Below are 69,274 nucleotides of genomic sequence, written 5' to 3'. Positions count from 1 at the left end.
TGCCAAAAAGTGCCCTAGCCCCAACCCCCCTTCCCCCCGCTGTGTCACTCATCACTAACCGTGTATTAGAAGTTAGTAGGGGAGGAGGATGCACTTGACGGGCCCTTCATCATGATCGGCATCCTTCCTTGTGTGCTCCGTAGGGTCCTCCTGACTGGCTGGCTGGAGGCTCCTGGGCTGGGCTCTGGGAAAGGGAAGGAGAGAGGTGGGGCTCCGGGTGGGTGGCTTCTGCGGGACAGGGAGGTAGTCTGGAGCCTGAGGCCTGATGCTGCTGTATGATGGGAGATTTGGGCAAAGATTTGGGAGGGGTCCCTCCCCAAGTCAGTGCTTCAGCTGTTGCATGTCTAGTGGTTTCAAAGCGCTCAGCCACGGAATCTCGAACGGAGTCTTACTTAGAAGCCCTGACAGACGGAAGAGGCATTGCTGGCATTCGAAGGGGAGTCTTGCCCCACAGTGGTCCCTGGGGCTCCTTGGAGGGACTTCCAGGTCTAGGAGTCCCCTGACCAGCAGGGGCGGTCAGGGCTGAGATCTGCCAGCGGGGTAGGAAGGATTGGAGCCAGCCCATGTGGACAGCACTGTGGGAGAGTTTTGCTGCAAGGGAACGGAGATGGGTGCTGGCTGGCAAGCCAAGGGGGTGCAAGAGAAGCTTTTGCAGCCGCCTCCAGGGGAGCCTTGCAAAGGTGGAGACAGCCCAGGGAGCTCCACTGGGCTCAGGCACTAGGTAGGCCAAAAATGCCCCTCAACCAGGACCTGGTGCGTCTTTGCTCAGTGAATTAAAGATTTGGAGCCACCTTTTCCAAGCCCCTGCAGGTGGGTCCTGCACAGAGGGCGCTGTGTGGCACGGGATCAGGATCCCGGACTGGAACTTCTACTCCCTGGGAGGAGAGCCCCGTTGGTGATTTGTCAGCTTGCTGTATAACTCGGGGACATTCGGCTTTAGAACAGCAACAGAAGTTTTTTAAGTTTTTTTTTTTTTTAATTTGACAGAGAGAGAAAAAGCGAGAGAGCGAGCACAAGCAGGGGGTGGGGGGGTGGGAGAGGGAGAAGCAGGCTTCCCGCCAAGCAGGGAGCCAGATGCGGGGCCTCATCCCAGGACCCTGGGACCATGACCCAAGCTGAAGGCAGACACTTAATGACTGAGCCACCCAGTTGCCCCTAAGAACAAATTTTTAAAAGCCTCATGCTTTCACTCCTTTAACCAAATTTTTGTTTGATGGAGAGGTTAAATCTTTGTTGCTGAGCCCCTGGTTATCAGTGGGGGGGGCGGGGCGGTGAGTAGTGTCCAGGACAAGCGTCTGGAGGGTCAGGAGAAGGGCTGAGCCCAGGGAGACCGCAGAAGCAGGCTGACTTCCCAGTCTGGCAGAGCGCGGCTCCTCAGGGTGTGGAGGGAAGCTGGAGCAAATGGCTATTTAGATCCATTAATTGCCAGTCGTCCTTGTAATTGCCGAAGGTGCTGTGACGCCTCCGGGAGTCCTAAGAGATCTGGCTGCATCCCCTGAAACAAACTAGAGGGATGAACCTTGGATTTCCCTTGGGGAGGAGCCAGGAGAGGTCTCCAGTGTCCCCTGAGAGCACATGGGGTGCCCGGGATTGGGCCGGACGCTGTGGGAGTCGAGATGAAGAAGCCAGGTCCCCTGCTCCTGAGACAGTTCCAGACAGTTCCCTGATCTTTGCTTTGTGCATATGCGTGTAGAGGGGGTGAAAGTGGGGGTGGGGGTGGAGGAGAGGGGGTGAGATCCCTCTTCCTCTTCCTCTTCTTACAAGGCCACCCATCCTACTGGATTAGTGCCCCACGCTTAGGACCTCATCTTACCTTAATTACCTCCAAAGCTGTATCTCCTAATAGTCACATTGGCTTAGGGCTTCAACATAGGAATTTTGGGGAGACCCAACTCAGTCCGTAGCACCAGGAAAGAGAAAACTATGCATCTGGCAGGGAATCATAGCCAAATGGAGGAACGTAGAACAGAGATGAGGGATAGATAGGAATGGTGGGGGGCACCTCTGAGGAGGTGACATTTGAGCAGACGAAGGAGGTGTGAGTTCCGAGGGAAAAGCAGTTTCCCATAGAGGGAGTGTGCTTGCGGGGCACAAGGGGGCCAGAATGGCTGAAGCAGAGGGAGCAAAGGGAGAGACTGGGAGATGAGGTCAGAGCCCGGCCAGGGAGGGGTGAGGGTGGCGGTGGCCTGTGTTTATTGGTTACTTACTGGTTATTTTTATACTCAGAGCTTGGGGGGGGTTGTTGAACAGAGTAACACACTGGATATTGTTTCCAGCCGCTTCCTCTAGCACGGTTTGAAAACTAGACCTACGGGACCCAGGGCAGAAGCAGGGCAACAGGCCAGGAGAGATGCTGGAGCCTTGGACCAGGGTGGGGACAGTGGAAGGGGGAGAAAGGGTCAGAGGCAGGAGTTGAGAGAGCTGGCTGGCCATGCCTGTGGAGTGAGCGCTGGGAGGAAGGTCTACGCCCAGAGTTTTGGCCTAAGCACCCAACAGGACAGAGTTGCCATCCCCGGAGCTGGGGAAAGCTGTGGGTGGAACAGGTTTTGGGGGGAAGATCAGGAGCTCAGTTTGGAAATGCTCCATTTGAGAACCACCTAGACATCCAGGTGCAGATGGCAAGCAGGCAGGTGAGTCTGGAGCCGTGGGAGAAGGTAGCCCACATTCCCCAACTGAGTCTTGACTTTTAAAGTAGCTTTCAGACTTTGCAGATTTCATGCGTGTCACATTTTGCCTTGTTGTTCTCAGGTGCATTTTTCATACTAATGATTTTGAACACCTCTTTGTGTACCCATCAGCTTTTTCAGTTTGCTCACCTCTCACTTGCCCATGTATATCCTTTGGCCATTTCTTTTGGGATTGCTGTCCTTTTCCTTTCTTCCAAGTGTCCTACTTTGTCCAGACCAGACGTGTGTTCTCGCTCTCCTTTTCTCTTGCTCTGGGTACTCTAATTACCTTTTTTAAAAAATATTTTATTTTTTTATTTAAAAAACTTTATATATTTTGAGAGAGAGAGAGAGAGAGAGGGAGCGAGCTCGAGCAGAGGTAGGGGCAGAGGGAGAGAACCTCGGCAGACTCCATGCTAAGCTCAGAGCCCCACATCTTAGGATCCCGAGATCGCAACCTGAGCCTAAATCAAGAGGCTGATGCTCAACCAACTGAGCCACCCAGGCACCCCTCTAATTACTTTTAAACATTTTGATTAACCTCTAGCAAATTCAAATATATATTTGATATGTGCATTAAAAAGAATAATAAACACCAATGAACCTATCCGCCCCACCCCCAGAACTAGAACATCCCCAGCCTGCCTGTCTCTGAGTTTCTCCTCTCCCACCCCACAGAGGTTACCACCAGCCAGATTTGCACTTGTCATTCCTGGATTTTTGTTCTTATTTATAATTTTATTTCTTACATATCCCTACAAATTGTTTGGTTATTCTTGGTTTTGAATTTTGTAACAAATATGTAGTATGGTTCATTCACTGCTGTAGGACATTTCATGCAGTGGATGGCCCACAAGCTGTTTATTTGCTCTATTGTCAGTGGGCAGGCATGTGGTTGCTTCAAGCTATCGTAATTGTAGAGAGTTGGGGTGTCTGCTCTCCTGCATGTCTCCTGGGCATTTTTCTCTAGCACCCAGTTCCTAGGGTAGGGTTACCAGGCCCTAGGGTATGCAAATGTGTGCAGCATTAGCATGAAAATGCAAATACTTCCCCACAGTGCATGTTTGTACCAGCATACACACTCACTGGCATGCTTAAAAATTACTGTTGACCTCCTTTCCCTCCCTAGCCAGCGCTTAACGTTGGTCAACCTTATTTCTTTTTTTTCAAGATTTTATTTATTTAGGGTGGCTCAGTCATTAAGCGTCTGCCTTCGGCTCAGGTCATGATCCCGGGGTCCTGGGATGGAGCCCCGCATCGGGTTCCCTGCTCCGCGGGGGCCTACTTCTCCCTCTCCCGCTCCCCCTGCTTGTGTTCCCTCTCTTGCTGTGTCTCTCTCTGTCGAATAAATAAATAAAACCTTTTTTTAAAGATTTTATTTATTTATTCGACAGAGAGAGAGCACAGGTAGGCAGAGAGGCAGGCAGAGGGAGAGGGAGAAGCAGGCTCCCCACTGATCAGGGAGCCCGATGTAGGGCTCGATCGCAGGGCCCCGGGATCATGACCTGAGCCGAAGGCAGAAGCTTAACCGACTGAGCCACCCAGGCGCCCCAACCTCATTTCATTTTATTATTTCCTGCCAATCTAGCTGCTGTGTTCTCAATGTAATTTGCATCTTCCTGTTTATTAATGAGGTTGAGCCATCTTTCCCATATTTATTCATCTTTCCAGTTTTTTTTTTTATGATTATTCTAGATATTCTTCTTTCCACCGTTTTATACACTGTCTTCTCCCATTCTGCTGAGTGTCTCGAACTGGCCATGGTGCCCTTTTTTTGAACAGAAATCTTTAATTGTGATGTAATCAAATTCATCCATTTTTTTTTTCTTTATGGTTTGAACTTTTGAAGTTTTAAGAAATCTTTCCTCACCCTTAGGTTAGCAAGGGATTCTTTTACCTTTTAACTCTATAGCTTACCTTTCACATTTGGGTCTTTGCTTCATCTGGAGCCAACTTTTACATGGTGTAAGAAAGGGATCCAGATTTCTGTGCTGAGCCAGTTTTCCTAAAACCACCTACTAAACAATCTGACCCTCGCACAAATCTTCTGTGATGTTCCTGCTATACCTCGGTCCCTTTTTGAGCTCTCTGGTCGGTTTTTTGGTGTGTTTTTCTGTTCTTGTACCAACCACACAATTTTTATTACAGTGACTGTGAAAATGTATTCGTATTTTGGGAAAAATCCCCTCTATACTCTTCCTTTCTAGATTTTTATGGATTTTTGTTCCTCCATATGCGTTTCGGAGTGATTTTATCAAGGTCCTCCAAAAGTCCAACTGGATTTTTAATTGGAATTGTATTGAATTTACAGATTACTTTGGGGAGAGATGACATCTTTATATTATGTGGTCCTAAGATGGAATGTCTCATTTATTCAGATTACCTTTCTTTAGAGAAGTCCTTTGAATTTTGGTTAATACTTAGATAGTTTTGAGTTTTTATTGCTATCATGAATGTTATATTTTTAATTATATTTCTAGGTGGTTATTACTGTATAGAAAATTGCTATTGATTTTTGTAAATTAATCTTATATCAGGCAACCTTACTAAACTGTCATGTATATTGATTCTTTTGGTCCCTGTAGGGACCAAACATCTACAAGTAATGTTAGTTTTATCCTTTACTTCCCAATTCCTATATTATTTCTTTCTTTCTTGAAATTTCCTTAGAGCATTGGCAGGATGTCTATTAGGGATGATCGTGGCCAACCTTGGCTTGTCCCAAATCTCAACGGGAATGTGTCTGAGCCTTTGCCATTCAGTCTAATATTTTCTGTAAATAAATATGTAACTTGCAAATATAAGCTACATCAAGTTAAGAAAGTTCCCTTCAATCCTAGTTTGCTTAAGGTTTTTGTTTGTTTAATTATAAATAGATGTGGATGTTTATCAAATGCCTTTTCTTTATTAAGGTTTTCATATGATTTTTCCCTCCATATTACAGATAAAACCTTGATCATGGTGTATGTTTTTTTAGTACAGTTGGATTCAGTTAGCTAACATTTTGTTTAAGGTTATATCTACATTCAAAAGTGAAATGGGCATGTAATTTTCTTTTTGTTTGCTCTTCCAGCTTTACTGAGATATAATTGACATATAACATTGTAGAGGGGCACCTGGGTAGCTCAGTTCGTTGAGCGTACAACTCTTCATTTCAGCTCAGGTTGTGATCTCGGGTTGTGGGATTAAGCCCCACATGGGGCTCTGCGCTCGTCGCGCAATCTGCTTGGGATTCTCTCCCTCTGTTTCCACCCCCCCCCCCCCCCCCGGCTTGCTTACTCGCTCTCTCAATTAATTAATTAATTAAATAAATCTTTTTTAAAAAACCCCAAAATCAAAAAAAATTATATAAATGTATGAAATGACTACTATAATAAGGTTAAGTAATGCATCTGTCATCTCACATAATTACCCTTTTGTGTGTGTGGGGAGGAGTGAGAACATTTAAGATCTATTCTCTTTGCAACTTTCGAGTATACAACACAGTATTCTTAACTGAAGTGAACATGCTGTACATAGACTCCCATAACTTACTCATTTTATAACTGGAAGTTTGTACCCTGTGACCAACATCTCCTCATTTCCCCCACCCCCTGCCCTGGCAACCACCAGTCCACTCTCTGTGTCTGTAAGTTTGGCTTTTTTTAGAGTCCACATGTAAGTGAGGTCATATAGTATTTGTCTTTCTATGCCTGACTTATTTCACTTAGCATAATGCCCTCAAGGTCCATCCATGGTGTCACTGTAATTTTCATTCTTGTATGGCCCTTCTATGACTTAGGAGTCAGGATTACTGTATTGATCACTGGACGAGCAATATGGTGATCACTGGTGATTCTTTGAAAAGCAGTTTGTGTGCACTGGTGGGGTCAATGCCCCATAGGAGTTAAGTTCAAGGGAGAATAGGAGAGGACGTAAAGACAGTGAGTTAAAGAAGAAAAGAAAGAAATAGCTGGAGGGGACAGTAGGGTTGAGGAAGAAATAGCAACAGGTTTGGGATTTTTGTTTTATTTTTCGACCCTTAGGGGCAGAGGATTAAGTTATTCGTCTTCTTTAGTTCAGGAGACATTATCAGTCTTGACCCTTTTAAGCCCCTCTCTTATTTTGTTTATATTTTCCCTTTTATCCCCCCATTTCCTTCTACTCCTATAGGCAATTACTCTAGTTTCTATTTCCTTTGTTTCTAATCTACATACAGTAGAGTTCCCCTTTTTTGGTATCCAGTTCTATGAATTTTGACAGACGCATAGTAATGTAAGCACTGCCACAGTCAAGGTATAGAACAATTCCATCACACAGAAAATTCTCTCCTGCTACCTTTTCTGTCATCAACATGTCCCATGTGCCACAGCCCCGTGCAGCCACTGATCGATTGTCTTTCCCTATGATTTCTGCAATTTTATCTTTTCCAGAATGTCATTTAAGTGAGTCATACACTGCATAGTCTGGATTCGTTCACTTAGCTCGTGCATTTGAGGTCCATCCACATTGCTGCGTGCATCAATAGTTCGGTCACTTTTATTGCCGAGTGGTATTCCACCGTGGAATGCACCACACGCTGTTTATCCATTCACTGGTTGAGGACTTTCGGGTTATTTCCAGCTTTGGGTGATCATAAATGAAGTTGCTCTAAACATTTGCATAAATGTTATTGTGTAATATAATACATAGTATAATGTATATATTTGAATGTATATAATACATTCATACAAATGAAACTGTAGTTTCATTTCATATGGGTAAATACCCAGGAGTAGGAATTCTGGGTCATATGGTAAGTGTATGTTTATAAGAAACTGCCAAACTGATTTCCAGATGGGCAGTACCATTTTCATTCCCACCAGCAAAGCGTAATGGTTCCAGTTACTCCATATCCTTACTAGCCCTTGGTATTGTCAATATTTGTTAGTTAAGTGATTCTAAGAGGTGTGTAGTAGCATTTCCTTGTGGTTTTAGGTTGTGTTTCCACAACTGCAAGTGGTGTTAAACACCTTTTATGTGCTTTATTTGCCACATGTATGTCCTCTAGGGAAGTATCTGACCAAGTTTTTGCCCACTTATTCGTTTGAGTTGTTTTCTTACTGTTGAGTGTTGGGAGTTCTCCATATGCTCTGGATATCCTCTGTCAGATATATGACTTGCAAATATTTTCTTCCAGTCTGTCGTTTACCTTTTTATCTCTTTTATCTCTCGCAGAGTGGAAGTTTTAATTGTTATTAAAAAGTACAATTTACCCAAAAAATAAAATAAAATAAAAAGTACAACTTAACAATTTTTCTTTTATGGATCATGATATTGGTGTTGTGTCTAAGAACTCTTTGCTTAAACCCAGGCCATAAAAATTTCCTCCTGTGTCTTTTTTTCCTAGAAGTTTTATAGTTTTATGCCTTATGTTTAAATCTATGCTCCATTTTGGGTTAATTTTTGTATAAGATATAAGGCTCATGTACCATGGATATATGTACCGCACATACGTGTTCCTTGCCTATGGCTCGCTTATTGGGTTTCTTAATAACTTTATTGGTTTTTCCTCTATGTTGGTCTGTTTTCTTTCTCACTGATTTTCACTCTTATTTTTATTATCTCCTTTCTCCTAATAACTTGGAACTTAATTTGCTCTTTTTCTGGATTCTGAAAAGCTTAGATCTAGAAGTTTATATCATTGACTTTATACCCATCTTCCTTTCTAGTAAAGTAACTTAAAGCTATAAATTTCCCTCTAAATGCAGCTTTACCTGCATCCAGAAAATTTTGGTGTGCTGTATTTTTATTATCATTCAATGCAAAATATGTCAAGACTCTCCTCGTGATTTTCCTTTCTGACTTATGGGTATATTAGAAGTATGTTGTTTAATTTCCAGGCATTTGGGATTTTTTACCTATCTTGTTTTTGGGGATTTTGATCTAATACCATTGTGGTCAGAGTTTTGCTTTATATTCCAGCATCTGGTATATGCTGGGAACCATAGGATGTGCTCCTGAAAAGAATATGTATTCTATAGTTGTTAGGCATAGGGCTCTATAAATATTAATTTGATCAAATTGGTTGATAGTGTTTTTCAAGTCTTTTGTAGCTTTACTTGTACCATTTACTGGAAAAGCGTGTTAAGATCTTCAGCTGTAACTGTGGTTTATCTGTTTCTCCCTTTAGTTTTGAATTTTTTTGCTTCAGGTATTTTAAAGTTGTTATTAGATGTATGTATATATTTCATATTGCTCTGTCTTCTTGATGAATTAATCCTTGTATCATTCTAAAATGTTCCTCTTTGTCTCTAGTTGTACCCTTTGTCTTGAGGTCTACTTTTTCTACTATTAATGTAGCCACACCAGGCTTTTTATTCATTCCACTGTTTTAATTTACATCTGTTGCTGTGATTTAAGAGTATCCTTTTTGTAAGTGGCATATAGTTGGGTCTTGCTTTTTCATCCACTCTGAAACATCTGCCTCTTAGTTGAAGTAAGCAACCAATTTTTAACATCCATTTATGCTGCTGTGTGTCCTTTTAATCCACTGCACGGTTCTCCCTGGTGTGCACCTCCATGTTGTGCCCGCCCGTCCTGCTTGTGATTCAGCCCTGGATGCCTCCAACTCCCCCATCAAAAATACTATTGCCATGAACATCCTTGTAGAGTCCCCTTAGCTGGCTAAGATTCCATTTGGGATGTTTACGCAGAGTAGAGTGGCTGGCGTGCAAGGTTTGCCTATACTTAATTTGACTAAGGATTGCCAGATTTAACAGTACGTCCACATGGTGATGGGAATGATCCAGAATGGAGAGCAAAAAGATGATGAGGAAAGAGTGGGGAGGCTTGCTGCTGTCCCATGCCTGAGACAGTGGGGCTGGAACCCACTGTACAGGTGGAGGGGGTTGCCTTGGCCAAGAACCGGGACAGTTTGTTCCCAGAGAAGAAGGGAAAGCAAATGTTTGGGCCAATACAGGTAGATGGGTAGATGTGGGGGTGGGAGCTTGGAGAAATTTTCTTCTGTGACTTCTGTTTTCTCAATGATGTAGGAAGCAACCTGACGAAGGATGGGGGAGGAGGCACTGGGAATTTAAAGAGAAGGAAGGTATGAAAGAGCTGTCTTGGAGTTCAGGAGCATGCGGGACCAAGGCAACAGAGCCTGATTGCTGGGCACTTTGCAGGGCACGGTGGGCCTGAGCGAGAGCCAGCAGGACTCGTGGGCGAGGCCCGGGTGTGGGGCAGCCCAGCACAGGGCTCAATGTGCTCCGGTTCACAGTGCTGTACGTCTGGCACTGCGCTCAGCTCTGTGGGCACAGGGTGGGCAGCGCAGGGCGGCTCACAGCACTCACCCTGCAGTGGGAGCGAGCGAGCAGCTGTGAGATAATCATGCGCTTACTGTTTTGCGGGACACCAGGGGAGGCCGGGGGCTGTGACAGTGCAGGGGGGTCGTGCTCCCCATTTCAGTGGGGAGTTCTGTAATTCTTTGAGCCTGCTGTTGAGCAAGGCACTCAGTGCTGTTTTGTCTATAGCTTGATGTGTTGTAGAAGTGATGCACGCCGTTCCAAAAGAAATTAGAAAAATGTTGGGGCGCCTGGGTGGCTCAGTCGTTAAGCGTCTGCCTTTGGCTCAGGTCATGATCCCAGGGTCCTGGGATCAAGCCCTACATCGGGCTCCCTCGGCAGGAAGCCTGCTTCTCCCTCTCCCACTCCCCCTGCTTGTGTTCCCTCTCTCGCTATATCTCTCTCTGTCAAATAAATAAATAAAATCTAAAAAAAAAAAAGAAATCAGAAAAATGTAAAAAAAAAATCATAAAAAAAAAAGTAAAGAGCACCTGAAATTGACTTCCCCCCAGCAAAGATAACCATGGTTAATTAACGTGGTTAATTAACCATGGATGTGTTATTATTAAAGGATGTGTTTATTATTAAAGTATTATTAAAATATTATTATTATTGAATGTGTTATTATTAAAAGAAAGGTCTGGTCCCTGCCCTATGGGCCCTTGTGGTCTGACCTCCTACCCAAATGTGACTGACACCCTCACACCAAATGCAGCCAAGCAGCAACATGTTAGGCTGGATGGGCCAAGAGTGGCAACCCCCACATTCCTGGGGGAAATCAGGGAGGGCAGCATGGAGGAGGTGATCCGGGAATTGGCTCTCAAAGGCTGAGGTCCTGTGAGTTTGTCTTGCTGTCTTTTTTCCTCCCACCTCCCTTTGTTCAGTGCCTCTTTAGGATAAGACCAGCTCCCAGCCCCCATCCCACATGTGGCTGAGAAGGTGACACACTCTAGATGAGGCAAGTGGAGGGGGCCTACTCTGTGTGAGGAGCAAAGCAGCAGAGCATCCATGAGGCACAACTCCTGAGTGTGTGTCATTCCACCATAGCCATTCCATTTGTGCAGTGCACAGCCTGTGGGGCCATACATGGTAGTCATGTAAGGAGAGTCCCTCCACCCCTACTTTAGTCCATGGCCTGGTTCCCACATTGGAGCAAGAGAAGAAACAGGGGCACTTGTTCCACCCTCCCTGGGTCTGTGTCCCCTTCCAGATAGCAGCGACAGTGAGCTGGAGCTGTCCACAGTGCGCCACCAGCCGGAGGGACTGGACCAGCTGCAGGCACAGACCAAGTTCACCAAGAAGGAGCTACAGTCCCTCTACAGGGGCTTCAAGAACGTGAGTGCTACCCATCCCTCCGGGAGAGGCCCTGACCAACCTAGCCCTCCTGTCCCAGGCTCTAGGAAGGCGGGACTCTGGCCCAGAGAGACCTTCTAGAAACTTCTCCATGGCATAGCAAATATCCCAGGGGCCTTTATGGGTCTTATGTTTTGTGGGAGAGCTGTCTGGGGTTGGTCAGGTTGCAGAATCAGTATTCTGAAGGCACCATCCTTTCTATGTGTTCCCAATGCTGGCACAAGGGAGGAGCGAATGGAGGGACTTACCACTTACCCCTCCTGCATCACCCTGCCCCACCGCCAGGCTTTCCCCAGCTCGGGGGCTCAGTAGAGCCCAGCAGTATCTCAGGCAGCAGTATCCCCAGAGGGAGGAGAGAGGCCAGGCCCTGTGGAGTTGGGGTGTGGGGCTGGGGATGACTGAGGTCACTGAAGGGTGAATTCCTGCTGCAGGAGTGTCCCACGGGCCTGGTGGATGAAGACACCTTCAAACTCATTTACTCCCAGTTCTTCCCTCAGGGAGGTGAGTCTGAGGCCAGGCCCCCTGGCTCTTCCCCAAATGCCCACGTACCCACTGTGGCAGCTTTACAAACAGTGGGTGTCATTTTGACGGGGAGGGGATCCTTGCCTCCACCCTTTGCCTGCCAGAGGCCTGGTGCTGCCTCTGTCCTGTTGGAAGGGCGGGGAACTCCAGCTCTGGGTGCAGCTGGACCCCGCAGCGGCGCTGCCTGGGCTGGGAGCCCCAACACCCCCCAGCGCTCACCCTTGCTCTCCCCAGATGCCACCACTTATGCACACTTCCTCTTCAACGCCTTTGACGCCGATGGGAATGGGGCCATCCGCTTTGAGGTAGGTCCCCGATGACCCCTCCCACATCCCCTGCCCCTGTAGCCACCCCCCCGGGAGGGTCTCCCTGCCCTGGTGTCTCTCTCGGGCCTTCCGGAGGCCCAGACACAATCCTGGGTGTAGATGGTCCAGTGTGTCCTCCAGGGAAGGAGCGGACTGTGCTCGGCTGGCCCTGCGCCTGTGAAGTTAGGGAAATGTGATGTGGCCATGTGGCCACCCTCTTCTCACTCAGCCTTTTCTTCCATTCCAGCCACACCAAGCCAAGAGAGCTGCTAAGGTACACTGAGGCCGTAGGAACCCCATGTGAAATTGCATTTGAAAAGGGGGCAAGGCTTCACCCAGGGGTCTGTGCTCCTGGCAGGATTTCAGGCACCCAGCCCCAGAATTTATCCCTAGCCTGAGCGGGCGCGGCGAGTGAAGCGTGGGGTGCCCGCCTCCGACACCTGCCCCCTAGGTGGGCCGTGCCTGGGCTCCGTGGGCTGGCCCAGCTGTGAGCTCCACGCCAGCTGGCCACACGGGACCATTTGAGAGAGGCCCCGTCTGTGGAGCCCAGGCCCCTAAAAATAGCTGCAGGCGAAAAGCTGAAACCTCTTTGGAGAGGAGAACCTTGCTGAGAGCCTGGCCTGATCGATAACCACCCTGCTCGGCTTCCAGCGCCAAGGGCAGCTGACAGGAAAGTGGACGAACAAGCCGGTCGGGCTCAGAAAGCCCCGGACGCGCCGGGGTGTAATAATAACCCGTGGGTAATGCCGCTCGGTTGATTTGTGTGCCGCAGCCAGCCTGCATGGTGACACAGGGCAGAGCGGGGGGCGGGGAGGCCATCGAGGCCACAGCCTTGCCCGGTGACCACAGGGGCCCCGCCCGCCCCGGGCTGCAGGCTTGGGCTGGTGCTGTGGAAGCACAGTGTCGTCGTCTGTCCTGTCTTCAGTGATACCTGCACGCGGTAAAACCCCAAGCACCACAGAGGCTGACAGGAAAAATTGATCGTCCTCCCCTGTGACCAGGCTCTTGTGTATCCTTGAGGGGGCACCTAAGATTTCCAGGACTAAAGGGTGAGGAGGAATCATGTGAGGGACCCAACCAGGGCTCTGTGAGAGACTTTCTCTTGTTCAGAAATCAGCTGATGGGACAGCTCACCAGGGTCCCGGTGCACGGTGGGTGTCAGGAGGGTCTCTGTCACCCTCCTGTGGTCTTTGCTGTCACTCCCCTGAGGGAGGGGTCTGGTGGTCCCTTTAAGGTGGTAGGTGGCGGGTCTTTGTGGGGTGTTCTGTCAGTGGCTGAGTTGGGGGCGCTGGTGCCGAAGCCCCTCTGCTAGGCGCCTGCTCAGAAGGTCGGGCATCGTCCCGGGCCTTCTGCGGGCTTCTTTGCCATGAAATCAGCTCCTCTGGTTCCATATGCATGTTTGTTTATCTTGAGGACCTACTTGATTTCAGTGTTCTGCTGTAGGAGAGCTTTTTCAGAAAGAGAGGAGGGCACGTATGTCCCCAGGGACCTTCCAGGCAGCAGGGCCCAATCCTGGGTGCACCATGGGTTGGGATCCCCATGGCAGGAAGGACTCCAAGGGGTGAGGGTGACTCTTGGCCCACCTGAGACGGACTCTTCCCATGTGCCCTTAAAACAGAAAGTCAGGTCAGCTTATTGATATTGATAATGATCCCAATCCTTGTTGTATATTCTTGAGAGACAAGACACATATTAATTAAAGTTTTTTGATGTGGTAAAATATTGTAACTTCCCTAACCCTCACCAAAAAGAGTACCAGAAAACAAAACAGCACCCAAGCCAACCTCATCTTTGCCAAGCGGGAGCAGCCGTCCCACCTCAGGGTCTGCCTGCTGCGCTGTTCGTCTTGGGTCCTCTGGGATGTGCCCACAGGAGGGAGCCTGGTCTCGGCACCCCGAGACCAGCCCAGCCCAGCCCAGCCCAGCCCAGGCACAGGCCATGTGCCTGCAGATAGATGCACCAGAACCCTGCATGCCATCCGGGGCCTTTCTCATTCAACCTACTCGCTGTGCCAGCACGCTGCTGCTCTTTTGGAGTGTTAGGGCTGGTTGTGTGTCTGGAGGAAGGGGCAGCTGCCTCTCCCTGAGCTCCCTCTGCAGTAGCCCCCTCCCTGTGTCATTCATTGGCCAAACCCCAAGTGAGGGCAGTAACTGGAGAGAACGCGTGCAGGCCCACCATCATGCTCCCCCGCTCTGGCTGAGCGCCTGCCCCCGGTGTGCACTCAGCGGTGTCTCAGCCCGGGAGCGCAGGCCTGCGTCACCATGCCACGGCAGGGCCTCTCATGTTCCCCGGGCTCTGCCTCAGGGACACAGCCGCAGAGCAGGGGCTGTGGAGGCGATGGACTTCATTTGCCTCGGAGTTAAGATCAGGGGTTACAGCTAGGGACAGTCGCACATGAAACTGCTGTGTGGGGCTGGAAATTTAGAACTGCCAAGTACTCGGACGTGTTGGCAGGACATGGGGTCCTCTGTGGGTTATGGAGGATGGGCCAGTGGCCTCGCAGGGGACATTCCCACACATCTCTGGCCAAGTACCATCACCACTGTTCTTTGTACACACTTAGGGACACGGAATGGAGACATTCCTCGGTTGGTTCTGGCTGACTTCGAGGGCTGCGAGGCGGCAGGCCTGGGTCTCTGAAGACAAGATAGTGGGGGGGGCGGAGTGTGGTGCTGGCGCCCCCCACCATGGCCCACATGAGAAGGGAGGCCCTGTGTGGGCCTCACCATTCCCTGCGGCCTCGAGTGGGACTGCACGCCTTTGCCTCCCACTGGGAAAGCCTGTCAGATCCCAGGGACGTGATTTCGGGGAGGCTCTACCTGTTCGCTAAATCATGCACAAGCTTCAGTGATGATTCCCCAAACTTGGGCGTGTAGGAACTATCACCTGTTTCTCCTTTAACATTTTCGTTTTCTTCACTGACACATGCACGGTGCACTTTGTGAGCCCCGTAGTGACAGGGTGTGCTTTGGAAAAGCAGCCGTGAAGCACCCACACCCCCAAGGAGGCCGCCACCTTCTGCTGTAGCCCGTTGCCACTGTTTCTTCCGTGTCCCCAGTAGCACACGTGGTGCTCCTTCCCGGCTGCCCGGTTCTAGACTACTGGCTGTCTGCTGGGGTGGGGGGGCAAGGAGCTGGGTCTCCCACGGGCGCACACACCTTTCCCATATCCCCTGGCTTTCTGGAACAATAGGATTCAGGTGAGACAAGGACTGTGGTTTACTCTGATGGCGTGACTTTGATGCCCAGCTGAGCCTTCTGGTGAACTGATTATGTTTTCCTTTCCCAGCACACATTCTTATTTTGCCGCCAGTTAACGGTGGTCCTGATTGTTGAGTTGCCTGGGGGCTGTGATCTCATCATGAATTCAACTCCAGGCCTTTCTCCAGTGCCCGGACAGGCATCTCCCTGGGGACGCTCCCCAGCTTCTTTCCCCCCAGGGTTGGGTCTCCTGGTTCCAGAATTCCTCATCTTCCTCTTCTTTGCTTTATTCTCCCTTTTCAGGGGTACAGCTATGAGCAGGGAGGTAACTTTTGAGGCTTTAGATGTCTGGAAGCATCTTCATTGCGGTCCTGCTCTCGCCTGATCCACTGGATGGGATCAGAGCTGCACTTCCCAGTGGTGGTGGCTGCACTTCGGTGGCTTTTGGCCTCGCGTCGCCGCCAGAGGCAAAGCATGCGGAATCCTGACCCTGTGTGCGGGACCTGATTTCGTTTGTTCTGTTTGGTTGTGTTTTTCTCTCTCTGGAAGCTTGTAGGATCCTCTTTTTGCACCTGGTGCTTGCAGGCAACACAGTGGGCCATTCCGTGCACTTTGCTTGGCCTCAGCGGGACCTGGACGCTCCCAGCCTTCCATCCTGGGAAGTCCTTCCTTGCTTCTCCAGCCTGCTTTCCTCCATCTCCTCCGGTTCCCCCTGGAATTCCTGGTACGCGAGCCGTGGTTCCTCTGGAGTGGACCTCTCGTTGCCCTCTTTTCTCTTTTCCAGCTTTTTGCCTTTTCACACGACTTTATGGAAGATTCCACGTGCTCTTCCAAACCTTCTTTTGAATCTGTCATTTTGCTTTCTTATTTTTAATTCCCAAGAGCTCTTTCTTATTCTCAATGACTCCCCTTTTGTAACATCCTATTCTTATTTTGGGGGTGACAGATGTCTAATCTCTAGTTCTAGTCATTTTTGTTAAGTTTTTTCCTCCTGGAATAAGTTTTCTTTCTTCCAGACTGCTTCCCTATTTCCCTTAGCCTCTCTCAGGTACAGGCCTCCTCAGATCCAGAAAATCTGATGTTCGAGGGGCAGCCAAACCCCTTGGTGCACAGCCTGGCCCCCTGTAGTTTGTCGTCCTCCACTCCCTGTCCCAGGACAGCCCTGCTCTGCTCCCTTCTTTCAGAAGAACCTGGGAGGACCCCATGGGGCAGGGAAGGCTCACCCTGCAAGCCTTCCAGGAAATGGAAGAAAGGGCTGGCTTTCCACCAACTGTTAGAGCAGTTGGAGTTTTCACAGGGAAGCCGCTGGAACATTCATGTCTTGTAACATTATAATAAATTATCTGCACACCTCAGAAATGGTTGTAGCACACAGGCGTGTCGTGACCCCAGAGCTGAGCACTGTTAGTTTAGCTTTTAAGCTATAAGTTTTCGAGCACCTGACATGCAGATCCTTGGTGAACTAAAAGGAGAGCACCCCCCCTTTATTAAAAGAGCACCCTGGGTCTTCTCTATCAGTAGTCATATATTAAATGGGTCTAAGACAGCATGTATTTGAATATCTTTATTTGAGAAGATCAGTACCAGCCACCATGCCATACACACACACATGCTCGCACGCGCACGCACGCACATGCACACATGCTCACGCACACTCATGCACATGCTCATACACACGCACACATGCTCACACTCGTGCACACATGCACATGCTCACACACGCACGCACATGCTCACATGCACACACACACGATCACACACTCATGCACATGCTCACGCACTCATGCACATGCTCGCAAACGCACGCACACACATGCTGACATACCGTGCACATGCTCACACACACACACATGCTCACACACTCGTGCACATGCTCACGTGCACACACACGTGCACATGCTCACACACGCACATGCACACATGCTCACACTCGTGCACATGCTCACGCACACACATGCTCACACACTCGTGCACATGCACACATACTCGTGCACATGCTCACACATGCACGCACACATGCTCACACACTCGTGCACATGCTCACACACGCACGCACACACATGCTCACACACTCATGCACATGCTCATGCTCACACGCACGTGCACGCACGCACGCACATGCATACCCTCACACTGTGTTGACCTAACGGACAGCATCTGCTGGCACAGCAATGAAGCCTCCTCACCTGTAGAGGTGTGAAGCCACACAGCAAACTGGAAATGAAATCTGGGCGTTGGGCTGTCACTCCTCACCCTCCCCTCCCTCTGTAGGACTTTGTGGTCGGCCTCTCCATCCTCCTGCGAGGAACAGTCCACGAGAAGCTCAAGTGGGCCTTTAACCTCTACGACATCAACAAGGACGGCTACATCACCAAAGAGGTATGGGGTGGGGGGAGGGCTGCCGGCCCCCTCCCCCGCTGCTGCACCATACTCCCAGCCTCTCTCTTCCGCTCCCCTGCTGCCCTGGCTGCCCTGTCTCCCTTTCCTGCTCAGAGACATGGCTCTCAGCTCCGCCCTGGAGGGGACAGCAGCCTGGGGGCTCTCCCCCTGTCCAGGCTCTTGGTCCTGGACACCTGGGTGCAGGGAGCATGGTGCTTGTTGTGTGCCCTTCACCACGCAGCTTGATCTAGTTCGACAAATGTTCTTAGGCCATTCATTCTCACAGGGAGGTCCTGAGGGAGACCCAGGTGGAGAAGCTGGGGACAGAGGGTAGGAGGAGTTGGCCTTGGCTCCCACCAGTCAAGGGGGCAGGGTGCTCCCTGGGGGCAGGCGGGGGCCCTCGCCATACTGGCCTACAGTTAGGTTTTGTTTAGCCCAAATGTTTTGTATATGAAATAGTCGCTACAGTTTCACATTTTGGAGAGGGCACATCAGAAGCGATCTCCAGCTTCTGACGAGTCAGAGGCTGGCGCTGAGTGCACTAGATGGGGGTGAGCTCGTCCCCGTCCAGCTGGGGCGCCACCCCTGCTCACTCACTGCTGCCTTGGAGGTGCCCTCCCCGCTTTGACGCAGCCCCTCCCCTTGGGCCCTGGTACGTCCCACGTCCTTGCGGCAAAGCTCACGCCAGCCACTCCGGCCCCCCTCCAGGAGATGCTGGCCATTATGAAGTCCATCTATGACATGATGGGCCGCCACACCTACCCTATCCTGCGGGAGGACGCGCCTCTGGAGCATGTGGAGAGGTTCTTCCAGGTGAGAGCTCTAGCCCCGGACCCTGAGGGGAAGGAGGGATGGGCTCCCCCTCTTAGGACAACCCTGGGCAAGTGACTCCCCTCTCTGAGCCCTCCTCCCCCCATGAGGAGGTTAACCTTGCATCCCCCACTGGGCTGGTTGTCAGGATCCTGGGGAGCAAATTAAACCATCACCCCCACTCCCCGATCCACTGAGCCTTATCTCAGGGCAGGCCAGGGCTTGTGGATTCCAGGGCAGTTGACACCCCAGACCAGCGTTCTGGTGCCTTCCAAGAGCTCTCTCAGCCCCTCCAGAAAAACCGTGCAAGAGGAGTGGGGTTGGGGTGACCTTGCTCTGTGTCCACGAGGCCGAAAGGGGCTGAAATTTCCACCTTCCATTTGCTGGCAGCCCATCCTGTGCCTTGGTTGTTCCATCTGCCCTGGCTGCCTGTCGGGGAGGTGAGGGGGTCAGATGAGCATGGGGATGCATTCTGGGAAGTGTAAGCCCAAGAAAGCTGCTGGGCAGTGGCTGGGTGTGGGGAGCAGACCGGGGAGGTGCCAGAGAGGTCAGCTGTGCCACAGAGGTAGCCGGGGAGGGCCCTTTACATGGCCTGGATCCAGGGTAGGGGACAGAGGGGACAGGTTGGGATGGAGGGGACCCACAGACTCACTGAGGACATGGCTTGGGTTACAGAAAATGGACCGGAATCAGGACGGGGTGGTGACCATTGATGAGTTCCTGGAGACCTGTCAGAAGGTAGGTGGGCATCAGGAGTTGAGAACACCCAGGGTCCTGCCCCTGCCAGTCCCCGAGCCCCTCCCGACCTCCAAACTCCATGTTCACACCTTCGTCTGAACCCATCCCTTTGCCACCTGCTCCTGCCAGCCCACAGCCCACGGGCACACCATCCTTCAGATGCCCTCTAATGCTTCACATCAGAGGGGCAGACGTGGGCCAACAGGAGGATGGTTGGGCCCTGGGGCCCTCAGCACGGGGCCACACTGTGAGAAAGGCGCCTGGAGCCTCCCGCAGCCTTGCTGTTGACCTTCCTCTTCAGAGCACCCTTGGGGGCCGTGACATGTGCCTCCACTGGGCTTAGCCATCTGCATCAGTCCCAGAGCGGCCTCTCGGGTGCCTCTGGCCTCCATCTGAGTGCAGCCAGGGAAGTTTGTCCATCAGCAAGTCAGCAGCCCCCAGATGCGCTGCAGTCAGGCTCCGGTGCTGAAGAGAGCCTGTGCCTGACCAGCTACCCCTTCACCCGGGGAGACAGACAGAGGGGTCACTGCAGGGTTCCGAGTCCCTGGCAAGGATCTGCTCAAGGTAGGATCAGTTTGGGCACGGCCCCGCCCTGCCCACCCGGGGTCTGACCAGGCCTCTCCTCCTTCTCTCTCCACACAGGATGAGAACATCATGAGCTCCATGCAGCTGTTTGAGAACGTCATCTAGGACATGTTAGTGGGGAGGGGTCCTTGAGTGGCCACCACCACCTCTGCCCCCAGAGAAATCTCAATCCTGCAGGAGCAGCCTCCATGAGAAACTTTTTTTCTAATATATTTGCAAAAAGCGAACAGTTTGCTCTAGACACACACACACACATACACACACACACACAGAGCCCGTTCCTTTGGGCTGGTAGAGGGGGTGCAGAGGTCAGGGAGGGGCTGAGTCTGGCTGGGAGCTGGATCCAGGCGATGAGAGCTATACTACCTGGCCAGCCCCCGACCAGCTCCCGGCCAGCAGTGGAGTGGGGCTGCCTCTGGAATGGGTGCTGAAAGAGCCGTGTGTGCAGGCTGCTGGCCACGGGGTGCTGCCAGGAAAGCGCTCGAGATCCCCTACAGGAGAGGGTCCAGTCTCCAAAACAAAGGCCCCGCTGGTGTGAGTCCCCTCGCCCCTCCCTCCCACCACACATGGGCCAGGTTGTGGGGGCTGCTTTGGCCTTCTTGTCCCCCAGCTACTCCCCTGCCACCCAACTACACTCCCAGAAAGCTCGTCACCACAGGACACTTGTGGGGCAGTGGGATCAAGAGAGTTTGGACAAGGAAAGAGGTAGTAATGGAGACAGCCTGCTGTTTCCTGGAAACACTTCCCTGGGGTCCCAGGATGCCTGCCACTCCATTGGCAAGCTCCAGTGGTAAGGGACCACTGGACTCTCTCCATCCTTTCAAGCTCAGGGATTGGGTTTCTTGGTGGAGAATCTTAGGGGAACTGTCTGCCAAGTCCACTGAAATGGAAGAAGCCTTACCTTGCCTCAGTCCTAGCTCAGTGGGAATGAAGTAGGTGGGGCTGCCCATACCCCTCTGGCCTAGAGCGTTCAACCCCAAGGTCATAATAGGTTCTAAGAAGAGGTCACAAGGATCAGGGACTGGCAGCCTGGGAGCCCAGATGGCAGAGCAGGCCTGAGAAGGGGCTTCTCCCTCCTTTCTTGTCAGCTCCTGTCTCCCTTGGCCCCCAGCTTGGATGAGCTCCCCCCCACCACTTTCTGGTTGGGGTCCTAGAGCAATGTGGCCATCCCTCTATACACAGGCTCACCCAACCCCATACAAAAAGCACAAGCACCCAGAGCAGCTCAGGTTGCAGCCCACAAAGGGAGCCAAGGACACTCTGTTTTTCCAAGATCGGGCCCTCCTAGAGGGCTGAGGCCTGGGTCACGGTGGCCCCCAATACAGGGAGCTCTGGAGAAGAAGCATGGGGATCCGTTCTGTGCCTCAGAGCCATGCAGGCTCAAAGCCCATCCCCAGCCCAGCCCAGCTCACCAACATTCAAAAGCACAAATCGTAGGGCTTCCCCTTGTCTGAGTTCTGCTCTGGGATGGAGGCTGAGGTCAGCCTGAAGGCAGAGCCAAGAGTGAGGGCTGAGGGGCCTGAGGCTGAGTGGTAGGTCAACAGAAACCCCTAGGAAAGAGAGAGAGGCTGCTCTTATCTGCCCAGGCCTCCCCAAGAAGGAACCCAGTTCCAGTAGCGTGGGCCTGAGGAACATTCCCATACAATACATTCCACCGGCTGCCACCCCCTCTCTGCTCAGGCCTGGCCCAGGGGTGATCAGGGCCCTCAAAGGAAAGGGGGAATGGCGGAGGCCGTGGAGATTGGCCTGGTTTGGCCACGGGGACCCCTTGGCACCCACACACAGGTGGTCCTCTCGCTCGGAATTGTACTGACACCCCATCTCCAGTTTGACTGGGGGGGGGGGGGCGGGTCTTTCTTCCCTCCTCCAGGAGGGCATCAGCTTTCCCTGGCTCAGGGATCTTCTCCCCCTCTGCCCACCCCCAGCCCCAGCCCAGCCCTCCCAGCTGGCCTAGCTGTGCTTCTGAGGGGCCGAAGCCATAGGAGAGGGTCACCACCATGCCCCTGCCCCTCTTGGCCTGGGGCCAGACTGGCTGCACGTCAAGCAGGAGGGGTCTGTCTCCCACCCTGGGATGCAGACTGGCCGCATGTCTGCATGGCAGAAGCGTCTCCCTTGGGTGCAGCCTGGGAGGGTGGTTCCTGTTCTCAGCGCCCACCAATATTCAGTCCTGTATATTTTAATAAAATAAACTTGGCAAAGAAGAGGGACTCTTGTTGGCTTTATCCCAACTCTGGATTTCAGCCCAGCCCCTCCCATCCCTGCTGCTGTTAGCCATGGCTCCTGCCCAGGGCTGTGCTGGTAAATGTTTGACATTCCCTGAATTGTAGCATTTGCCAATGTCCACGCTCACTGGCACTCGCTGCGCTCGCTTGCAGGCTCCCGCTGTGATGTCACTGAAGGTGGAGCCGGGAAGGGAAGCCCGCCGTTGGGAAGCCTTTACTAGAAGCTCCAGGCCCGCAGCCTCTGCAGAGCTGGTGGGGCAGGGTGACTTCTTGAGGTGCCATTTGTATTTCATTCCCAGACCATTTTTCTTTTCCAGTTCCAAGAAGTCGTTTCTGCCGTGTCCCCTTGGCTGGAGGGTGCAGGTTACAGGGCAGAAGCAGAATCGGCCTGAAGATAGCTTCCTCTCCTGGCTTTACTTTCAAAAGTGTAAACTCGGTGAGAATGATGCCAGGGGCACAGCAAGAAGTGAGAACCTGGCAGGGAGGAGAGGAAGGGCTTTCCCCAACTCAAGGATGGGGGGGAGGGAGGTTCTGGGGGGATCTGCAGTGCTTTAAGGACCAGACCCCACGCTATGTGACATCACCTCCACAGTGAACACAGACCCAAGCCTCCATGAGTCACCAGGTTTGGCTGATGGCCATCACAGCAGTAGTTGGGAGGACAGGTGACAGGAACCCACTTCCACCCCCACACACTCCAAAGACCCCTCTCCACCTGAGCCCCAGGGCCTTGACACAGTCCAGGTAATGAAGCCCTGATCTTGCTGTCTCGGATGGGGTATCCTGCATTTGCCATGGGCTGACCACCATGCTGAGCATGTTTACTCTGGTCACAGCCTAAGGGGCACAGATGGGGAAGCTGGGTTAAAAGATCTTGGGACCTCCCAGTCATTGAAGAATGGAGCTAAGCTGGTGGCTCTAGGCTGGGTGTAAGCACTGACTCACTTCATGACGGTCTACAGAGCTCAGAGTGGGGAATGCTCATCCATCCATCATCCCTCCTCCCTCCATCTGTCCATCATCCATCCTCCTCCCAACCATCCATCCATCCATGCATCCATGCATCCATCATCCATCCATTTATACTTCTGTTTTCCACTCATTCACTTGGCACCTTCCTGACCTGGACACTCAGTGCAGAGGAGGTGCCCAGGGTATGGTATGCCTTCTGTGTGGCTGGGGGGCAGTGATGGGTCCAAAGGAGCCCTGGGTTCAGGGACAGGAGACATTAGTCCTGACCATAAAACGTATGTGGCCTTGGACAAGTCCCATCCTCTCTTGCTCTCTGGATGTTGGTGTGGAAGAGAAGGAGGGAACACTTCCCAACTCATTTTAAAGAGTGGTATTACCAGGAGTTTTAAAAAAATCAGTCACGGGTAGGATAAGAAGGAAAAATTACAGGATATTCTCCACTATAAAACAAAGATGTAAAAAAAATCAGAGTATCAGTAAACTCATTTCAACAACGTATGTTATATGTACATGATATATGTAATATATCATGACAGATTTGGCTTTATCCCAGAAATGCAAGGTTTACCATTTAAAAATATAGGCACCTCAGTTTCCAATAACATGGAGTGTCTAGGTAACTGGATTATTCCTTCCACTGAAAACAACTAAAAATCTAGAATAAATAACTTCTTAGAAACATCATTGAACTGACCAAAAGGTAAAGCATTCTTGGGCCAGGAACTGAGTGGATGTTTCCACATTCAGAGATGTAAGCAGAGCCCTGAAAGGACTTTTTGAAACAGGTGAGCTTGGCTGAGCTTTGGTTTCACATCCTTCCAAAATCTAAGGTATAAGAGATCAAGCCCAGGATCCACCCAGGTGAGAAGTCTATCAAGAAATCCTTCCTCCACAGAACTGGAGCCCCAATTACCCCTTGGAGATAATGAGCGTGAAATAGAAACAAACCCAGCTGTTTCCACTTTCTCTCCCAGGAGGCTGCAAGAAAAATTGACTATCTCAAGCCCCCGGTAAAACTGGGAAAATTCACCCCTAAAATGAGAAAGCATGAGAGGCACCTGGGTGGCTCAGTCAGTTGAACATCTGACTCTTGATTTCGGCTCAGGTCGTGATCTTGGGGTCCTGGGATCGAGCTCAGCAGGGAGTCTGCTTGAGATTCTCTCTCTCCCTCTCCCTCTGCCCCCACCCTGCACGTGCGCATGTTCTCTCGCTCTAAAATAAATAAATAAACCTTCAAAAATATTAGGAAGCATGAGCTAAACTTTATGAGTTTGCAGCCCAAATCCACAAGAAAATATGATGGAGAATTTAATTGGTAGTGATCTCTGTAAAGTCGAAGGAAAATGAGCAGATTTCAGTCAACAATGACTGAGTATTCAAAGAAACACGACACCGTAAGTGAGGTTTAGCAGAAACACCAGGCTGCATCAACAGACCCAGAGGGCTCCCGATAATGGAATTATCAGACAAAACTATAAATGACTATATTTAATATGTTTATAGAAATAAAAGGCAAACTTGAAAATGCATGTTGAAAACACTATACTGAATGCCTAAGCATATCTGAGAAAAGAATCAAAACTTCTGGGGGGAAAAAGTATATATATATATATATATATATATATATACATATATATATAGTGACTAAATTTAAAACTCAAGGAATGGGTTTAGCAGTAAATCAGGCCCAGCTGACAAGATCATTGACTTGGAAATCAATCTAAAGAAATTATTCAAATTCTAACTCAGAGAAATAAAGAAATAGAAACTATATAGAGGTAAATAAACAGAAAATAGAGTGAGAAAGTAAACCTTAAATCTCAATGGAGTCCTGAAAAAAAAAAAAAAACGGGAATGGCCAAGAAGTTCCAGGCTTGACTTAACACTGTTTTTGTCATGGTTCTCCTGGCCAAAAGGGATGGGTGTTAAGGAATCGGCTCACGTGATTGTGAGGACTGGCAAGTCTGAAATATGCAGGGCAGGGTGGCAGGCTGGAAACTCAGGCAAGAGTTGAAGTTACAATCTTGAGTCCAAAATTCACAGGGCCTGCCAGCAGGGTAGAACCTGGGGCAAAATTTCTGTGGCAGTCTTGAAGTGGATTCCTTCTTCTTCCAGGAAACCTAAGTTTTTGCTCTTAAGGCCTTCAACTGATGGAATAGGCCCACCCACATTCTGGTGGGTAACCTGCTTTACTTAAAGTCTGCTGATTCTAACTAGTAATGGTAAGCACATCACAAGATACCTTCACAAGACATTTAGACTGGTGTTGGGCACCATAGTTTGGACAAGCCTGAGGGGCACCTGAACACAGAAGATTAATCACTATAGACACCAATACACTGATTTAAGAAATTCAAACAAGTCCCAAGCAGGCTAAATAAAAGGAGACTGTCACCTAAGACATAGTATACTGAAACCGCAGAACACCAGAAACAAAGATCACCAAGCCAGCCAGAGAGGAAAGAGCAACAGACTGACAAATGACATCTCATTGGTAACAATGATGCTAAAAGACAGTGGGTTATCTTCAGGTTGTTCAAAATAACTGCCAACCTGGAACTGTAGCCTGGGCAACATAAAAATGTTTTCAGACAAACATAACTTGAGAGAGTTTGCCATCAATAAACACTGAAGAAAATTCTGAGAGATTTATTTCATCTCAAGGTCTGAGGTGCAAGAAGCATGAAGAGCCCAGAGAGCAGGAAACTTTAAGCCCCTTCCTTTGCTCCGGGCACTGGTTCTGTGAAACTTGGCTGCTCGCTGACTATACTTTCCTAGCGTGTGCAGTGTGTCCTCCTGCTACCAAACCCCTTTCCCGCTGGACAGCACACTCTCACTGTCTCCAGAGGTCTGAAGAACGCTCTTCCTGCTGGGGATCAGCAGCCTATGGATTGGCTGCCACCGGACAGGTGTCGGGGCTGGTCCGGTCAGCTATGTGGACCAGGATGAAGTGACTCGCCCCCCCAGTAATCAACAGAAGTCTGGACTAGAGGGGGTGGAGCTGCCCGAGGTGGTGGGGGTGCTGGAGGTTGAGGGAGGCTTCTTATGGAAATCTGCTCCTCTCTACCCTGCCTGAGGGTAGAAAAGACCTGTGTCCTTACACAGCTCCATAACCTCCAGACATGCTACACCTCTAAGGCCCTGTGACATTTAGGGCATAAGGCCCATGCTTTGGTTCTGGAGCTTTCTGTTTCATCCTAAGCACATCAGTTTACCTTGCTGAGCCTCAGTTTCCACACCGTAAAATGAGCCAAAAAATAACCCTCTGATAGAATTGTTATGATGATTAAATATGAATATTTACTAGCCTCTTGATAAATATGAACATCCTTCCTTCTTACCCCGCTGAAATTTTCATGTGTTTTCTCCCCTTTCTATAGAAGGGTGGCTCATATCAATTAGCCGCCAGAGAAAGGACAGATGTTTCAAAAGGAGTTTCCAGGTATTGGATATAAACCTGTGATGGTTCCCAGTTTCCCTGGTAACTTCCAAAGCCTATCTGGGGAGCAGGTGGCTAAGGAGGAGCAATCTGTGCCATCAGGCCGCATCAGGCAACCTGCTGTCCACGTGCCCCATCCTCCTGCCACCACTCACTGCGTGGTCACACTGACCTGCCCCAGACAGGAGAGAGGGCCCAGCGCAAGCGCAGAGGGTCCTGTGGCCAGGCTTGTCTCATTCACTCTCATGGGCCTACCCAGGAGGCCCCTCCTTGTTACCTTTATTGCAGGGAAGGGGAAAATTGAGACCCAGAGACACTGGGTAAGGAGCCCATACCCTTCCCCATCGTGTTCTGCTACACAGCTTTCCAGAGCAATGGCCAGCCTATGATTTAGAAGATGCATGGCTTCTCTTCCAATTTTATTGGCGACCCCGTTGGCTTGTGGTTACAAGTGCTGTGCTCCCCGTTGACCACCAGGGGGTGACCGCACTGCAAACGGGCCTCCACATAGATTTCCTGCCCTCAGGTTCCCGGAGGAAACTACTTGGGAGGGAAGCTACTTGCATTTCTTTCACAGCCCAAAGACATTTTCCTATTTCTACCTCATTCTCCATGTGGTTTTTCTTCAGAAAACGGACTTGATCAAGTAATAATTCCAGAAGAGTCGGCCAAGCTGGGTGCTGGGAGAGAGGACACACTGTCAGTCCCTATTTTATTAATCAGGACACACATAACTACTCATCAGACTGCATAACTGTTACCACATGGAACTGATTTAATTCCAGCCCATAGCAAGGAAGTTAACGTTTGGGTTCCCCAGTTAGCCCTGCCCATGAGGCTTTTGAAAATCCTGAAAAAAGCTTGAAAAACCCAATGACACTCTTTAGGGTCTAGAAAGCCAGACAGGAGACAGTAGTTTGTCGCAGAAACATCTGGGCTGTCAGAGATCCTATGGGAAGGAGTCGTGTGTAGAGCAGGCTTCAAACAGCTGAGAGTGTGATCCTGACAGAAGCAAACTTTGAAACAACCACCCCCTCCCCTACAATCACGTGTGGGGACTGAGATCTTTTTGCAATCTCTCGGCACTCTTCTGTCGCTAACCTTTGCTCGGTGCCCTGGAGCCCTCAGTAACAGCTGCCTCAGAGGCTCCCAAAGTTGCAGAGCTGTCTGTCCTCTGTGAGCTTCCGATGGTTGTGTGTCTGCTTTGGGTGGTTTTCTGCCTCCTCCTTCACACCAGGCAGTGACACTCCAGTAATCCTTTTCCCTGCCCCTGCCAAGTTCCAAATTCCTTGGTCTTCGCTAAGGGAGGCATCATTCTACATTTCTTTTTTTAGGATCTTTATTTATTTATTTGACAGAGAGAGACACAGCAAGAGAGGGAACACAAGCAGGGGGAGTAGGAGAGGGAGAAGCAGGCTCCCCGTGGAGCAGGGAGTCCAATGCGGGGCTCGATCCCAGGATCCTGAGATCATGACCTGAGCTGAAGGCAGACGCTTAATGACTGAGCCACCCAGGTGCCCTCATACTACATTTCTTAGACACCTTCCCACACACCAGGTGTGGCCTGCAATGTGAGGAGACCACCGTGGATAAGCCACAGTCTCTGCCTTTGGGAAATTCAAGTCCTGTGGGGACCCAGAAGGCAAAAGGTCCCAGGCAGGGATTCAGACCATGAGGGAAGTTACCACAAGGCACACGCCGGGGTGGAGTGAGGGGGAGGGGGACAGAGCTCATCCAGGAGGATTGCCAGAGGACCTGGACTTCCCATAGATTGTGAGTAAAACAAGAGGAAACAGTGAGGTTCCTCAAAGTGAGGAACTGAGGGACCCTCCTCAGGATAAGTATTTGTGATGTCCATTTAGAGTGGTTGGGAGCCTTTTTTCCCCGGTCTGTCCTGCCTTCCCTGACACATTCCAGACAGGAGCTATGGTGCAGTCAGTAAAGCTTTGAGAGCTAGTGCGAGGCCCTCCTCAAGCCAGGTTCTGTCACCCTGGAACTGGTTCCTTGTTCCTTGCATTGCCCCATTAACCTTCTCCATCCCAGACAAGCCCCCAAGGCCATGGACACTCCTGCCAGCCCAAAGCGGGTACTGGGCCCCCCTCCCTGCCCCCTTGTCCACTCACATGAGCTCTAACCCTTTGGGTTAGGGGAGTATCAGAGCCAGTCATCTCTGGTTTCACATGGGCCAGCTATAATCACATGGATTTTGTCTGAACTAGCTTGTTGTGAAGAGAATGTGCAGAATCTAGCTGCCTGCAAAGTGAGCTCTGCAGGGTTCAGAGATTAGAGAACAGGGTGGGGTATAGACAGGGTCCAATCTGCACAGAGACTGGTGCCTGTAGGGCAGAACCGGAGACGGCGTGGCCAGGAATAACCTTTCCCTAAGCAGAGAGGGCCAAGATGAGGGGATCTGTAAGAAACTCTCTAACCATTGCACCCACACTCCCGACCATTCATGCAAGAAACTGCACATATCTTGAAGGGGAAGATACGGGTTTAATTAGGCCTTGGCCAGAGCTGAGAGGTGCCAGAGAAGGGGCCTGACAGGAAGTCCGTGTGGCCCTGGGGAAGGGATTCAGGCTCCTCCTGAACAGGCATCTGAGCGCAGCCTTCTCTTGGGTGCCGATGGCACCAGTCAGGGGGCCGTCCAACCCACAAACGTCGCTCCGACGGCTGTCCTGACTGCCGAGGGCCATCAGCCTTAGAACAGGGCTCCCTGACAACTGCCGTGTACTTCTTTGTTTTGTCTGTTCCTCCAGCAGGAAACCCCAGCTTCGGTAAAGCCTTGGCAGCCACGCTACCTCCAAGCCAAGCGAGGCAATGCCTTTCCCTGCCAGTGATTGGTTGAGGGGCGGGCACCTGACCCGATTACGGCCAATGAGGTCCAGGGAGACATGTGCTGGGCATGCTGGGAAAAACGCTGCCGCCTTACTCTCAGAAGCTGGGGCGTGTGAGTGCTGGGGCTGTTCCTGCGTCTTTGTCCCTGCAGGAGCCGTGGGAATGAAGCTTGTGCAGAAGATGGCCTGACTGAGGGATGAAGCGAGAGGAAGCAAGGTCCGGGGAAGGCAAGTGGGGGCAGGGGGTGGCCCTCGAGCTAAAAATCAAACTGTACTTTAAGCAGTCCCCTCCCAGTCTCTATAGACTCTTCACTTATGAGCCCCTAATAGGATTCCCCTCCTCACCCCTTCCACCCCCTTAAGCCAGTTAGAACTGGGTTGACTGGCACTTTTCCTGAAAAATTCTCAATTGCTGTGAGCCATAATGTTAAGCTCAGCTGTGGGGTGGTGAACGTGCTTTCCAGACTCCAGCGGGCCCCGAAGGAAGGGGGGTCCGCGGTCAGTGTGCCCGGTGCTGTCTCTCCTGCCAGATTGTGGGCATCTTGCAAGCGGGAGCCATGGTACTGGCACTGTGGCGGGCACATGGGGTCAGGGAGTGGTCAGTAATGCCGCTGAACTGAAGGTTATAGGGAAGGAGGCCAGGGCAGACAGCCCAGGGTGGGGCCCCGTGTCAAGGTCCTGAGGCTGCTGGGTCATGGGCCCAACTTTCCCACAGCACCAGGGTCAAAGTCTCTTTGAAACATCTCTGGCCTGCGCTGTAGGGGGCCTTAGCCTGAACACACACCCCAGCCCCAGCCCAGTCCCTCTTTCTTCCACTTTTACTTTCCTGAGCAATTCTGGCTGTCCTGACCCAGGGGCAGAGCAAATGAAGCCAGGCAGTGCTTTTTCCCAGTTTTGAGAAATTACCAAGTACAGGAAAACATCCAGAAACTAAAAATAAAGCCCCAAAGAGCAGGCCAGCAGTGCCCCACAGCCAACTGCCAGCCCAGCCAGTATTGTGAAATCCTCAAGTTCCCTGCTTTGTTGACAAACTTCCCCAGCCCCAAGTGGAACTTTGTCCTGGGCAGAGCAAATGGGGCCCAAAGGAAGGAGACCGTGGTCTCTGACTTGTGTCCCCCCACCCCAGGCCGTGTCCCCTGTGTATGTGGGACAGGCATCAAGAGACTGGTGTGGAAGGCATCTTCACTCCAGCTCCCATCCATCCCAGCCCTGGGCCCATACTTCACCATTCTTTCGTCATTGAAAAAAACAACCGTTGTACACCCAGCACTCTTCCGGGGTCTGAGGATAAAATGGCAGAATATTTGCAAACCCTTCCCTGGTGGAGCCTATAATTTCCTGGAGACAAGGCATTAATAAAGTCAGTCACTCAAAAGAGTTTACATTTACAACCAGTGCTACAGCCACAAAAGTGAGGTCTGTTGTTCCGTGAGAACCTTTGGACAGGCCACATGACCTCAGGAGGCTTCCTGAGGGAAGTGGCATGTGAGCTGAACCTGAAGGATGAGTAGGAGTGAGCCAGGTAAAGGGCTGTGACACGAGAGGGAGACAGCACTGCCCAGAATCGGGCTAGATTGATGGGGCTTGGAGCCCGGAATCCTGAGCGCAAATGGAGGTAAAATGGGGAGGTCCTCTGAAGGCTTGGGCATAGCCTGAGAGCAGCAGGAAGCCACTGATGAGTGGCCTGTCAAGTCATTGTTGTGAAAATGCCCCTCTGGCTGGAACATGGACACCAAGTTGGAGGGGGCCGGACGCCAGAGAGGAGGTTGTTGTGGTCTGCTCTTGCAGCATAACAGTCCTTGGTTATTATTACATCTCACAGTGATGCTTGTGCCAGGTCTCTGGTGCCCTTGCAGATAGACAGTGGCTGGGGTAGGAGTCATCTAATAATTGAAGTTTATGGCAAATAGGGATGCTATATGGAGCCTCTGGAAAGCACCGATAAGAGAATCATCATGGTCCAGGTTCTAGGACTGTGGAGCATGTCTATATATAACCCTCTTCTGAAATATCTCCTCTCACTTCACGAAACAGCTCTGGCTTGCTGTTGGGCTTTGTTAGAGACTTAGCACCTAAGTATGGGATATGAGGTACTGAGCTTCCCAAATAATCTGGGTGTTGTTGGACACCCCCCTCCCCCGTCATAAGGTTGGACATGTGCAGCATCAGTCTGTCATCAAATGGAAATGGTAGAGTCCAAGCTCAGGCAGGTGTGGAAGATACGACTAAGTTGGATGAGCAGGTGACTCACATTCTTTTCACACCAATTCCAGTTGCATTGCCTCCTCTCTCTCAACCCACGTGCAAGGCTTCCTGTGATGATCTTTGGGGTCAGTTTACTGAAGATGAAAAAACTCAAGCATGGTTTACAGAGGGGTCTGCATGATAGGATGCTGATACTTCCCCAAAGTTACAAGGCAGCATGACATTCAGGGATGACCTTGAAGGTCAGTGGTAAAGAAGAATCTTCCCTGTGGCTAGAACTTTGGGCAATATGTTTGATTTTCTGGAGTGAGAGATGGCCAGAAGTATGAATCTACTGGTTATTGATTCATGAACAGTTGTTAATGGTTTGACTGTATGGCCAAGGACTTGGAAGGAACAGGAATGGAAGATTGATATAATAGGGTTCTCCAGAGAACAGAACTAACACAGATAGGTAGATGGATAGATAGATAGATAGATAGATAGATAGATAGATAGATAGATAGATAGATAGATTTTTAAAAAGATTATTTATTTGAAACAGAACGCGCATATGTGCAGATGGGAGGGGCAGAGGCAGAGGGAAAGAGAGAAACTTAAGCAGACTCTGTACTGAGTGTGGAACCAACTTGGGGCTTGATCTCACGACCCTGAGATCATGAGCTGAGCTGAAACCAAGAGTCAGATGCTTAACCGACTGCATCACCCAGGTGCACAGATAGATAGACATTTTAAGGAACTGGCTCATGTGATTGTGGAGGCTTTGTGTGTCCAAAATCTAACAGGATAGGCCAGCAGGCTGGAGACTGGGAAGAGTTGCAGTTTGAGTTGAAAGGCCATCTGCTGGCAAAATTCCTTCTTGCTTGGAGTGGGGGTGGGTACCTATCAGTTTTTGTTCTATTAAGGCCTTCAGTGGATTGGACTATGGAGGGCAGTCTGCTTTACTCGTACTCCACTGATTTAAATCTTAATTTCATCCAAAGAATACTCTCACAGAAACATACAGAATAAGTTTGACTATATTTCTGGGCACTGTGGCCAAGCCAAGTTGACACATAAAATTACCATCACAGGGCGCCTGGGTGGCTCAGATGGTTAAGCGTCTGCCTTCGGCTCAGGTCATGATCCCAGGGTCCTGGGATTGAGTCCCGCATCGGGCTCCCTGCTCCTTGGGAGCCTGCTTCTCCCTCTGCCTCTCTCTCTCTCATGAATAAATAAATAAAATCTTTTTTTTTTTTTAAGATTATTTATTTATTTATTTATTTGAGAGAGAGAAAGAGAGAGCATGAGAGGAGGGAGGTTCAGAGAGAGAAGCAGACTCCCTGCCGAGCAGGGAGCCCGATGCGGGACTCGATCCTGGGACTCCAGGATCATGACCTGAGCCGAAGGCAGTTGCTCAACCAACCGAGCCACCCAGGCACCCAAATAAAATCTTTAAAAAAAAAAAAATTACCATCACAATTGATGACAAGTCTAGAGAAGAGGTATGTGGATGGACCTCCCTGAAAGGACACAGACCATGAAGATAGTAGCGTACATGTGAATGCCCACCAAAAGGCATCCATTGCTGAGGAGACACTTAACAATAGGTGGACAAAATGACATACTCTGGATGTTAGTTAGCCTCTCTCCCCAGCCACCCTGGTGCTTGCTCAATGGGCCCATGAACAGAGTGACCAGGATGGCAGGAATAGGGTCCATGCATGGTCTCAGCAGTGTGCACTTCCTCTTACCAAGACTGACCTACCACTGCTGCTGAGTGCCTAATCTGCAGAGATCAGTGTTAATCCCTGATATGGCACCATTCCTTGTGGGCACCAGCTAGCCATCCGGCGGCAGGTGGATTGGATTACATTGGACCTCCTCCATCAAGGAAAGGGCAGAGATTTGCCCTCACAGGACCCATATTAGTAAAGTTTAATGAAAAATACAACAGCAAAGGTTAATGGAAAACTACAGAAATCAAAAAAGGCAGGACAACTGAGGGCTCAAACCTTTTGGGAATGAGAGTTTAGGTCACTCCTTTAGGTAAAGAACCCTGACCAGTTGAGGTTCTCATTGAGGGCAGGGGAATACAGAGTGTGCAGTGAAAAAAGAAAGCTAGCAATATCGGTTACAACCTTGTGACAAACTACAGAAAGGAGAACTGTAGGAATTTTGCTGCTCTTTTTTTGGTTTTTGGTTTTTTTTCACTGATTTTTTAATCACTCTTTTCATCATCATAAGTATACTTTTTAATCCCCATCCCCTATTTTCCCCCATCCCCCTACCCCCCACCTCCCCTTTGGTAACCATCAGTTCTCTATAGTTAAGAGTCTGTTTGTTGGTTTGTCTTTTTTTTTCTTTGCTCATTTGTTTTGTTTCTTAAATTCCACATATGCGTGAGATCATATATTTGTCTTTCTCTGACTCATTTCTAACTCTTTAGCTCTATCCATATTGTTGCAAATGGCAAGATTTCGTTCTTTTTATGACTGAATAATATTCTATTATACACACAGACACACACACAGGCACACCACTTCTTTGTCTAGTCGTCTGTCGATGGATACTTGGGCGGCTTCCGTAGTTTGGCTGTTGTGAATAATGCTGCAGTAAACAGGGGTGCATATGTTCCTTTGAATAATTTGTGGTTTTGTATTTTTTGGGTAAATACCCAGTAGTGCAATTACTGGATCATAGGGTAGTTCTATTTTTAATCTTTTGAGGAACCTCCATACTGTTTTCCCCGGTGGCTATACCAATTTGCATTCCCACCAGCAGTGCATGAGGGTCCCTTTTCTCCACATCATCACCAACACCTGTTGTTTCTTGTGTTTTTGATTTTAGCCATTCTGACAGGTGTGAGGTGATGTCTCACTGTAGTTTTGATTTGCAGTTCCCCGATAATGAGTGATGTTGAGCATCTTTTGATGTGTCTATTGGCCAGCTGTATGTCTTCTTTGGAGAAATGTCTGTTCATGTCTTCTGCCTATTTTTTAATTGGATTAATTGCTTTTTGGTTATTGAGTTGTATCAGTTCTTTGTATATTTTGGATTATAACTCTTTATTGGATATGTCATTGCAACTGTCTTCTCTCATTCAGTATGTTGCCTTTTAGTTTTGTTGATAGTTTCTTTTGCTGTGCAGAAACTTTGTATTTTGATGTAGTATTTCCTTTGCCTCAGGAGACATATCTAGAAAAATGTTGCTATGGCTGATGTCAGAGAGATTACTGCTTGTGCTCTCTTCAAGGATTTTTATGGCTTCAGGTCTCACATTTAGGTCTTTAATCCATTTTGAGTTTATTTTTGTGTATGGTGAAAGAAAGTGGTCCAGTTTCATTCTTTTGCACGTGGCTGTCCAATTTCCCCAACACCATTTGTTGAAGAGACTGTCTTTCCCATTACATGTATTTTCCTTCTTTGCCAAAGATTAATTGGCCATATAATTGTGGGTTTATTCCTGGGTTTTCTGTTCCATTCCATGGATCTATGCGTCTGTTTTTATGCCAGTACCATACTGTTTTGATTACTACAGCTTTGTAGTTTAACTTGAAATCTGGAATTGTGATACCTTCAGTTTTGCTTTTCTTTTTCAAAATTGCTTTGGTGTTCGAAATCTTATGTGGTTCCATACAAATGTTAGGATTGTTCTAGTTCTGTGAAAAGTTTTTCTTATTTACTATTTGATCATTACATTTGGACATGCTAACCTTTTGTTCCTCTCTCCTTCCCAATTTTCCTTTATACACAAGTTATCAGAACTTAATTTTACATTTTAGGCAATAGAATATTCTAATCCAGGGCTGGCACTAAATTTGTGATGGATACCGTGACTCTTGGGGAAAGGGTGAGAACTTCTTTACTCCTAGGAAGCATAACCTCATATTAGGTAGCAATCAAGAGTTGTTTTGTTGATGTACAGAATTTAAATATGTGTCAAGGGTGAATATGGAAGCAGAGTAGTCAAAGGGTTGGACTGTGCCAGTTACCTATTTATTGCTTGTCAGCTCCAGAGTCACCTGTTTTGCCTACTCTGTAAAAACGGACCCAGGCCCCGGGCGCCTGGGTGGCTCAGTCATTAAGCGTCTGCCTTCGGCTCAGGTCATGATCCCAGGGTCCTGGGATCGAGTCCCACATCGGGCTCCCTGCTCGGCAGGAAGCCTGCTTCTCGCTCTCCCGCTCCCCCTGCTTGTGTTCCTGCTCTCGCTATCTCTCTCTCTGTCAAATAAATAAATAAAATCTTTAAGAAAAAAAAAAACAAAAACGGACCCAGGCCCTTTAAATATTTTCTCCTTGCCAGCTGACCCTGAAACATTGTCTGCAGAGGGCACTGGAGAGACATTCCAGGAGGACAGGGTTTTGCTTCCTGGTGTCAGCATTCTCACTAGACAGCCTCTCCAGCAGCAGGATCCTGCTGCATTCACCACTTCCGCAGTGCCCAGCTCCTGCAGTACCTGGTACCAGCAGCACCTGTGGCCAGCAGCCTCCCGTGGCACCCCCTCCGCCAGGTGGCTTTGTAACAGAGTGCTTGCGGCAGAATGTTGCCAGTACCCCAGAGGGCGGATTTCAGGTGAGCTCCAGATTTCTAGTTCCAGCGCTAAACATCTCTGCCAACTCCAACAAGGTCTGGATCTCAGCCCTGGCAGGTTTCTTCCTTGGCTGTTTCCTTGAGCCTTAAGGGTTTGACTGCTCCTTGTATCTGATGCTTTTATATTCTTTAGAGTCTTACTGGGCAATCCCTCATGAAGCCAGTCCCCTGTTATAGTTAATACTTCCTTATGTTAAGCTTAAATCTGTTCAAATTACCGTGTGATTTCTTTCCTGATTGGACCCAGACTGATACACTGTCTTGAGAGAGCCAAGAAGCAGCTGTACCACCTTTTATTACCTAGCTGTTACAGGCTGAATTGTGTCCTTCCAAAATTCATATGTTGAAGTCCCAACCCCTAGTACCTCAGAATTGTATTTGGAAATAAGTCTTTTAAAGAGGTAATTAAATTAAAATGAGGCTGTTAGGGTGGGTGCTAATCCAGTGTGACTAATGTCCTCATAAGAGGAAAGTTGGACACAGACACAAGGGGTGTATGCACAGGGGGGCGACCATGTGAAGAGCCAGCAAGAAGGTGGTCATCTGCAGGCCAAGGAGAGAGCCCTGAGAAGAACCCAACCTGCTAACACCTTGATCTCAGATTTCCAGCCTTCAAAACTGTGAGAAAACAAATGTCTGTTCTTTAAGCCACCCGCCCTGATGGCAGCCCCAGCACACTAGTCCACTGGCCTCGGCAGTCAGGCAGGGTCATCTGCCACACTGTATTTAGTAGAAGGGAGTCACTAAGTTCAGCCCACAGAAAAGGGGATGGAAATTAGATACCTCTTATTGATGGAAGGAGCATCAGAGAATTTGTGGACATGGTTTAAAATCATCACAGAGGCATAGCAGGACTACCGCCAGGTAGGATATCTTAGTGGTTTGGCCTGGGATGCTGGGAAGTCTAACAATTCAGATCTGGGGAGGTACTGTTGCTAGGACATGAAGATGGGTTGGAAATGGAAGTGAGAGTGTGGGAAGGGCAAGGACTGAATTCTGGTTTGGGAACTGCCCAGCTGGATGGAAGCTCCTGACATCTCTGAGAGATGAAGACTGTATTTGATGTGGAAAAATTGTAAGTTCAGTCTTGGACATGTTGTTTATGGCCCTTTCGAGACATCAGGATGGAGATGTCCAATAGTCAGTTGGGTTCATGTGAGACTTCATTCTCTGGTGATAATTAAACCATCACACAGGAGAAGGGTTGCCTAGGGATCCTACTGAGTGGGGAGAAGAGCAGTAAGGACCATGCCTTGAGAGATGCCAACATCTATAGGTTGGATGGAGGAATGTGAGTTTGAAAGAGACTGAGATGGAGGAGGAAATTAAAGAAAAGTGTGGTGTGGGCGGAGACTTACCAGTTCAGATCATGTACAGCTGCAAGTAACAGGGATCCAAGATAACAGTGGCTTACAAAGAGATTTTTTCATTCACTTGAGTGAAAGACCAACAGCCCCATCTGTAACCCCTAGCAACCATTAATCTGTTCTCTAGCTCTGTAATTTTGAGATGTTCTACAAATGGTATCGTACAGAATGTCACCTTTTGAGATTGGCCTTTTTCACCAGCATAATGCCCTTGAGATCCATCCAAGTTTTTGTGTATATCCAAAATTGGTTCCTTTTTATTGACAAGTAGTATTTCACGCTATGGATGTACCACATTTTGTTTAACCAGTCACCTATTGTAAAACACTTCGTTGTTTCCATGGTCTTAGCTATGACAAATAAAACTGCTATGAGCAATCATGTATAGGTTTTCATTTCTCTGGGATAAATGCCCAGGATTACAGTTTCTGGGCCATATGGTAAATGCATGTTTAGCTTTTTAAGAAACAGCCAAACTGTCTCCTAGGGTGGCTATAGCATTTGACATTCGCATCAGCAACGTGTAAGAGATCAATTATCTGCATCCTCTCCAGCATTTGGTATTGCCACTGCTTTTTTTAAACTGTTCTAATAGTGCAGTGACATCTCATTGTGGTCTTAATTTGCATCCCGCTAATCTCTGTAGAGACGTTGAACATCTTTTCATGTGATTATGTGCCATCTGTATAGTTTCTTCAGTGAAACATCTCTTCATGCCATTTACCCATTTCTAATTAGATTGGGTTTTTTTTCTCTGTTGATTTTTCAGGGTTTTTCTTTTTTCTTTTTTCACTGAAGTGTAGTTGACACTATTTTACATTAGTTTCAGGTATACAACATAGTGATTCAAGAAGTCTACATGCTGTGGGTTTTTTATATATCCTAGATATGAGTTCTTTGTCAGATATGTAGTTTGCAAATATTTTCTCCATGTCTGTAGCTTGTTCTTTCATCCTTTTAACATCCTTTTGCAGAGCAAAAGTTTTTAATTATGTTTTTCCCCCCTCTGTTATGCCTTTTGGGGTAATATCTAAGAACTTTTCACTAAGCCATATGTCTCAAAGATTTTCTCTTATATTTTCTTCTAAAAACTTGATAATTTTACATTTTAAATTTAAATCTGTGATCCATTTTGAGTTAAATTTTATATAAGCTAGAAATTTAAGGCAAGGGTCAAGGTTCTTTTTTTCTTTTTTGGGGGAGTCAAGGTTCATTTTTAAAGAGATGGATATCCGGTTGCTCCAGCACCATTTGTTGCAAGGAATATTCTTCCTCCATTGAATTGCTTTTGTTTCTTTCTCAAAAACCATCTGGGCATATTTCTGTGGGTCCATTTCTGGGTTCTCTTTTCTGTTCCATTGATCTGTCTATTCCTCTACCAATAGCACACAATCTTTTTTTTTTTTTTTTTTAGATTTTATTTATTTGAGAGAGAGAGACAGAGATAGTGAGATAGAGAGCACAAGTGAAGAGGAGAGGGAGAAGCGGGCTCCCCACAGAGCAGGGAGCCTGATGCGGGACTCGATCCCAGGACCCTGGGATCATGACCTGAGCCGAAGGCAGACGCTTAACCGACTGAGCCACCCAGGCACCCAATAGCACACAATCTTGAAATTACAGTGACTACATAATACGTCTTGAAATCAGGTTGACTGATTATTCTCACTTTATTCTTCTTTTGCAAAATTGTTGTAGCTATTCTAGTTCCTTTGCCTTTCAATGCAAGTTTTAGAGTAGTCTTGTCTGTATGTACAAAAAATCTTGATGGGATTTTGGTAAGAATTGTATTAAACCTGTGTATCAGTTTGTGGAGAATTAACATCTTCACTGTTAAGTCTTCCAATCTGTGAATGTGATGTGTCTCATTATTTATTTTGATCTTTGATTTTTTTTTAAAGATTTTTATTTATTTATTGAGAGAGAGAGCATGAGAGAGAGGAGGGTCAGAGAGAGAAGCAGACCCCCTGCCGAGCAGGGAGCCCGATGCGGGACTAGATCCAGGGACTCCAGGATCATGACCTGAGCCGAAGGCAGTCGCTTAACCAACTGAGCCACCCAGGCGCCCGATCTTTGATTTTTTTAATCAGTGTTTTATAGTTTTTAGCATACAGGTCCTGCACATGTTTTGTTAATGGTAAGATTTGCACCTAAGTATTTCTTTTTATTTGAGCAAATAGTATTATATTTTAAATTTCAGGATGCACATTTTCATTGCTAGTATATAGAAATACAGTTGATTTTTTCTATGTTGATCTTGTACTCTGTGACCTTGCTGAATTCACTTATTATTCCCAGGAGGTATTCCCCGCTATGGATTTTCTATGAAGACAACCATTTCATCTGCAAATAGGGATAATTTTATTTCTTCCTTTCCAATCTATATGCTTTTTATTTCCTTTCATTGCCTTATTGCACTAGCTAGAATTTTCAGTACTATGATGATTAGGAGTGGTAGCAGGGTGACTGGGTGGTGCAGTCCATTAAGTGTCCAACTCTTGATTTCGGCTCAGGTCAGGATCTCAGGCTCTTGAGATGGAGCCTGGAGTCACACTCTGCACTCGGGAGTCTGCTTAAGTTTCTCTCTCTTCCTCTGCCCCTTCCCCCACTTGCACAATCAATCAATCATTCTTTAAAAAAAAAAAAAGTGTTAGGAACTGGCATTCTTTCTTCCCAATTCCAGGGGGAAAGCATTCACGTTTTCACTATTAACTATGATGTTAACTGTAGGCTTCTTGTTAGATGTTCTTTATCAAGTTGAAGAAGTTCCCTTCTGAGTTCTCTGAGAGTATTTGTCATGAATGGATGTTGAATTTTGTCAAATTTTTTCTACATTAATTGATAAGACTTTGTGATTTTTTTCTTTAGCTTATTAGTATGGTGGATTATACTGAGTAATTTTTGGATATTGAACATGCCTTGCATTCCTGGAATAAACCCCGTGTGGTCATGGTAGGGAATTATCTTTATATATTGTTGAATTATATTTGCTAATGTTTTGTTAAGGACTTTTGCATCTGTATTTATGGGAGATATTGGTTGTAGTTTCCTTTTTTGTACTGTCTTTGTTTTCTGGTATCAGGGTAATACTGGCTTCATAAAATGAATTGGGACATGTTCCTTCCTATTCTATTTTCTGAAATAGATTATGTAGAATTGGTGTTCATTCTTTAAACATTTGGTAGAATTCTCCAATGAAACCATCTGGGACTGGATGTTTCTTTTTCAGGAGTTTTTAAGTTACAAATTCAATTTCCTTAATAGATACAGTGCTATCCAAATTATCTATTTCATTTTGGGTGAATTGTGATAGGCTGTATTTCAAGGAATTGGTCCATTTCATTGAGGTTGTCAAATTTATGTGTGTAGATTTGTTCATAGTATCCTATTATCTTTTTGACCATGGTCTTTAATGACATCACCTGTTTTATTCTCGTCCAGAAGCAGAAGTCCTCTCCTTGGCATTTGGAAGGTGCAGTCCCAAACCTTTGCTTAAGTTATGAGTTCCCCTGTCTCCCTGTTACCCTTCAGTCTCTCTGGCTTATCCTTACATGATGGGTCTCCTGACTGGGGTTTATGCCAGGCTCTCTTTACCACATTCCTCCTGATCATACTTACCCTCACAAGTTCCATTTCCATCAGTATGCTAACCACCTTCGAGCTAATTCCCTAAGTTCCAAGACCTGTGTCTCCAACTGCCCACCCTGCAGTGCCTCCTTGACTGTGTCACAGGCACATTAAATATAACCCATCCAGGGGCGCCTGGGTGGCTCAGATGGTTAAGCTTCTGCCTTCCGCTCAGGTCATGACCCCAGGGTCCTGGGATCGAGCCCCACATCAGGCTCCTGGCTCAGCAGGGAGCCTGCTTCTTCCTCTCCCTCTGCCTCTCTCCCTGCTCATGCTCTCTCTGTGTATCTCTGTGTCTCAAAATGAATAAATAAAATCTAAAAAAATAAATAAATAAATATAACCCATCCAAAACTGAGCTCACCATCCTCTCCCCAGACCTGCTGCCCCTCTAGACCCCTCGTTTCCATGAATGGCAGTGCCATTTACCAGCCAGAGCCCTAGGAGTAGGCCTTGGGCCTCCTCCCGCCTCCACTCCCACTTCCTGTCATCATCATTGAAGGCTGTCCGTTCTACCTTCTCAATATCTCTGGATTCTCCCCTGTCTCTGCCACACACCAAGCCACCTACACCATTGCTGTCACCTGCACCACTCGTATCTAGACACTTTGCCTTGGAGGAGTGGCCGGGCAAAAGTTCTCAAATGCAAGTCTAACCATGGCACATCCCCTGTGAGGCCTCCTGTGTGCTTAGATAAGGCTCAAACTCTTTCTTGGGACAAGTAAAACCCTGGATGATCTGGTCCAGGGTTAAGTCCTGGGCATCTTGCGCAGAGCCCTTTATGTGTCTCCATATGCCAGAGGCCTACAGTCCTACTGGATTATGACTGCCTGTTTAATTAAACCACCTGTGCACTCGAATGCCTGTTCTTTGATGCTAGAGGTTATGCTTCCCACTATCCTGCCCTAGGCCCAACACAGTGCATGTGAAGACAAGGCTGCTTGAGAATGGGAGTAAAGGGCTGCACTTGGGGTCCAGAATGCTGGTTCCACTACTCACACTCCTCGTGTCACCTTGAGCAAAGCACTTCTGCCTCGGGTTTCCCATATGTAAAATGGGTGCAATCATTCCTCCTCTTCTCAGTGATATATCAGAATCAGAAGACAAAAATACTCGTCGTTGTGAACCAGGACGCCATAATTTGGTCTCCTCCACTCTTTTCCCAATAATCAAAATGGTGCCTGGCCCGAAGCAGGGCCCGACGCAGGTGAGGCTAGCGAGGAGTCCAGGGCGCAGATTTTCAGGAAGCACTTACTGTCAGATTCATGCAGGTGCGGGGAGCCCCGACTTTGAGTAGCGGGGATTGGCCTCGGGCAGCGGTTGGTCTCACCTGCGTCGGCCCCGCCCAGACGCCTGAAAAAACCCGAGAGGCTACCTGCCCTCCAGCGCTAGGCCCGCCCCCTCCGTGACTTGACTTCCGGGATAGAATGAGGCGCCCTTCTATTGGCTGCCGTTCCCTGGCGTCACCAAGGAGCGCCCGCCTGTGCGAAAGTCTTCGTGGAGCAGCTGGGTGCGCTACTCCTGCAGATCCTCGGGCGAGTCGGTTTCCAGAACGCGGTGCTGGTGTCTAGGCGCCTGCTGACCTTGGCCCCCCAACCCCGTAAGCCCGCGCCCGACAGCTCAGGGCACCCCGCAAGACCGGCTGCCGCGGCCAGGTAGGTTGGAGTTGTGCGCCGGGCCGGGTCTCAGCCTCCCTCCAGGTCTTCGGCTGAGGTCAGGACTGGACCGGGATCCCGGGCCGCAGCGACCACAGGGACCCGGCGGGGCGGGCCCTCGTGAGTGCCGGAGACAAAGCTGGGGGACTGGTGAGGGGTGCCAAGCAAGTGGATGGTGGGACACGGTCCCACGTCTCTCAAGCTGCGATGCTTGTGCTGTTTCCACCTCGAATCTCTGCCTCTTTCCTTAAGGACCCTTTTCCAGGAGTTGAATTGAGCTCGTGTTCTGTTGCATCGTAATTACCGCAGAAGCACCAGGGCCACTTTCTAACTGCTACTTTGGCAGATGATTTCTTTAAGCCTCATTGCCCGCTTCTGTAAAATGGGATATTGTACCTGAGGGAATTGCTGTAGGGCAGAATGAGAACCTGAATGTGCCTGTCATGTGGGAAGGGCATAGTCCGTGGGGCCTGGGGTTATCTTGGAAAGCAGGTGACCAGCCATGTCCCTGAAGCGGCAGCCAGCATATGACCAAGTGTTTCCAGGCTGACAGAAGACAGGGTGTCAGTGGGCCTCTAGGAGATATCCTGAAGTCCAACCCCCACCACCTCTAGGACACGTTAGCCCAAGCCAAGAATTTCAGTGTCACCTGGACTTGGATTCAAGTGTCAGCTATTTTCTCTCCTTGGGAACTTGGGCAGATCCCTTCATCTTTCTGAGCCTTGTTTTTTTCATCTGTAAAATGGAACTAACAGTACCTACCTTCCACAATTGTCAAGAGAATTCAATCAGACATTGTAGGTAAAGCACTTAAAATAAGACCTGGCATTCAGTGGGAACAGTAACTATTTATTCAGTGTGTAGAGTGTCTGAATGCATGCATTTTGGCTTGAACAGATTTTTGACAGTAGCATGGCTGTGTAAGACAGGAGGGTGGAAGTTTCAAAGCTCCTGGTTTTCTGGTTGAACTCCTTGGCCACTACAGTGGTCAGATCAGTGACCTGGGTCTTTAACTGAATATGGCAAATTGAACCATCAGGGTGAGGACCAGGAGTCTGGGACTACCTCCACGTGCCTGAGCATAAAGAGTTACTTTTTAAAGCAAGGACCCATGCAGGGCAGGGACTGTTTGGAATGAAGGTCAGGCTTAAATTAGAAACAAAACAAGAGAATGGGGTTTGTCTTTGAGTAAAGCCTAGAACTCAAAACAGCACCTGAGCCCTGTTGAAACCTTCTGAGTGATTTGAGAAGGGAAGACACAGCCATGCTGACAATCACCAAGCTTTTCCAAGTAGTGAAAAGTCAAGCCGCCGCTCCTGGCATTTGTTGATTCAGCAGAGTGTAGGGTAGAGCCTTCTGTGTGCTGGGCACTGTGGACTGAGCAGTGAGAGACAGACGTAGTCCTGGAACCCAGAAAGGAGATAGCCCAGTGATGCCTGTCAGGCTTAGGCCCTGCCCTTTGTCTGCAGCCTCTTCCCTCAGGTAGCCTGAACTGCAGCAGGAGAAGCTAATTACCGTCTGGAGAGGTTTTGGGGGCTGCTCTTAGAAGCCTAGGATAGCCTGGTAGGGCTTTTGGCTTGGTAATGTATTTCAGTAGAAGGGTAAAAGGATCAAACTGGCATTTAAAAAATTGCCTGTGACAGCTGTGAAGCCAGTTTCACCAGTGGTCACTTGTCCATGCAGGGCCCCACTCTTAGCTAAGTTCTAGTCCTGCTTAGTTTAGCCAGCCCAGCTCAGCTCAGCATCACTTCCTCAAGAAACTAGACAAAGGCAGGACCGTTTATCTTCACAGCAGTAGTCCCACTTGCTGGATCTTCCTTACGCCATCAGTCGTTAGTCTGCCCTGAGAGCAGGGTGGCAGGGCTGGGCAGGTCAGTGCTTCAGCAGTGCCAGCTACAGCGGGAGCCTGCAGAAAGCACCGGTCGAAGGAACGCCGGAACCCCTGCCATCTAGGTTAGTGCCTGGCATGAAGTGGTCACTCCGCTAGAAATGTTTCATTACACGCATTGAATTGAGCAAAAAAATCACCTGATACAGTGTAACAGGGTGAAATAACTAATAAATGTGTACCACTTCCAGGACTGTGCTGTGCCAGGAATGGCTGATGGGGTGAGAGGGCTTGGGCTGCAGCTCGGGGAACTCTGTGGACCCCGATGGTGGTTTCTGTTCCCTCTGTCCCTAGGACCCACGGTTTTCTTCATAGGTTCTGATGCTGGTCTCCTGTAGAAGGTTGCTCACAACTCTGCTGCAGGCTCAGAAGTGGCCCTTTCAACCCTCCAGAAATATGAGACTGGTGCAGTTCCAGGCACCCCACCTGATGGGACCTCACCTGGGCTTGGAGTCAGGGAATGGCGGGGGGGTCATCAACCTCAACGCCTTTGACCCCACACTGCCCAAGACGATGATGGAGTTCCTGGAGCAGGGAGAGGCCACTCTCTCTGTGGCAAGAAGGTAAATCAGCAGGCAGCTACAGTGGCTGCCCTGCTACCCACCCCTTCCACCCCCATCCCTGCCCTGGGAAACACAGTTAGCTGGTAACTCTTGCAGGTGAGCAGAGTAACCCTACCTTTCCTTTCTCACCTCTTCTCTTAGTGAAGAGCCTTAGAAATCTTGTATGACAACATCCTCAGGCCCAGGGATGGTGATTAACTATCTCAAGGCCACACATTCGGTGGTGGGGCCGGAAACTCTGCTTCATCACTTTGCCTTCCCCAAGGGACTAAGTTCCTGTCTGCCTGAGAAGTCTGGGATCTGGGGTCCTAGGAGGCATCTTGGGAAACTTGGGGGAGTCTTTGGATGCTTGGCTCCTTAGAAGAGAGAGGACTGCAAAGAGGTATTCTTAGAGATGGTTCTTGGGTTTGGGCTAGATTAGGTAGGGACTTCCCTGAAGCCAGCAGCCGTATGGAATCTGAGGAATAGTAAATTAAGAACCACTTTGAGTTATTTTTACATATTAAGCTGGCACAAATACAAATGTTTGAGAGCACATAGCATTGGTAACAGTATGTTTCCGGGACGGTTGTAGTCTCCCAAGATTGCACACTACTTCCATGTCCCTCATCAGGTAATTGGGTGTATCTGTAGCGTGCAGGTGTCACAGTCCTGTCAGAAAAGAGGAAAGGTATCTACTGCTACGGAGAGATCTCCAAAAAATACGTACTTTTTTTTTTTAAGGATTTTTTATTTATTTATTTGAGAGAGAGCACATGAGAGGGGGGAGGGTCAGAGGGAGAAGCAGACTCCCCGCTGAGCAGGGAGCCCGATGCGGGACTCGATCCCGGGACTCCAGGATCATGACCTGAGCCGAAGGCAGTCGCTTAACCAACTGAGCCACCCAGGCACCCAAAAATACGTACTTTTTTAAAAGGTGTATTTGGTGTGCTGTCATTTGTGTAAGAAAGGACAGGAGGAGGGCGCCTGGGTGGCTCAGTTGGTTAAGCGACTGCCTTCGGCTCAGGTCATGATCCTGGAGTCCCTGGATCGAGTCCCGCATCGGGCTCCCTGCTCGGCAGGGAGTCTGCTTCTCCCTCTGACCCCCCCCCCCCCATGTGCTCTCTCTCATTCTCTCTCAAATAAATAAATAAAATCTTTAAAAAAAAAAAGAAAGAAAGAAAGAAAGGACAGGAGAAGAGTATGTGTCGAGCACCGTGGAGAGCTTCGCAGGCCCTGGCAGCTGTGTGCAAGGATGGAGCAGGGGCAGGAGAGAGGCCTTTCCGGTCTTCTCATGTGCACCTTTTCAATTCCCCTACATGACCTGCATTACCTAATGGGGGAAAGGAAATCAACACTGGATAAAAAACAGTGCTCTGATATCAAAGGATAATAGCTGGGTTTGGTTTGCACACTGATTGTGATGTTTGATAGATCTAGAAAATATATTTGAAAAACCACAACTTGTAGCTGCTGCGGTACCTCCCCAGCATGCCCAAGGGCTGCTGGCCTGCTCCTAATCAGTCCCTCTCTCCTGCTCTGGTCTCTGCAGAGCTCTGGCTGCCCAGTTGCCAGTCCTACCACGGTCAGAGGTGACCTTCCTGGCCCCAGTCACGCGGCCAGACAAGGTGGTGTGTGTGGGAATGAATTATGTGGACCACTGCAAAGAGCAGAACGTTCCAGTGCCAAAGGAGCCCATCATCTTCAGCAAGTTTGCCAGCTCCATCGTGGGGCCCTACGATGAGGTCATCCTCCCACCGGAGAGTCAGGTCAGTGCCTCCTCATAGGCCCCCAGTCGCCGGCCCATCACCAGGGTGCTCAGCACTCAGCAGCCAGCCTAAAGGAGCTACCTGTTGCTTAGTAGTGCATTTAGTAGAAAATACAGGCGATTATACTGTGTAAGGCTAGTCTCAGGGGAAAAAAAAGTAACGTATTTTTTACTGACTGCAAAAATAATACACTCTAATTGTAGAAAAAGAATAAAATTCAGGATGCATCTTCTAAGAGTAAGTACAATGTCCTACATGACCATAATAACCACTATCACCACTAAGAAAATGAACATGAATAATACCTAATATATAGTCCAATTGAGAATATTCCCATTTGCCCCCAAAGATGACTTAATTTGGGTTCTGTTTCACTTTTTGTTTGTTGAACCAGGATCAGTCAAGGCCACACAGTGTACTTGGTTATGTCTCTTTAGTGCTTTAATCTAGAACAGGGATCTGCAGACTTTCTCAAAGGGTCAGTCAGTAAATAATAGACTCTGAAAGCCACAGGGTGTCTGTTGCAACAACTCATCTTTGCCCCTGTCGTGTGAATGTAGCCGTGGCTGATACATAAAGGAGTGAATATGACTGTGTTCCAGGAAAGCTATTTATAAAAGCAGCCAGGAGGCCGGATCGGGCCCGTGGGCCGTAGTTTACTGAATTCTGATATCAAACAATCCCCTTGCCATTTTCTTTCATGACACTGACTTTTGGAAGAATCCTGGCAGTTTGTCTTAGCATATCCTACACTTTTTTTCCTCATTAGATTCGAGTTAAACATTTTTTGTCAAGGATTCTCTATAGGTGTTAGTTCATTTGGACTGCTGTAACAAAATAAACCACAAAAATTTCTCATAGTTCTGGAGGCTGGGAAGTCCAGGATCAAGGTACCGATACATTTGGTGCTTGGGGAGAGCCGGCTTCCTTGTTCACAGATGACTCTCTTTTCGCTGTTTTCTCACATGGTAGAAGAGGCAAGGGAGCTCTCTGGGATCTCTTTTATAAGGGCACTAACCCTATTCATGAGAGCTCCGCCTTCATGACCTAGTTACTTCCCAAAGGCTCTACCTCCTAATATTATCACATTGGGGGTTAGGTTTCAACATACGAATTTCAGGGTAGGGGGCACATTCAGTCTGAAGCAACAGATGTGTATTGCACCCCATTGGGAGGCTTATGTCAGATGGTCCTAAAGTTTGATCACTTGGTTTACTTGATGTTGACCAGATCTCATCGGAAAGGTGTATTTCACTGTGGTAATTAATAAGCAGTCTACAGGGTAGGAATTTGAGACCCTGTGGACTATCTTATTGCCCCACAGCTTTTCATCCAGGGATCCTCACCTCAATTCATTATTGTATTGGGGGTTAGAAAAAGGTGATTTTTCTTTCATTCCTTCTTACTATCTGGCATTCTGTGAAGAAAAGCTACCTCCCTTCTTTTTTTACTCCTGTCCCTTTAGTAGCACTGTGTATTCCTGATTTTCATTTTTATCCAGTATGTTATAGTCCATCACTTATATTCTGATATTTAAATGGTCTCAATTTGGCCGGTGGGTGGCTTCAGGTTGGCCCCAGCCCTGTCACTTTTTGAGTACTTCCTTGCTTTCTAGCCAAGATATTTCAGGCTCATCTTGTACTGTCTCAGACCTCGAATTAGCCATTTCCCCCAAGCAACCCATTTCTGTCTAGTGGGGACCAATGCTAGAGACCAAGATCAGGTGTCGGCTGTGCTCAGAGCAACTCTGGTTGTTACCATTAGAAAGAGCAGGCAATTTGAAAGGCTAAGTTGTATCTCTCTTATAGTTGCGCTTTGCTGATTAAGGGAAAGGCTGTGCATGTTTTTTTCTGTGCTGTGCCCATTTCTTTTCATTTAAGTGAGTTAATATCTGAAAGCACTTAGGATGCTATTGGCACACAGTAGGGTTAGCTGTTATTACTTGGTATTCATTCTTTTTTGAAAGTATCGAGTGACTTGTAAATTCAGTGCCCAGACTCATGTTGCCTTTCTTAAAAAATTTATAATCTCTACACCCAGCGTGGGGCTCGAACTCGCAACCCCAAGATCAAGTCACGTGCTGTACATAGTGAGCTAGCCAGGCACTCCCCACAGTGGGGAGCTGTGCGTGCATGCAGTGCTGCTGCCTGCCACTGCCCACGTTTATGGGTCTACAGGCCACACCTCCCCCCGCCTTCACTACGTCTGGTTCATGGCGATTACAATTGTGGGCCCACAGACAAGCCCCACGGTCAGAGACCTAGGCCCTAAAGCACGGTGTGCAGCCCCTCAGCATGGGAACAGGCCCTGGAGCCAGGTAGCTCACTGCTTCGTTCTCTACAGGAGGTGGACTGGGAGGTGGAGCTGGCTGTGGTCATTGGAAAGAAAGGCAAGCGCATCAAGGTAAGCTGGTAGAGATGCCAGCCGTCTCTGGCATTGGGAAGTGGACAGCGACTACCTGCTCCCTGCCTTATTCCTTGCTCATCTTCGGCTAGTTCTGGCGACTGACATGGGATAAAGGCTTGGTTATGGGGGTTGGTCTCACCGTGATGATCTAACTTCCAATCTGGCCAAATCCCCTGTCCCCTAAAGGCCACAGATGCCATGGCTCATGTGGCCGGCTTCACTGTGGCTCATGATGTAAGTGCTCGTGACTGGCAAATGAGACGCAATGGGAAGCAGTGGCTGCTGGGAAAAACCTTTGACACCTTCTGCCCCCTGGGCCCTGCCTTGGTGACCAAGGACAGCATAGCAGGTAGGTCTTAGGATAGCCCACATGGTGACTCTTCCTGCTCTTGCATGGACACAGCAGAGTAAATGAAAAGCCGTACTCAGGAAATTGGAATTTGGAGTTGCCTTTGAGAGCAAGTCTCCCCCTAGGCCATGAGTTCCACAGGCCTCCTTCCATGTCCCTCACTACAGAGGTGGTAGAACTTCCTCTAGCTGCCACTGTCCATGAGTGTCTTTAAGTTGGCAGGAAGCAGAAGTAATGGCTGCCAGAAGCCCATGCCTTTTCCCCAGGAAGGGAGAGGGGAGAGCACAGTGGCACCTCTACAGCTAGTGGTACCAGGGCAGCACCCGTTCTAGGCAGCACAGTGAGCCAGGAGGAAAGCCCGTCAGCCAGAGGGCAGAGGACAGCCATTTGGGTGGGGGTGTGTCCATGCAGCCCAGCTTTACACCACCCTGTGCAGCCGTCAGTGAAGTGAAATTGGGTTTCAGCTGCTCTGAGGGCAGGGTGTGAGTGTATAAAGCAAAAAAAAAAGAAGGTGCTCATTAGCCAGGACACTATTACAGGTAAGCTGTCCCCTGCCGTCAGGTGCAGGAGGCGTCCGTGCCCATCTGGGTGGTTACCCTGCTGGAGTACAGATACCCAGTTGTTTTTATATCTGCAGCTGTCAGCCTCTGCTGTGGATAGAGGAGGGCCTGGGACATTCCCTCCTTAACCCACCCCAGTGACCACTGGCAGATGCTCTGCTAGGTGGTAGATGCAGGGAGACCTGAGGATGCCAGTGTCCATACAGAAAGCTCCAGGGTAGGGAGTGCTGAGTGGGCATGAAGTGCCAGGAGTACATGCGGGGAGACTAGCGGACAGACCTTTCACCTGGCCAGTCACAAAGCCACCTTGTGCATTTGCTTTCTGAGTAAAGGGAGGGTTTTGAGGGAAAACAAGGAGAACCCCAAGGTGGTGCTTTTACATTTTTCAGATCCACACAACTTAAAGATCTGCTGCCGAGTGAATGGGGAGGTGGTCCAGAGCAGTAATACCAACCAGATGGTATTTAAGACCGAAGAGCTGATAGCCTGGGTCTCCCAGTAAGTGGGATGGGGCCCTACTCCACAAACCCACCTGAGGCTGAGCCTTCCAGCCCTGGCTCTGGCCACCTCGACCCCTGGTCTCACCTGTCTCTTCTGCCCCAGGTTCGTTACTCTTTACCCAGGGGACATCATCCTGACTGGGACCCCCCCAGGTGTTGGTGTATTCAGGAAACCTCCAGTCTTCCTCAAGGTAGGTTGACTAAAAGGTGGAAAGGGAACAAGGACCCAGAATCCCTGGCAGGCTTGTGAAATCCAGGCCTGTATGAGGCCAAAGGACTAATGTCCTGATTTTCTCTGTTACAGAAGGGGGATGAAGTTCAGTGTGAAATTGAAGAACTAGGCATCATCATCAACAAGGTGGTGTGAGGGCTCTCCCCACAGGCCCTGGACTTAAGAAGTGGGGCATCCATTCTCTCCCAGGGCCAGCTGCCTCTTCCAGGTAGAGTGAGAGGAGAAGCTTGCTTTCCTCATCAATAAAATTCTCAGCCAAAGCAGCAGCTTGGCTTCTGCTACAGTTTGTCTTTTAGGGCTTTAAGGAACAAGACAGGGCATTCTCACAGGGTGGGGAAGGAGAGAACAGATACCCCAAAAAAGACACTCTGGGCTTGGGAAAAAACTTGTCCAGTCCCCTTAACACACCAAAGGATGGAAAATGCAAGAGACGGCAAGAGCCAATGAAGCACAAAAGATTTTATAGTTCAGGTAAGGGTGTGCAGCCCCCTCTGTCTTCTGGCTCCAGGACACTGCTATGTTCTGGGGCTGAGAAGTCACCCCACAGTTCTAGCTACAAATGAACTGCCAGATGAACTGTTCCAGCTTTTCCTGATTTTCCCGGCTGGTGAACGTAGGGGACAGGTAGAGCATGGGACCTGCAGGGCTGGGCATCTGCTGCAGCACCTGGGCCACAGGGAAGGGCTGTGAGCGCTTACCATGGGGGCTGTGCCTGTCCCCCAGCACACTGCAAGTGAGCCTCGGGCCCCTTGGGCCTTGAGTGCAATTGTTGCCTCTTAAACCCAAGAGTAGGATGAGACAGTGGTTTAGGAGACCAAAAGGGCCAGGAAAACCATCTTATCTTCAACTACTGCCACCACGCCTATTCTGGGACACTAGGTAAACCCCAGGGTGGGCACAGCTAGGCTTCCCTGAGCAGCTCTCTCAGTATAGAGATGGGAGGCACGAGGATGGTGAGACTGGCTCCTCTTACCCCCAGATCTCTGAAGGTCCAGATAGCACTGATGGCAAGATTTCGGTCTGCACACTCTGGAAGGGAGAGAGAAGTGAAGGCTATAGGGAGGAGCAGGGAACCACTGGGCGCAGGCTTCTCTTGTGCTGAAAGAAGGAACTAGCCAAGGCTAGGGCTCAGACCCTCTCTCTACAACGCTTCTTCCCGGAGCTGCGATGTCACTGCCCAGCAGGGGGCAGCAACCACCAGCAAACCCTTCCCTGCCTCTGGGGAGCCTGGGCTGGCTGCCTGGGACTCACCAAAGGACCCTTCCTCCTGGGCAGTGGCCTGCAAGAACTGCAAGAGCTGCTCCGTGTAGCCGGACTCTGGGAGAAAGAAGATGTGAGCCTGGGGCCCCTGCCCTGAGAGCTCTCAGCCTCCCCCTGTGGCTGGCCGGAGGGGGCACAGGCCTTACCCGTATCCGGCAGCTGTCCCCGGTGAAGGAAGGTGGCAGCCTGTGCGAAGGCCTTGAGCAGCGGGCTAAGCAGGCGGCAGAGGAAGAGGAAGAAGTCAGGGCAGCGTGACTGCTGACTGAGCTGGAGGGGGACAGACCAGAGTGAGGGTCGTTCCCACTGGCTGCCTGCCTCCCCCACCCCCGATGTGGCTTCTCCCAACTTACCCTGAAGTACCGGCCCTCAGCCTCCTCGAAGTTGTCACTGTCACTATCAGTAAAGTCCCCACTCGGTTTCCACAGCAGCTTTGCACTTAAACGCTGCCGCCCTGTGTCACAGGCTGGCCGGGAGCCTGGGGTCTGGGAGCCGTGGGAGCCATTGGTCCCTGACAGGTTCAGCCCTGAGCCCCCCACTTCCCTAGACCAGGTACTTGGCAGACCAGGCATGTGGGGGCGAAACCAGTAAAAGCAGAACTAGGGAGCCCAAGACGACACCCAGGGCCACGCCAGACCATGGCACCTGCTGAGCCAACTTGCAGGGTGACAGGAAGTGAGTGCTGACCCTCAAGGGCCACAGTCTGTGGACAAGAACCGTAAGGGGCAGGAGACATGCAGAGGACCGCAGAGGTACAGTTGTCCAGTCCTGTCATGATAGGGCAGATAGGGCAAAGCCCAAGGCAAAGACTGGCAGAGGCAGGACCCAGGCCTCCCTGTCAGCCAGGCTAGGAGCACGCCCACCCCCACAGCACGCTGGGGCAGCTGTCACTCAGGGTGGGAGTAGGTGGCCAGGCCCCAGACTGGGGCTTTGTCTCCAGCCGCCCTTCCTACCTCCTCAGCAACCAGGAGCCCACACTGGATAAGACGGTCCAGCACTTCCTGACAGTAGCAGTAGGAAGACTGGCAGGGCTGAGGAGAAAAGCATTCTGTGGCCTCAGAATCAGGCAGTGGGCAAGGGAGATCTAACGCCACAGGAAGACTTAGGGGCCCGTGCCTGCCTAGTCCCTCCCCCTCCACAACCGACAGGGGAGGCCCAGGACCATGTGGGGCTGGGGGGAGAGGCCTGACCTGCAGCAGCAGCAGGTCCTGGGGCACCAGGTGCAGCAGCAGCAGGATCTGGCGGTACAGCTCGTTCTGGCTCAGCAGCTCGATGCCCTGTAGCTCCCAGGGCCCCTCAGGCGGCACTCTGCCTGCCAGCAGCCCCCGAACAGCGCAGGCTGGGGGAGGAGAGGGCCGGGCACGAGAAGGGCCGCCATTCACCTCGCCCCTACACACGTCCCACCCAGCCCAAGCCCTGGGGACTCACCACCTACAGCTTCACTCAAGAAGGCAGGTAGCAGCTCGGCGCTCAGGCGTGCCAGGTGTGTGAGACCCGGGCCTGGCCGAGGAACTACCAGCAAGTCCCCCTGATGGACGCGCAGCAGGGCCACATGCGCCCGTAGCAGGCTCAGCGTGTGCTGCACAAGACACCGCAACTGCCCCGAGAAGCCCACGTCAAAGCCACGCAGTAGCGTCTCCTCGGTCAGCCAGGAGAACTCCCCCAGAAGCTGGGACAGGAACACACCCTGGGGGCCAGGGTAGTACGGGGCTGAGCAGGAGGGCCACACCCCCTCCCCCAGCCCCCTACCACTCTGTCCCCTACCTTCTGATGCTTGAAGAGCAGCAGTGTTGCCATGATGGCCGTGCTCATCACTGCCGAGCTGGTCACACTGGCTAGGGTGGGAAATGCTGGTCAGGGCAGGGGCCTAGTCCCTCCACCGCCCCAGCAAGTCTTCCTAGTCCAGAACATTCCTCCTGCACCCCACTGGCAGCAGCCCCCCCCCCAACTCTACCCTAGGCAAGGGGAGAGAAGGCCTGGTCCTTGAGTGCCACCCTTCCCTGTGGAAAACCAACATTTATCAAATACACGATGGGAGCTCAGGGACCTTCCCTGCCTCTCACAGGCCCACTCACCCCCATGGTCTCTGCCACAGAAGGGGCACTCAAAAAGAGTAATAAAGAGAATTTTGTTAATACAGTGTCTGGTACAGAGGGTGCTTTTAAGTCCCTTATGTGCATAATTCCATGCAATTGACATCCCCTTCATTTACAACTAAGGAGACCAGGCTGAAGTGGTGAGGCCAGGTATGGCCTTGGGTAGGTGGCTCATCCGGCCAGCTCCCCCTGCACAGTGCACCCTCCACAGCTTCGCCAGCCTGTCATCTAGTGGCTCCCTCAGGTTCTCCCTGGCTGCCCTGCTTCCCGGGAGCAAGGCGGGTTCCACTCCTCTTCACATGTCCCAAATGGGCCACACAGGAGTGGAAGTCAGGTGCAGAAACCCATTTGGAAAGGAGGGCTTTCCAAAGACTAGCTGACCCAGTAGAAAGAATGCTCAGAAGCCACCCCCCTCTCCAAGGCTCAGACCTAGCTCCCCCTCACCATTCAGGACATGACGACTCAGCCTCCTGACCAGGAGCTGGTCCTCTTCCTTAAATGCCAGAAGGGGCCCAGTTGCTGGAGTCCACTCCTGCTCCTTCTCAGTGTCTGGGACAGTAGTACTGGGATAGAGACATAGATCACAGGATAAAGGGACCAAACCTCAAAACAGTTGTGGGGAAGCCCAGAGCTTTCTCAAAGGTGAGGGTGTTTCCCCATGCCCACTCCCAAGGCAAGAGGTGGCTCATGTAACCCTAGCCCTTTCCAGGTCTGTGTGCCATGTCCCAGTCAGATTATAGGCAAGGAGGAGTGCCTGGCTCTGTTCTAGATGACCCATGGATAGCTGGAGAGGGAAGGCTGGAGCTGGTGATGAGTTTGTGGGTATGGGGAAAGAAGGTGCCAGGTCAAGCTGGGGCTGAAGGGCTGCCTGCCTTGCCCCCGAGACCCACACACAACCGTGCCCCTACCATTGGCCCAGCACGATGGGCTGCAGCAGCTGCTCCAGGGTCTGCCTGCTGCCCCAGCAGCTTCTGGCGTTGATGGTGTATTCCTGCCCAGGACAAGGCTTTTAGGTGGCCTGCCCTGGCCCACCAGGAAACCTGCACACAGCCCACCTGAGGTAGGCAAGACTATCCCTGCAGAGGCTCTGAGGGCCAGGCTGCCAGAAGCCCCAGGACAGACCTCAGGTAGTCCCAGTCTTGTCCAGCAGGCTGCATACCTGTAGGGAGAAGGGCTGGGCCAGGTGCACACGGACACAGACCCTGGGGCTGTGGCCCCAGCCTCGCAGGCTCCGCAGGACAGCCAGTGCTCCTGTCCACAACCCCAGTGGGGCCAAGGCCTGCAGGGAGGGAAGGGCTGAGTGAGCAAACTGCCTAGGGGCACTATTTTCTGCTCTGTTTTTTTGTGGGGTTTTTTTGACAGACACACAGTGAGAGAAGGAACACAGCAGGGGGAGTGGGAGAGGGAGAAGCAGGCTTCCCGCCGAGCAGGGAGCCCGATGCACGGCTCGATCCCAGGACCCTGGGACCATGACCTGAGCTGAAGGCAGACGCTTAATGACTGAGCCACCCAGGCGCCCCTTCTGCTGTTTTATCTTGGGCCCCAACTGGTGCATGACCATGGCCTCTTCAAGCTTATTTTCTCATCCATGAAACAGGAGAAATCCCCCTCTAACTGGGTCTTTAGAAGATGAAATGACTGGGTAAGTCTAAGTGCCTTGGCAAGTGCCACAGGATGATGACCGGAGGGGTAGAATTCCTTTACATTCCCCTTAACTCTAACCCTAAGAGAAGCTGGCCAGAGAACACAGTAATGTGTCTCCGCTCTAGAGATGGTGTCCACTTGGAGTCCTTGGGGGCAGGACTCACATGGTATACATCACAGGGTGCATCTGGAACCAGGTCATAGGTGATAGCCACTGGAACTAGCATGGCATCTGGGATGACGCCCACCTGGACAGCCTGTACCACCAGTCCCAGCCAGGTCTGGCCCAGGGCTGACAGCCGAGGCCCCTGGGCCCCAGGATGCTCCTCCAGGAATATGAGCAAGGGCTGCCTGCTGACCAACAGCTGCTCCATAGCCTGGAAGAGGGTTGGGGGAGGCAGGTATCAAGGCCAGAGCAGCAACAAGCCCCTGTACCCTGGTCTGGCCCCAACCGTACCACTGGGGGCACTTACAGCATGGACCACAGCCCTTGCAAGGACCCCCTCAGGGCTGTCCAGGGTGAGGTTGGCCTCTGGGGGCAAGAAAAGCCCCCCAAGCTTCTTTAGCAGAGCTCTGTGGGGCATTAAGGCAAAGCTTGATGAATGAAGGGGCTCAGGAGATGGGACCAGGCAGGCTAGTGAGAACCCTGGCCCATCAGGGCCAGCCTGGGTCCTGCCTGAACACTCCGAAGCCAGGCATGGCCCTAAGGCTCATAGCTGACCCTTCACCTGAGCCCCACAGGCTGAGATGACAGAGTTGGGAGCAGAAAGACCACGAAGAGGGCCTCTGGGGAACTGCTGCCAGCAACACGTCCGTACACATCCCCACACACCGCTACCCCAGGTGGGGTCTTCTCCCCTGTATGTCTAGGGGCACAAGGCTTTTACCTGAGGGTGGGGGAGCAGGTGCGGGAGTCCCAAACCACACGGAGCACACCCAGGCCTTGGGAGAGCAGCACAAAGGGCAGCAGGATCCCATCCAGGAGTGACTTGTGGGTAGAGAGGAGGACAAGCGGCAAGCCCTGCTTGGGGAGAGCCAGAGGGAAGTGCCAATCCGCCCCCACCCTGAAGATACAGGAAGCTGAAATCCAGCACCTCCAGACCCAGGGCAGCCCCAGAGGGAGGGAGGGTTCAGCTGAGCAGTTCTTCCTCTGAGCACATTTCCCAAAAGTAGAGGAGCTCTGTCAACAACTTTTAAGGTAATGCACTGATGTAATGGTTAAGACCATGATGAAAAGACGTTAGAGGGAGCCCCATGGGAGCAAGACCGTGAGACACGAAGAGAAGGTCGTCAAAGAGCAGTGGATTTTTCCCACCAGCTGATGGGGCTGGTCCCAACTTAGGGCTTGGCCTAGCCTCTGCTCCTCTGTTCCCGCCATCCCCAACCCAACGGAAGGCGGGCCTTACTGCCTGTGAGGCCTTGTGGACCATCTTCATCTGGCCCTTGTGGAGCTGCACGTTCAGGAAGACACAGTTCAGGAACCGCAGCAGTGCCCAGCTGAACAGCCTGGAGAGTGACACCCAGTCTGAGGTGTGTAAGGGCCCCGCCCATGAGTCAGGGCCCGCGGCACCTCAGGAAGCTACCCAGCACTCCTGTAAGGCAAGTGCTATCACTGTCCCCACTTTATGGAAGAAGGAAGTGAGGCTTGGGCAGGTTACAGAAGCTGCTGAGAAGCAGTAGAGAAAGCTAAGAAGTGGTGATGTGGAGACTGGAAGGCAGGCCTGACACCAAAGCCCATGCCTATAAGGTGCTGTTACTTTCCCAAGATCGCACGGTGCAACTGCCTCAAATTAGCTTCAGAGCACCTCCCTGCCTCCATTTACCCTAAAAGAAATTAGAGGACCAAGACTCTCCAGGCATAACCCAGCCTGGGTCTTTGAAAACTGCTGGGAAAGGTGAAATACAAAGGAGGGAGTTAGTGATACAAAAAGGGGATAACTGAAAGGGCCAAGTCTCTGAGGAGGCATTCCCCAGAGGCCCAATGTGGGGGGGGACTGGTGTTGAATGAGGACAGAAGTGTAGATGCAAGCTGCACAGAGATGTGGTGGACAAGCAGCACACCCTTGTCCAATGGCTTCTACTTCTCCATGAAGCATGAGATGGGGCCATCAGTTAACAGTGGGTAAATCTGAGAAGCAGCAGTCTGGATCAGAGTCTCAGCAGATGCTGTATGCCTCTTTGAAAATCTCATAAAGGAAACATTTGACTGCTTAGGTACAGAGAAGGCAGGTAGCTGGGTTCAAACAGAACCAGTGACTCCTTCCCCAGGACATCATCATCACGATGAGCCCTAGAATTGAAGCAAGACCAGGAGAGAAGACAAGAGGGGGGCTGATGGCTGGTGTAAAGATGGTCAGGTCAAGGGACTGGAACTCTCAGCAAAGTCAAAGAATTGTCACATGGAGGGCTGGTCAAAGTTACCAACAACCTCTACTTCCTGTCCTAACTAAGCAGTTGACCACTGAGCACTTTCAAGACAGCTGTGCCTTCTTTCCCTCAGTGACTCATTCATCTCTTGGTTTTAAATATCTATATGCTAAAGCTTTGCAAACCTATGTTCATGGCCTCTACCTCTTCTGAGTTCCAGACTCATGAGCAACTGCCTCTTCAGGGTCTCCACCAACACATCAGGTATCTGAAACTCTATGGCCAAGGTATCCTTTGTGGGCCAAACTCACTCCTCCCCAAGCCTGCCCCCTCCATCCACACCACCAGGTGCTCTGCCAAAACCCTGGTTCTCCCATGATTTCTCCCTTTCCCCTCATTGCCCCCACCCTCACCCTTCAACCCATCAGTGACCTATTAATTTCACATTTGTCTTTCAATCCATTTTTCCAACCCCCACTGTCACCACCACATGCCTCATCATGGCATCTCACCTGGACTAACAAAGCTTCCCAGATGGTCTTCTGTTCTCTGCTCTTGATCCCAATTCACCTTGTTAGCATTTCCTGCTTAAAACCTTTCCACTGGTTTTCACTGCACTTAGAAATCAAATCCAAACTTCTAAAATGGCCGTGCATATCTTGTCCCTTCTACTTCTCAATTTTGTCTCCGACAGCTCTCTCACTCACTCGCCAGCTTCCAACCACAGCTTCGTGAGCAAAAGTGGCCATTTCTTATGGCCATAGCTCATGCTATTCCCTCTAGTAGGATTGTTCCCTCCATCCTTGCTCTCTTAAGTTTGGCTCCTTTCCCCCTTTTGTCCCTGTCTTACAAGTCTACTCCTCCCCCCACACCTATTTTCAATTTTAAACACCCTTGTTCTGTCCTTCTTACAGCCATATGTTTACTCTGCCCTGTGCATCCCTCCATTCTTCAGGAACAAGGCCCTGCATCTAAGAGGAGCTCAGACTTGGGCCAGATGAGTGCAGGAGGGAGCATAGGGGCCTATAAGATGGGGAAGCAGCCACCTCACCTCTCTCCATAGGAACCTGATCTGGGGAGAGGAAGAAGGATGGAGAGGGAACTGGAGTCTGGGCCACAACCAGGGGTTCCTGGGGTGACCCCCAAGCCCCTACCCCCAGAACAGACAGACAACACCAGGCCAGTGTTGAATGGTGTTGAGAACCTAGGCTGGAAGCTGGCTCAGATCAGAGCCTTACCCCATACTGACTAGTCCCATCAAGGAGCCAGCTGTCCTTGAAAGAGATCACAATGTCCAGATCAGGGGCTCCCTTCAGGCTCTCTGGTAAACACACCATCCAACTTCCCAGGAGGGGAGACCAGTCTTTCTTCAAACCTAGCCAACACCCACTCTCCAGAAGGGCAGAGGCCCCAGCCCAGAAAAGAGTGCCCCTACCAGTTACCTGAGCAGGAAGGGATGGATTGGAGCCTGGATATGGCCCAAGATGCGCTGTACCTCTTTCTTCACAAGGCCTGGTACCTGGCCTTCCCCAGCCCCTCCTGGGACCCTCCCTGAGATGACATTCTGCACCCTGTGATGTGAGGGGGAGTGGTGTCAGGCTGGGGCAGGCCTAAGATCGCTCAGGTAACTTCCCTCAGCACCACAGCATCCCCAGAACATAGACTCCAGTATTTATCCTCCATCTTTAAGGAAGGGCCCCAGCAAAGCTAACAGTCTAGAAGCCAGCCCTCTAAACCACCCCTGCCTAGAATGCTGGTCATCCCTTCAAGGGTCTCAAAAGTGCCAGCCAGACTCCAATCCCTGCTTCCTCACCGAGTGCTTTCCATGATCTTCTGTGGGGCATCTTGACAGGGCGGTATGCGCTGCTCCAGTGACCATAAGAAATAGCAGAGCCTCCGAACCAGCCAGCCCCGAAACCTGGACACAGCCCCCAGAGCAGGGAGGGTGGTGATCTTTCAGAGGGCCCATACCCCAGTAGGGTCTACAGAGGGTATTCCACCAGGAAGGGATCACACCTGAGTCCCATGGCCTGGGAACACCTGAGCTTGGCTTATCATGGAGCAGGAAGAAGCAGCACTTGCCCATCTCTGCCCCATTCCCTCCCCTCTCCCTGAGTGGGATACAGGTTTAGGGCCTGACACACAGTGGGCAATCCATAAATGCTCAGAGAAGAAACTGCAGGAGAGCTCCCAGCCTGCCTCTCCCCACCTGCGGGTATGGAGCAGAGGGCAGGGGCCCTTCTTTTTCCACCAAAGGAAAAACTAATGACACCACAAAACAGGGCCCCAGCAGCCCTGCACCCAAGGACCCTGCCCACCACCCTCCCCCCAGCTCCCAGCCCTGACTACCTGGTGTTCTCCTCCTTCACCAGGACCACATTGCAGAAGCCTAGATCCATTATGCTTCTGTGGAAGAGGGACTCCTGCAGGAGAGGGGCCAGAGACAGTATGTCCCTGGGGGCCTTAACAAACCAACACAGGAGAGCCCCCACTCTATATTCTGTAGGCTTTGCCTGACGGGAGTATTGAGTATCCCAGGAGATAAAATTATAGTACAGCATTTCACTTCTCAGATCCCAAGACTCACTCAGGAGAAAGGGCCCCAGAGTCAAAATGGAAGTGCTGCATGCTCTACAGAATCCCCCTCGTGGAGAGTAGCACATAGTCTCTGAGAAGTTCTCTTGTCAACAGCAGAGGACACGTAGCCTGGATCTCTGCCAGGACCCTGGGGCTCATCAGCACCAGCACATGGTATGGACGCATGAGGTCTTCAAGCATGTGTTGAATGCTGTGTGACTTTAAGTGGGCAGTGTCCCCAGAACTGAACAAGACTCATGCAGACCTGGCCAGACCCCAGCCCTCTGGCCATGCCCCATCTCCTCTCTCTGCACTACCCCGCCCAACTCTGGAAGGCCTGGAAGCCAGCCCTGACCAACAACACAACCAACACCAGTGTATCCATTTCCCTGAAAGACAAGAGCACAGGCATGGGTGAAGGAGGGCTGAACATAAAGAAAGCTGCTTCCCAGAGCCATGGCTCCCATAGTCAACTTCCCCAAGCTTCCCTGGTGGGGCCCAGTCCTACCATCACTCACCCAGCTCTTGGGAGTGCAGGTTTGGCAGCAGCGACCCACAAAGGGGCGATATTTCCCCAAGAATGGGGTAACAGCCTCCAGCTTCATCCCAAAGCCTGAGGACCACAAGCTGGTCTGGAAAAGGGTCACAGGAAGAATCAGAGGACTCAAAATCCTTGGCAGAGGGAAGGGGGCTCCAGAAGTGAGGGGGCACAGAGGGGAGGTGAGAGGACAGAAGGTATTTTGGGAATGGGAGGGGCCACATTACCTCCTGGCTGTTCTGGGTGTTCCTCTGCTGGGTTTGGAGTCTGGCTTCCAACATGGTATCCATGGGGGCCTATAAAATCTGGGAACTAGCCACTTCTCCCTCTCTCTCTCTCTCTCTCTCTCTCCACAGGAACCCGACCTGGGGAGAGGAAGAAGGATGGAGGGGGAACTGGAGTTTGGGGAACAACAAGGGGTCCTGGAGTGACCCCCCGCCCCCAAGTCCTCAACCCCAGGACAGACAGACAACACCCAAGCCAGCAGTGGTGAGAAGCTGGGCTGGAAGCTGGTTCAGATCAAAGCCCCACCCCATACCCGACATGTCCCATAAAGGAGGAGATGTCCTCAAAAGGTTTCAGTGTCCAGATCAGGGGCTCCCTCAGGCTTACATGAAGGGGATCAGCTATCTTATCATCAGCAGCCACCCTGCCATCTCACAGCACAGATGGGGGCTATAATGGAGACTGAGACCCCTTCTGTGCACAGGGAAAGAACAAGGCTGGATTGGCATGAAGGAAGCATCAGACTGCCAAAGAGGAACAGGACCATCGCCACAAGGCCACCAGGTCCTGCTCAGCGGCTCTTCTCCCTTGCACAAGATAGCACTTTATCCATCCAAACATTATAGGAATGTGGGCATAGGGTATGAGGTAGGGGGATAGTTGGAGGGTCAGAACAGTGAAATGCCACACAGACCTGTTCCCAAGGAATGCTCATCTGGTTGGGGACAAGATAGAGTTTTCCAAAGTGGATCCCATCCCCTTTCACTCAGTACTCTCCACAAAAGCTCCCACTTGGTATCTCCTCAGCCCCTCCCTCCCACCACAATATTCCCCTGAACTAACAAACATCTATCTTCCACAAAACAACACTGAACCCCTCCCAGCCTAGAAAGTGGATGCTAAAAACCCCTCTACCCTGATTTCTCACCATGTCCCTGGGTAGGCTGATCTAATTATTTATGATACCCCACCACACAATGCACATATCCATGTGGAAGTGCCTTCTCCCTTCCCCGCCATCCCACCAAATTTTGTCCAGGGCTCTAAATCCATGATGCCTCTGGATCACCCTCTAGTTTTTTCCTCTCTCTCTTGGTTCCCCCAGCCCAAGCTTGCTGGGCAAGAAGCCTCCTCCAGGATCGAAGTTTCATTTTCCCACATCATCTGAAAGTCTCCTGGGGGCAAGGGCTGCAGTAGACACATCTCCATATGCGCAGCAGTCAGCCCTGCACAGAGGAGGGATCCAGGAAATGCTAGATGAGACTGTAACTCCCCCTCCCAGAATTCCTCTGGGTCTCTCCTCCTCTCCCCAATTAGCAGTTTAGAACTATGAAGCCAAGAGGATCGAAATTCCTTCAGTGCACAAGGTCTGCTAGACTTATTCCAAATGCACTTCCTACTTTGAAAAACGTCTCACAGCCCCGCTCACAGACATTTGGCACAGAGTCCCCAAGCTGAGGCTGCAATTTGAGGGGTTCTGCCTCCTTTGCAAGGATGCCTGCTCCCCAGCCTCAGACCACCCCCTCAGACCACTCTCAAAATCTAACCCCATTAAAGCTGTGCTAACCCTGAAGGGGCAGCGTAAAAGACAAAGCAAGGGGTAACTCCCATTCACCAACTGAGTCAACTACTCAGCTTATAAGATCCAGAGGTCAGTTCTGGGGTAGATCTTTCTAGGGCTCAATTCCCCCAAAATGGGTAATCTCTGTCAGTCTGTAGCTCCTGCCTGGACGCCCCCTCCTCCTAGGACACCTAAAGCGGAGGTGGCAAACTGGCATCCCAAAGGCCAAATGTAGTTCATATATGTATTTTCTTTGGCCACACAATACTCTAAAACTTGATGAGTTAACCTCAACATTTAAGACTAGTGAGCGTGTTTTATTAGAAAAAAGGGGTTTCCAGCTGTTGTTATTAAAGACAAAACAAAACTCCAAAACCTGAGACCTACACCTCTGGCTAGCACCGCCCCCCACCTCCCCCGGGCTGGCTGGAGCCCCGCAGCAAATGCCTTCCCATTTGCCACATCAACGACACCTGATGCCCAGCCCGTGGGCGCAGCGGGGTCTGCGGCCCTTCATCAAGGGATAACATCCAAACCTGGTCCCTGTCTGGAATGTCCGTTCCCTACAAAGAACCGCGGCTTGAACATGGCGTGCCGGGCGGGCGGGCGGGCGGGCGGGGGGGGGGGGGGGGGGGGCTGCTCAGGCCCCTCACCAGACTCCCGGCAAGCGTTCCTTGAGTTGGCCCCGGACAGAAGAAAAGGCGCCTGCACCAGTGGCAGGGTCGAACGTCGGACTGGACGCCTCCCCTGGGTCTAGGCTGACGGGAGGCCCGACACACCCCACAGAGGGGCGCATTTGCTCGGCAGGCCCTGCAAGGTCGGCACTCCGTCCAACCCTTGCCAACCCCCAGAAAGGTCGTCCGAGCTGGCTCCCAAACTGGGAAGGCCCCTGGCCCATCCTAGGCCTGGTCCGACCTGGCCCGGAGCGGGAGCAAACCCACGGTTCTCACCTCACACCCGCCACCAACTCCCGCCAAAGCAGCTGCCAGCGAGGCGGCCGGAAGGCGCGAACGCACCGGCTGGTGAGCTTTGCGTTCCCGGCTAAAAGAAAGCTCCGCTTAACCAATTGGGACGCGCGCCGGGCTCGAAGTCCCGCCCCCTGGCGCCGTGCAAAACGCCGCGCCGTGCGCTACGTGGCCACGTGGCCCGTGCTGTGGGCGGGCGGGCCGAGCTGACTGCACGCAGGGCACAGGCGCAGTAGGTGCGCAGCAGGCTGCGTGGTGGGCCTTGTTCACCCTCCCCGGCAAGCCATGTGGTTTCGTGGGAAACCATGGAGATGTCCTTGAAATCCGGGGGTACCCGAAGGTTGAACGAGGAGTCATGGGCAACCAGGTTCTAATGAAAGAGTTTCTTTCCCAAGATACACATGGCCTCCCAGCTGGAGTTCAGAGTCTAGCAAAATTCTGAGCTGGGAACATTTACAAAAGAGAGAACCACCAAGAGCGGGTTATAGATCATGGGAAAACAAGTCAGGCCTCCCCAGTGTCATTTCCCTCCTTGGTTAGAACTCTAGAGCTGGCCCTGTGACCAGTGTGTTTATTGGTGTGGTTATTTGGTAAATACCCGAGTCCTGTCTTGACCCTAAGCTCCAGGTGAATGAAGACTGTATTGGTTCATTCATCTTTTGACTGTCCCCAACACACAGCAGGGGAGCGGCAAGGAGCAGGCAAACCATATAGAATAAATGAGGGAAGGAATGACTGCTGTGTTCCGGCACTGCCCCCCATGTAATGAGCTCACTTGTCACACAAGAGAATCCCACAGTTTCAGAACATTGTTGGCACTGCATGAGCAAAACCACATGGAAGCCTGGGTGGGCAGGAGAGATAGTGGTTCACATCCCTCCCTCCTTGGCTCACCGCCCGTGATGTGACTGCCCCTATCATCCCCTCCAGGGTGTAGCCATCTTAATAGCTTCTTTGTGCCACTTTGTGTGTAGCTACCCAGGCCATATTTTTTGTGTCCATTGACTTTAACCCAGGTTGGCAGTGTCTGGTCAGCACTTGCAAAATCCATGTTTTCCATCTTACTTGCTTTTTTTTATCTAGGTACACTGGCCACAACTAGACCCCGAGATTCTGAAGCTGAAACAAAACAAAAACAAAACCACCTTTATTTACAAGTTGTGAGTTGCCTCCTAAGAGTACAGATCTGAATTTACCTGACACTCCCCTTGTTCTGGGAACACTTATCTGTACAGGCAGTTGAATTTCACAGTTGTCTGAGGTAGGTTCCCACCTGTCCTTCCGAGGGAGATTTATTGTTGAGACGTAGCCCCAAGCATCCCCAAGATGCTTCAGACTGGAAAGTTGCACAGATTGTGATAGCAGAAACCAGGTGTGTCAGCAAGCAGAGTTCTGTTCTCGGTCATGTTGCTTCTTTGGAAGAAATGTGTTTTGCTGTAATTTGGACATTTGAAAAGAAGCATCACCTCTCAAACCTGGATCGGAGTTGGGGTATTGAGGATTCAGTGGGCTCTTCTTCAAGAAGGTGCAGAAAACCTGGGGCTGCCATGCAGCCAGAACTGCAGGCCAGGGGCCGTGGAGAATGACTGTGGCTGGCCTGACCTTGGGAGAAACAGAGAAGTTCATTTGGGCTTGGCCCCACCAAATCGGGACTAGAACTCAGGAGCCCCACCCTGGGTTCAGGCCAGATCACATCACCCAGCATGTCCTGATGCATGTAGCTAATTCCCTTGGCCCAGAGAGACAAAGTTGTTGTTGTACTTCCCTTCCACTATTCCAGAACCTTCCTTAAAGTCTTGTTAAATATTGCAGTAAAACACACAGCTGAGAATGGAGAAGAGGAATCTAGGTACTGGTGGCTGGAAAGTGGGAAAATGGATGCTGGGAGGCTGCAAACAGATGCTCACCGCACAGGCCACTTGCTCCCTGGCCAAGGTTGGCAGCTCTGTGGAGAAAACTTGAGCCAAGAAGCTGAGGTGGGGGATGGGGAATGGGGAGTGGGAATATGAAGTCCTTGTATAATAATAGGAATCTGGGATTCTGTGAAGACCAGAAACAGTGTGAAAAGTTAAGGAGTGGATGGCCTGAGGGAGGAGGATGTTTTGTGTTACACGGCTCTGTCCTCCACCCCATCATCTTTATCAACGGCTTGAATATTGACCCAGAAGGCACATTTGGCATTCTAGAAGATGCCATAAAACAATAAGGAATAAAGGTTATTTGCTGACAGAACTAGGACTCAAAGAGATTCTGAGAAAAGGGAAATTAGGACCAAAAAGAGCCCCATCCCAAAATTATCTAGTGATCCTGAGGAATGACAGTCAAGTAGAATGAGCAGAAAGCTGGACTTGTGGCGGTGGTCTCTGTTCAATGGAACTCTTTTCCTTTCCACTGATTGTAATTCAAATCCAAGCCAAAAGATAATGGGGTGGCTCACATAACTAGAAAGTGTAGGTGTGCTAACTTCAGGCATGGCTAGATCCAGTGATCAAACAAAGTTGTCAGTCTCTGATTCTCATGTGTCTGTACTACTTGTCTCTGATTGGTTTTATTCTTCCTTATAGCTCTCTCCTATACCAAGATGACAGCCAGCAACCCAAGACTTACACCCACCTGCCTTAGCAACCTTAGAAAGAAATGTATGTCCCCCAACATCCATATGAAAACCCCAGGGAAGACTCTGATTGGTCCTGCTAGGATTGTCTGCCCGCCCTCTGGACCAATCACTGCCTAGGGAGTATGGTGCCATATTGGCTCCACATAGGCCACTGCCCCCTTTCCCTAACTTTGCAAAGTGAAGGGGACACCATGATTGACTACCACAGCAGGAATGGGATGTGGAGATGTTGGTTCCCTCAGGGAAGGGGTGCTGGCTGACAAAAGCAACATGCCCATTATGGTTTCTGCTGCTGACTTGCCAACACTAGGCTGGACCATTTGTCTGGTCTCTGCTGTGTTCCAGGGCCCAGCACTGTGGATTCTGGATAAATCTTTGTTGAGTGATTAGTGAACTTCCTTCTCTGTGGACCTTAGTTCTCTTCTTCTATTGAATGGGAATAATAATCTACTTACTTCACATGGTTGGAATGTGGCTCAGGAAGACTGGAGTGGATGGGTTTGGAAAAGCATGATCAGTCCTCTAAACATCATTGATGGTGGTGAACCAGCCAGTGCCATCATGTGATGCTGGCCAGGGCAACCCTGGGGAAAGCCAGGAGTTATTCTGTTGTTCTATGATCCCCTCGCCAGGGGAGCCCAAACCTTCTGGGTGGGAAGCTCAACTTCCCACCATATGCATTTCCTCCATCATACTTGGGTTTTGTCTACCCAGAGAACATATGTTCTGTAACAGTGTGTTTCCTTCCTATTGCCCAGCTTGGCTAGGAATGGAGGGAGTGGTGCTGAGGAACATTCCAGACCCATTCTTTCTTCCTCCTTGGAGATTTTCTCCCTAGCATTGATTTAGCAAACTCGATCCATTGCTTGCTAATTGCTAGGTGGGAGCAAAGTGTGGGTGTAGACACCCTCCAAGCAGAGTCATCTCATGCTCTTGGGAGGGGTGGCCAAATATATGGCGATGTTACTTCTCCCTAAGTTAATCTATAATGTCATTGTAATCCAAATAAAAACTCCAGCTATGAAAACTTACTCTGAAGTGTGTGAGGAGGAATAAAGGTCTACAGATGCCTAAGTAAAAGGTGGGTGGGCAGGAATCTCCCTCTTCCAAATATTCAGGCATACTATAATGACATTGTTTAAAAACAAAGAAAAAAAAATCCAGTATGGTGTTAGAGAAAGAATAGACAAGCCATGAAGAGTGCAGAGATGGAGCCCTAGTTCTAGGGAAGCTTAATACACAATAAAAGGTGCATCAAAGTCAGCTGTTCTTACTGGGAAAACTGCCTCACTTTATAGAGAAAAACAATGTTATCTCATACAAGGTGGGTGCTCAGATGGTGGGTTGAAGAGTCCATGAGAATGGCCAAATTATAACATTGATTAAAAAAAACACATGGAGGGTGCCTGGGTGGCTCAGTTGGTTAAGCGACTGCCTTCGGCTCAGGTCATGATCCTGGAGTCCCGGGATCGAGTCCCGCATCGGGCTCCCTGCTCGGCAGGGAGTCTGCTTCTCCCTCTGACCCTCCTCCCTCTCATGCTCTCTGTCTCAAATAAATAAATAAAATCTTTAAAAAAAAAAAAAAAACACATGGAGAGGAACATCTTTGAGACTCAGAGTGAGGAAAAGGTTTATTAGGGAAGATTTCAAGGCACAGTCATAATGCAAAAAAAAGGTGGAGGGACTTTACTATGTCAAAATGAAAGATATCTGTTCCAGATGACACTTGACAAAATGAGAGAACATGTGCAAAATCTAAAATTGACAAGATTAGTACAGCCTCAGTATACAAGGAACTCTTGCAAATTCACAAGAGAAACAAATGCACAAAGGATACAAGCATGGACTTTTTGGAAGAGGAAACCCCCAAAAAGCTAAGAAACATACGAGGATATGGCCAAAATCATTAGTAGAGAAATGTAGATCATAATAAGATATCCAAACAGACTTCTCTCCAAAGAAGACATACAAATGGCCAATAAGCACATGAAAAGATGCTCAACATTACTAATCATTAAGGAAATGCAAATCAAAACCACAATGAGCTACCACCTTGCACCCATTAGGATGGCTACTAAGAAAACAGAAAACAAGTGTTGGTGAGGATGTGAAGAAACTGGAACCCGTGTGCAGCTGTTGGTGGGGGCGTCACATGGTGCAGCCAATAGGAAAGCTATATGGCAGTTCCTCAAGAAGTTGAGAATAGAGGGGTGCCTGGGTGGCCCAGTTGGTTGGGCGACTGCCTTCGGCTCAGGTCATGATCCTGGAGTCCCAGGATCGAGTCCCGCATCAGGCTCCCTGCTCAGTAGGGAGTCTACTTCTCCCTCTGACCCTCCCCCCTCTCATGTGCTCTCTCTCTCATTCTCTCTCTCTCTCTCAAATAAATAAATAAAATCTTAAAAAAAAAAAAAAAGAAGTTGAGAAT

The 69,274-nt window shown here is 50.1% G+C and overlaps 3 protein-coding genes across 9 annotated transcripts in view; 2 read left to right on the top strand and 1 right to left on the bottom strand.

Moving 5' to 3' along the window:
- The window catches only part of KCNIP3 (potassium voltage-gated channel interacting protein 3), a 24,933-nt gene extending 4,399 nt beyond the window's left edge, over window positions 1-20,534 (top strand). Inside the window, exons 2-8 of the mRNA XM_021697498.2 lie at window positions 11,181-11,305; window positions 11,755-11,824; window positions 12,080-12,150; window positions 17,622-17,729; window positions 18,438-18,542; window positions 19,215-19,277; window positions 19,920-20,534. Of these exons, the coding sequence (XP_021553173.1) occupies window positions 11,181-11,305; window positions 11,755-11,824; window positions 12,080-12,150; window positions 17,622-17,729; window positions 18,438-18,542; window positions 19,215-19,277; window positions 19,920-19,967 (590 nt within the window). The 3' untranslated portion in view covers window positions 19,968-20,534. The remainder of the gene's footprint in view (window positions 1-11,180; window positions 11,306-11,754; window positions 11,825-12,079; window positions 12,151-17,621; window positions 17,730-18,437; window positions 18,543-19,214; window positions 19,278-19,919) is intronic.
- Window positions 20,535-35,923: 15,389 nt separating this feature from the next.
- On the top strand, window positions 35,924-51,268 carry FAHD2A (fumarylacetoacetate hydrolase domain containing 2A). Of its 4 annotated transcripts, none has more exons than XM_044918757.1 (8): window positions 35,924-36,092; window positions 44,960-45,207; window positions 46,739-46,955; window positions 49,299-49,358; window positions 49,548-49,710; window positions 50,660-50,768; window positions 50,874-50,961; window positions 51,075-51,268. In XM_044918757.1, exons 2-8 carry the CDS (start codon window positions 44,966-44,968, stop codon window positions 51,135-51,137), a joined length of 942 nt encoding a protein of 313 aa, XP_044774692.1. In that variant the 5' UTR covers window positions 35,924-36,092; window positions 44,960-44,965; the 3' UTR covers window positions 51,138-51,268. The 4 variants fall into 4 exon arrangements, with proteins under 4 accessions (XP_044774692.1, XP_021553213.1, XP_044774694.1 ...); XM_021697538.1 differs by lacking the exon at window positions 35,924-36,092 and adding an exon at window positions 42,519-42,756; XM_044918759.1 differs by lacking the exon at window positions 35,924-36,092 and adding an exon at window positions 42,519-42,756 and having other exon boundaries at window positions 44,939-45,207.
- A 283-nt stretch (window positions 51,269-51,551) lies between these two features.
- On the bottom strand, window positions 51,552-61,771 carry GPAT2 (glycerol-3-phosphate acyltransferase 2, mitochondrial). Of its 4 annotated transcripts, none has more exons than XM_021697603.2 (21): window positions 61,709-61,771; window positions 61,462-61,575; window positions 60,716-60,789; window positions 60,180-60,284; window positions 59,809-59,937; window positions 57,406-57,505; window positions 56,887-57,020; window positions 56,473-56,572; window positions 56,164-56,376; window positions 55,515-55,634; window positions 55,264-55,346; window positions 54,800-54,918; window positions 54,024-54,094; window positions 53,688-53,946; window positions 53,450-53,598; window positions 53,213-53,290; window positions 52,613-52,744; window positions 52,409-52,529; window positions 52,254-52,319; window positions 51,976-52,031; window positions 51,552-51,668 (listed from the first exon to the last, which is right to left on the bottom strand). In XM_021697603.2, the coding sequence occupies exons 1-21, from the start codon at window positions 61,769-61,771 to the stop codon at window positions 51,552-51,554; spliced, it is 2,403 nt and encodes an 800-aa protein (XP_021553278.1). The 4 variants fall into 4 exon arrangements, with proteins under 4 accessions (XP_021553278.1, XP_021553279.1, XP_021553280.1 ...); XM_021697604.2 differs by having other exon boundaries at window positions 53,688-53,928; XM_021697605.2 differs by lacking the exon at window positions 56,164-56,376.
- Between the last annotated feature and the right edge of the window lie 7,503 nt (window positions 61,772-69,274).

This window comes from Neomonachus schauinslandi, chromosome 10, assembly GCF_002201575.2.
Source record: "Neomonachus schauinslandi chromosome 10, ASM220157v2, whole genome shotgun sequence".
In the NCBI taxonomy this organism is placed as follows: Eukaryota; Metazoa; Chordata; class Mammalia; order Carnivora; family Phocidae; genus Neomonachus; species Neomonachus schauinslandi.
Note: the sequence above shows the minus strand (reverse complement) of the source record. Positions and strands in the feature narration are given on the sequence as shown.

Excerpts from the sequence above, each read along its gene's own strand:
- FAHD2A (XM_044918757.1), top strand. The coding sequence starts at position 44,966 with ATGCTGGTCTCCTGTAGAAGGTTGCTCACAACTCTGCTGCAGGCTCAG. Across the intron at positions 46,956-49,298 it reads TCCTCCCACCGGAGAGTCAG|GAGGTGGACTGGGAGGTGGA; the intron begins GTCAGTGCCTCC and ends CGTTCTCTACAG. Across the intron at positions 50,962-51,074 it reads AACCTCCAGTCTTCCTCAAG|AAGGGGGATGAAGTTCAGTG; the intron begins GTAGGTTGACTA and ends TCTCTGTTACAG.
- GPAT2 (XM_021697603.2), bottom strand. The coding sequence starts at position 61,771 with ATGGATACCATGTTGGAAGCCAGACTCCAAACCCAGCAGAGGAACACC. Across the intron at positions 60,285-60,715 it reads GTGAAGGAGGAGAACACCAG|GTTTCGGGGCTGGCTGGTTC; the intron begins GTAGTCAGGGCT and ends GGCTGTGTCCAG. Across the intron at positions 55,347-55,514 it reads CCCAGCCCTTCTCCCTACAG|GAATACACCATCAACGCCAG; the intron begins GTATGCAGCCTG and ends TGTCCTGGGCAG.